General features: G+C 47.6%; 1 protein-coding gene, 1 long non-coding RNA gene and 1 pseudogene across 9 annotated transcripts; 2 read left to right on the top strand and 1 right to left on the bottom strand.

Annotated features, from left to right (window-relative positions):
* Window positions 1–6,365: 6,365 nt before the first annotated feature.
* Window positions 6,366–14,144, bottom strand: Gm38873. Its single transcript, XR_869357.2, has 4 exons — window positions 14,073–14,144; window positions 11,383–11,611; window positions 10,595–10,690; window positions 6,366–6,944 (listed from the first exon to the last, which is right to left on the bottom strand). It is a non-coding gene; the product is annotated as a predicted gene, 38873 (long non-coding RNA).
* Gm44336 lies at window positions 10,689–11,193 on the top strand (annotated as a pseudogene).
* Window positions 14,145–16,340: 2,196 nt separating the features above from the next.
* Window positions 16,341–45,218, top strand: Ssu2 (ssu-2 homolog (C. elegans)). 8 transcript variants are annotated; one of them, NM_001356365.1, is made up of 12 exons: window positions 16,517–16,568; window positions 20,075–20,173; window positions 20,573–20,654; window positions 22,095–22,224; window positions 23,502–23,562; window positions 23,866–23,990; window positions 25,246–25,308; window positions 26,870–26,955; window positions 28,056–28,148; window positions 28,882–28,987; window positions 29,654–29,761; window positions 44,904–45,216. In NM_001356365.1, exons 1-12 carry the CDS (start codon window positions 16,541–16,543, stop codon window positions 44,940–44,942), a joined length of 1,020 nt encoding a protein of 339 aa, NP_001343294.1. In that variant the 5' UTR covers window positions 16,517–16,540; the 3' UTR covers window positions 44,943–45,216. The 8 variants fall into 8 exon arrangements, 7 of the variants coding, with proteins under 7 accessions (XP_017177075.1, XP_017177076.1, NP_001343294.1 ...); NM_175525.3 differs by having other exon boundaries at window positions 22,092–22,224; XM_006506109.3 differs by lacking the exon at window positions 44,904–45,216 and adding an exon at window positions 34,698–35,796 and having other exon boundaries at window positions 16,526–16,568.
* The last annotated feature ends 17,299 nt before the right edge of the window (window positions 45,219–62,517 follow it).

Below are 62,517 nucleotides of genomic sequence, written 5' to 3'. Positions count from 1 at the left end.
CTGTTCTGTGCTGTATCTCTCCACCCCTCTATGTGTGATTGTCCCTATGATACGTTTAAAAGATAATTAAATTTTATTTCATTATTTTTTGTGGGCACACCCACACATGTGTGGTGCTAAAGCTAAAGTTATAGGCAGTAGTTGTGAGTTGTGCATAGTTGTGAGTTGCCCAACGAGTGGGCTGGGGTCCAGACTTCAGTCCTCTGATAGAGTAGCATGCCCCTCAAAAGCATTTGCTTTGTGACCCTGACTGGACGCCAGCTTTCCTTGTGGTCAGTGACTGACTCAGACCTGATAGATATGAGTAGGAGGGGATGTTGGCCCGACCTTCCAGGGCTGTTCTTAAAGCCTGAAGGATGTTTCCTACTGTCACCTGTTAACCTCTACTCTGTCATTAAGACCATTAATACCAAGTGCTGGTGTCGCCTCTCCTGTCGCCTCTCCTGAGGTAATACCTATGATCCCCAGACCTTTTCTTTCATACTCTTTATTGGCTGTTGCAAAATTCCCCCTTCTTTTTTTCTCCTCTTGTGGGGAGCCGCCCTCACATTCTCCATTGCAAGATGGCGCTGACATCCTGTGTTCTAAGTGGTAAACAAATAATCTGCGCATGTGCCAAGGGTAGTTCTCCACTCCATGTTCTCTGCCTTCCACGTGACGACAACTCGGCCGATGGGCTGCAGCCAATCAGGGAGTGACACGTCCTAGGCGGAGGATAATTCTCCTAAAAAGGGACGGGGTTTCGCCATTCTCTCTCTTGCACTCCTGCTCTCTGGCTCCTGAAGATGTAAGCAATAGAGCTCTTGCACTCTTGCTCTCTGGCTCCTGAAGATGTAAGCAATAGAGCTCTTGCTCTCTTGCTCTCTGGCTCCTAAAGATGTAAGCAATAAAGCTCTTGCTCTCTTGCACTCTTGCTCCTAAAGATGTAAGCAATAAAGCTTTTGCCGCAGAAGATTCCGGTTTGCTGCGTTCTTCCTGGCCGGTCGTGAACGCGTTCAAGATCCTCTGACAGCATGAATCTGTTTTTATATGACTTTTTTCTCTGGGCATAACATGACCATCCCATGGACCCCTTGGGGGTAGAGATCACCTCGACTTGGTAGCTATGGCAACCAAACAAAAAGAGTAGGTCAGTGGTAGCTAGGTCTATGGCAATGAGAATGGGGCTGTCGACACTCTCTCTAGAAAGAAGGAAGAGGAGAAGGCCATCGAATCCTCACTTGGGATTCCAGCCACGACTCAGTCCTGCCTTATGCTTGCCAGCTACAAGGCATATTGGAAGGAAATGGAAGATTGACTTGAAAGGGGGACTCCACACTGCAGCTTCTATGGAGTGCATGAGAGGGTGAGGCTTGGAGTCAGCTCTGCAGGGCAGGGTGTCAGTGATGCTTTGGGGGTCTATCAGGTTGAACTTGGTCGAACTTAGTCTGTCACTGACACCCTGTCTGAAGTGAAGAGATGTTTGTCCAAGTCTTCCCAGAGAAAGCAAATGTAACTGAGCCTGACCAACTCTGTGTCTCTCTTCACTGCAGAGAACTTGTAAGATAACTTAATATGCATGGGTGCATAGCTCATAAGTAGACAGCTGAACACTTGATTCAATGCTAGGGTGTGTGTGTGTGGAGCAGCAAAGTCCTATGGATGGACACACCGAAGGGCTAAGAGCAATCATTGTTTCAGGAAATACCTAACCATCAAACTGAAGTGACACAGTATAGATAGATACCAACATCTCTGTCCTGCAAGGTCCCCTGTGCTGAGGTATTCCATGTTCATGGACCCTGTGTATCATGAGAGGCTGGACAGAAAGAGCCACTCTAGTTTGGGCAAGGGCAGCTGGAGGAAAGATTTCTGGAGGCAGATGCGTGCGTAGGGGGTGTGGGCAGTTAGATGGGTGGAGAGGAGGTGGGAATGAAGGTTGGGGGGGCCAATGGAGCAGAGGAAGAACAGATAGAGAAGCCCCAGCGACATCAGATCTGAGGAGTGTGTAAGAGAGGAGTGATGAGCCCCTGTGGTAGGAACAGGGCAGCCGGGAGCCAGTGAAATATGTCAGAACAATTTTCTGGTGTTATCGTTACTATGACGACCATAGCCTTTGTGTGTTCTGTTTACTTGCGGGAAATATGACATTTGAGTGTCCTGTTGTGGCCATTGTCAGCTGGGATTGTGGGGGACACCAGGACTGGCCAGCCTCAGAGCTCTGCTTCCTGTCTTTCTGGCCTGGGAGAATGAGATAGTGGGTTATTAATACCGCTCTCTGGAGGCCTGAGGTTGGGGCTTGGTGGAGGCTTGTTTATGCAGCTTGAAATAGCCCACCACTTGCCTGTCCAGTGGGCGTGCTGCCAGTCCAGTGGGTGTGTGTCTAGGCGAACAAAGCAAAGCTATTTTTTACCTTGGAGAGCCCTAGAATGCGTCAGAGAGTCCCAGAGCCTGCCCTACCCAGCCCACACCCAGGCTAGTGGCTAGTCCCAGTGGATATGGGTCTCCTGGAGGTGTCAGTGGGTGGAGAGATCACATGTCCTCTTCCTTCTCTCCCAGCTGGAGACTTGGAGAGCGTCTAAACTTCTCCAGCCAGATGGAGGAAGGATTTAGTTTTATTCTCCAATATGTAATAGCGGTGGCTCCTGCTCAAGGCATCAGACTCTGTGTTGACTAACTATGTCCTGCTCACTGCTGTTTGCACTGAAATTTCTCTATGAGGAATGGAGATGCCACTTTCCACCGTGAAGCTGGAGCTCAGAGAGGTTAATGACTTACCCAAGGTTATTCAGCTAGGAAGAGGTTTGTCCCCTTACTGTAGAGTCCATGCCTTTCTCGCCACTTTCAATGCTTGCCCTGAAGGAGAATGGAAGCAAGGGGTGGTCAGGAAGCCTCATAGCAATGGCCTGGGCTTTGGCCTCTTGGGGCTCCAGTATAAGTCACTAGGAGGGTGTCTGGGTTACTGGCCACCACCTCTTGGCAGCTGGGAAGAGGTATGTAGAGCCCCCATGTATGTGGGTGTGTACCCACACTGGTAGTACCAGTGTCCTCTAGGGTGAGGGGGTCACTGGACCAATTCGTTATGAAAAAGTGGTGCCACGAACCTGCTGAGCAGAAGCATGGAGGCTACCCTCCCCTGGTGGGATGTACCAGGAAGACCACAGACTTCGCTGTCAGCCTTTGTTTTCTTCTCCTCCCTGTTCATCTAAGTCCTGCTATGCTGCAGTGATTGCTCTATCCATAGCTCCTCCAGGCTGTCTCCCCAACCTCTTACCACCTAGAACACAGGGACATCCTTCCTTATCTGGCTGGGGTCACAACCTCTATCTGTACAAGTGACATTTCAGGACTAGAGATGTTTTGAGTCTCTGTGAAGTCCCTTTCTGACTGGGCTGAGATCTTCTTGAGGGTTGGTCCTAGTGTGTGCTTCTCTATGCCACTGTGTGCCAGTCTCCTTCTTTCAAGTCTTCAGTGACTTCTTAATGCTCATAGGATCGATTATCTACCCATTCATTTGTCCATCCATCTGTCTGTCTGTCCTTTCATATATCCATTCACCCACCCACTTACCTGTCCATTCGTCTTCCTAGGTAGATCTGTTCTACCTTCCATCCACTCTTCAGTTTGCCCACCTACCTATATATACCTCTGTCTGTCCAGATATCTTTCTTCCCATAAGACCATTCATCCATCCTTCCACCCATCCACCTATTCAACAACACTGAGAATAATATAAGGGGTACAGAGGACCATTAGACACTTCCTTGGAGTTTAGAGCCCAAGAGTGGAAGAGATATTTTTAAAAAGATGCCATTATGATTTGAAGATAGTAAGTCCCATGTGGTTGAAGGGGTCGAGAAGTTGGGAAGGCCAAGTGGACACATACTCTACTCACAGTTTCCCCGTTGTTCTACTGGGAGACCTGGGTACAATCATTTTCTTCCTGTGCCTCAGAGTCCTGACTTTTGACCTGGGCACAGCTTAAATTCTCACTTCAGGATGTAGTAAGAGTTGAGTGAGATGCTTGTGAAGCTTGTAGCCTCTTTTCCTTCCTAACAGTAAAGACTATCTCTTCCTTGCTCTTCATAGTGTCTCCTGGTCTCAAGAATTACTGTGGTTACAGGAGTGAAACTGCATTTTCCTCAACCTTCTTGTTAGCCTCATTCTGGGGTCAGCAAGGGGACCAGGAATTGAGAGATGGATTGTTAGGCCAACAAACTCTGGCTCAAGCTTTTTCAGAACCAGTCTTGGATCTCTCTCTAGCCTTTTTGATTTTAGGGTTAGGGAAAGAGAGTTTCTAGAGGTCTCCTTTCCTTGGTCTGGCCTCAGCCTCATTGTACAGGCAGGCAAGATGAAGTCTGGGGAAGTTGGAAATCACTGGAGCCAGGATTAAAGTTTATATCTAAATGGCCTTTTAGTTACTTCTGCTGAAAGATGAGGGTAGAATTGGCAGAGCATTCAACTGACTGCATTTCCACATCCTCATTCCAGTTTCCTAGAGGACACTGGACCTCGCCATGGTCTGAACACACAGTCTACTGCTCCTGGGTCCCATTCCTGATCTTTGGGGATTTTGAAATTATAGTGGGCAAATAAAAGGAAGGAAAACAAATGCCTTGTGGTCTTGGGGTTTAGGGGACATAGAGGACCCAGTTCAGGCCAGTTAGGGTGACAAAGGAGACATCCCATGGAAGGCTGCAGTATGACTCTGGAAGGTCACATTGTCCTGTGTTATAGGAATAGGGAAGAAATGAGTCTTGGACAGCCCTCTTCTCGGGCCATCTTGCTTTTGAGGAGACCAGCTGGTTAGAAAGTAATGCAGTAAGGGGTGGGGATAATGGGGGATCACCTGTCCCTAGAGGTTGATCTTTTTCCATTGTGAGCTCAGGTCTGAGTCTGCTTGGGCTGTATGTTCTGAGTATTGTAAAATCCTGATAACTCCCTCTTTCCTTGAGCATTGTTAAAGCGAGGCACATGTTGTTAAAAACCAAAACAATGCAGGCACTCGTTTTGTAGCAGCACAGTTTTATGTTTAGTTGGAATAATATTCTTTTGAAATTCAATTTACCCGGTGCCACAGTGGTGCATAGGGAAGGAAGAAAGAACATGGGGTGCAGGGAAGTGTTCTTGAAATTCCCCAGCACCTTAGGCTTGAAATAGAAGAGAATGAAGTTGTAAAATCATAGTCTATGTCTGTGTATATGCACAGTCCTATTAACTAAAGCTGGGGGCCTCCTATTTCATATCCAGTGAGAACCTTCTGGGGACCAAAGCTGAGGGGTGATGAGACCCAGTGATTAGGTGGCCTGGCTTGCTGTAAGCAGGTGTCTTTGCAGAAGCTGGAAGCTTCAATGCCTGCTAGAAACTGTCTGCATACATGCCTGGGGTGCCAATGAAGATGTGTATCTAATTCCAGGCCAGTGTTTCCAACAGGATAGAGCAGGGAGGGGTGTGTGCACCAGCCTGGCAGGTCTGAGAATCAGAACCATTTGCTGCCAGCCCTGTGCTCTTAGGGGTGACCCTGAGGAGTCTGCTCACTGACACACTTAGGCATTCATATACTTTCTCCTGATCTCCAGGCACCAGCATCTATTTGTAAAATAAGCCAGTAGTTCCTAACTTGTCTGAAGCATATATGTTCATGTTTATTAATGATCATAACACTAATTGGGAATGATAGGAAACAAGGTGGGTATCTATGAAGAGAGGAATAGCTAAATACATCAGAAGTGCATTTCTGGTAGGGTACTGTAGAGTGTGCAGAGGTGGACATGGTGGCTCATGACTCTAATCTCAGCATTTAGAAGAATGAGGTGGGAAGAAGACCATGAATTCCAGGTCATTCTGGGCTACAGAGTAAGATCCTGTCTCAGAACAACAACCAACAAGCCAGTAAAACTAACCAACCAATTAGCCAATCACCCAAACAATTAACCAACCAACCAACCAACCAACCAACCAAAACAAATACAAATGAAATGAGACAGAGACATGGTAGAAGAATGTGTGGGAATTTTGGTTCCTTTAAACTCAGAAATGTTATAGGACTATGTTTTTGTTCTAATTCCAGGTTTGGGATATGGGGCTGCTTTAGATTGTCCATAGCGGCTGACCATGATTTGCCTTGTGTTCTAGCATGGGTGTAATTTTTTCCCATTGCAGATAGTTCAGGCGCATTTATGACATTTGGAATTCTGGGGACTCTTGAGAGACTCTACAAATGCTAGATCCCCAGAGCATCTGTGGTGGTGGTTGCTCCTGCTGCTCCTCTTCTTGCTACTGCTGCTGTCCCTCCTCCTCCTCCTCTTCTTCCTCCTCCTCCTCCTCCTCTTGCTGCCCCACCTCCTGCTGCTGCTGTTCCTCCTCATCCTGCTGGTCCTCCTCCTGCTGCTCCTGTTCCTGCTGCTGTTGTTGCTGCTGCTTGTTGGAGGTATCCTGACAACTAAGATCAAACTTGCTCCAAGGAACCCAATGCCCCTAATTAGCAGGAAGTAGTGTAATGAGATGATTGCTACCTTCCCTTCTAACCTAGTGTTGGGGGGTTGGAAGGGATAAGGGTGGGGAAGGGTGGTAAAGAAGGGAGGTCATAAAGTAACCCAAAAAAAAGTCTGGCTATAGAAGATTCTCACATCAGATTAGGCCAAGGGAGTCAATCAGAGGGGCTGTATCTATCTTCCAGTTCAAGCTTTGGAGCCCTAATCCTCATGGTATTTGGAGATAGGGCCTGCGGTCTCTGCTTGGCTTGAGGACACAGCAAGCAGATGGCTTCCTGCATGCCAGAATTTTGGCCTTCACTAGCCTCTACCCACAATGGCCCCCTTATCTCCCACTTATCTCTCCAGAGCTGTGAGGAAGTCAGCTTCGATCTTGCAACTCCTCGTCTGAACCCTGAGTAGATCATGTGGATCTCTGCCCTGAGTCACCAACAGCATGAAGGCCAACGGCAGATAGATGCAAGATGTGCTCTGGAGGCAGAAGAAGGTTGTCCTTGGACAGGGTGGGGGACTGGGCTGGGTTAGGGAGGCAGGCCTTGGAACTGGGCTGGGCTGGGGAAGCAGGCCTTGGGACTGGGTTGGGCTGGGGAAGCAGGCCTTGGGAAGAGGCTAGGGCCATGACCATGTCCTTTTCTGAACCTGAGTACCATGACATGGGTAGGGCTATTTTGTCCAAAAACATTTATGAAATATAAAAAGTCCTATTAGAATAAGAAATAATTATGACTAAGAGCTTGTCTGTAAACAAGATCTTGGTTTTTTTTTTTTTTCTTTTACTGAGATCTAGCCCAGGGCTTTATGGAAGAAAAATATAAAAATCTGCTACAAAATCAATAAGCCTATATATAATATAATATGTATATTATTATATATTATAAACACTGATAGAGAAAAATGTTCATAATGCATTTTAATTTTTCAACAAGTGATTCTGAGCAGTATTTCTCAAATGACCCCCTTTAAGCTTTATAAAAATTCTAATTTACATGCAAATCTGCGTTTGAATTCACACATGGCTTCGAAGTGGGGTATTTTTGTATAACTTGTCCCCTCTTCCATGACGTTAGGGTATTTATTTTGTAACTATTCAGAGGAATCCTGGAGATAAAGAAGGACACAATGTCTGTGCTGGTGACCTTTGAGGTCCCCTTCCCGTTCTGGCTCTGAGGTGTGTGACAGATGTTAGATGTTAAGCTCTGTATTATATGTGTTAGACTCAGCATTAGCGAGCAGCAGGTAATTGAGTTAAAGGCAACTAAATCTCCATGATGGCTCTTTGGTACATGTTACAGAGGCAGGCGAATGTATATACATGTGGAGGTTTTTGAGACACTGTCTTATTGCTCTGAGACAGAGACTCACCATGTAGCCTAGATCCTCTTGCTTCTGCTCCGAGTGCTAGGATTGCAGGTGTGTGCCCCCATGGGTTGAACACTGAGCTAGTTCCAGAAGTGAGGTGTCAAAGACCAGCACAGCCATACAAGTAGCTGGTCCTCAGGAGGAGGAGGAGTCATGGTAGTAGTCATAACCAGAGCAGAGATGTCTCCTCCCCATCCCCAGGGGCATCACACCGTAGGATCCCAGCCACAGAAAACATGTGGAGCAGAGGCCACAGAAAGAGTAGAGAACACACGCTTTCTTCATGGACAGCAAAGAAGGCTTCTTAGGACAGGGAGGCTGAGAAGGTCCTGGGGAGATGAGTTTGCTAGGCAGTGAAGGGGAGACTGTATACACAAGGGCTTGGCTTGTGACTGACGGCATGCCAGTGTGTGTGTGTGTGTGTGTGTGTGTGTGTGTGTGTGTGTGTGTTTACATGTTGTTGGGTTCAAATCCGTCCTGGCATAGATATGACTAAATACTAATTTAGAGAGAAGAGATTTATTTTAGCCCGTAGTTGTAGAGATTGAAGTCCATGCTCTTTGAGTCTATTGATTTGGGGCCCCGTGGTGAGGAAAAACAGCCCAGTGGCAGGAGAACATGGTATGTACCTTCACCCCTTGACAGACAGGAAGCAGCAGGCAGAAGAAATTCTGGAAGGGACCCCAGGCAGGGTGCAGCTCCCAAGGACACACTCCTCTCCATGAGTCCCACTTCCCAAAGTTTCTACCATTTTACAAAAAAATAGCATTACCTTCTGTGGGTGGGGCTAACATTTAGCCAAGCTTGTGGGTGTGTGCGTGGGGACATTTCATATTCCAGTCATCCTGGTACACAGCACAAAGGTGCCCCAGGCCAGACCCGAGGCTTTTGTGCTGGAAACCCCCAGTACAAGGCTGGAGGATGATGTCTGTAAAGGCTGATGGCGCCTCGCAGAAGCAAATTGAATTTGTGTTTGGAAATCTCAGCAATCAAATAGTGTGGCCTTTTAAAATTCCGAATTGGTTTTGGAGGAAAAAAAATGGATCTGATTAGTATGAAGGGAGAGAGAAATGAAGGTACCGAGAGACGTGGGTGGAATGACTGCCAGGCAGCCTTCTGCCTTATGAGATTAGCCTTTCTGGGGTTGCTGATGACAAGCAGCTCTGTCCTCTCTGCCAGCAATGAGGCCTCACATGAGACCTTGTCCTAGAGAAGACAGAGTAGCCTGCAGGGCACCTGCTGAAAGTAGTGTGAAAAATAGCATGGATGGAGCCAGAGTTACTGTGGTTAGTTTCCAGACCACACAGGGAAGAGCTTACACCATTCCCAGGTGAGCCTTGGCCAAAACTTACTTTCCCTGCCTCTCTGCATGCAGCAACTCTGAGCCCCCATTGCAGGGTTGAAAATGATAATCTCTAGAGTCAGTGAATTAGGGATGCTTAGCATGGCTGGCAGTCTTTCTTCTTCCCATTGCTCTATTGGAAGCACAAAGGTTGTTTTTGCAGTAGACAGCACAGATGTCCAGGGCACTGGGAAGATACGGTCCCTGTACAGTAATATCGAGTGTGTTTTTTGTTCATTCATCTCAGATTTGTTGAGTGACTGTTATTTGCCGGGTCCTGTTTAGGCTGCTAAACGTGTAGTAGGAAGCTAAGTGGATGTACATTACATTTGTATTTTTATATCTCCTCCCTTGGTTGTTTTTGTAGTTACATCCAGGTCACAGGGTGTTGCAAGACATTAAACAAGACAGCAGTAAGACAGATAAACATGCTCTGTGACTAGAAGTGTGATGAGGGAAAGGAGGGTGGTGAGAGCTGGCATGGGGGCTTGCAAGTTGAAATATGATGGAGGTTGAGGGCATTCTGGGATGTAAACTAAGCCAGGCACAGGTAAATACTGCATGTGATGTCATTCTGTAGAAGCTAAACACATGGACTTCCTTTTTGAGCTCTGTCGGGGACAGCAGGCACTGAAATACCATGGGGGTGGGGCAGAGATCTGGTCTCTATAGATCACAATAATTTGTATATTTTGTAATAGTCTAGAAGAGAGGAGTTCAAAGGCTCGAAACACAAAGAATTGATGGCAGGGACACACCAATCACCCTGACTGGAACAGTACGTACTGTGTACATGTACTGAAATGTGTATACCACAAAGAGCCCATGTCACAGGCACGCGTATAAGTTGCATATACCTCATAAATATGTACAAATGTTACATATGAAGTAAAAAGAAAACACTGAGCTAAACAAAATTCCAGTGGAGGGCAGGAACATTTTCACCAGGCAGGTGATATCTGAATAACAGTTTTTCTGAGGTGAAGAAGTGCATTCCAGGCAGAGGGGGTAGCATGTGCAAAGGCCCTGTGGCTGTAGTGTGCTTATTGTGACTGAAGAGCATGGTGGAGGCTGTCAGGATTGAAGTCAAGAGAAAAAGTGAGCTGAGGGCAGAGACACTATAGGGGAAGGTGCAGCTTACCCTTGAAGCTCATGACAGGAGCTTGACTTCTGTCCCAGGAGGTGACAGTCAGGCTGGGAGTGGAACAGAACATAGCCAATATGCAATTATTGTTGGAGTGCTAGTTCAGGATGGTGTAGACCATACAGCCTCTGGGAGACCAATGAGAAGATACCACAGTGATCCAGGGGACAGGACACACACAGGGGGCATCTTAGTTGCTGCTCTATTGCTGTGAAGAGACAGTGACTGCGGTGACTCTTAATAATAGAGAACATTTAATTGGGGGGGGGTGCTTACAGTTTCAGAGGGCCAGTCCATTAGCATCACACCAGGGAGCGTGATAGGACCTCACTGCTCTGGAGCAGTAGCTGAGAGCTGCATCCGGATCCTCATCTGTAAAGAGATCAATGTCGCTTTTCGCCAAGATGGCTCCGAAAGCAAAGAAGGAAGCTCCTGCCCCTCCCAAAGCTGAAGCCAAAGCGAAGGCCTTGAAAGCTAAGTAGACAGCACTGAAAGGCGTCCACAGCCACCAAAAGAAGAAGATCCGAACGTCGCTCACCTTCCGGTGGCCCAAGACCCTACGGCTCCAGAGGCAGCCAAAATATCCTCAAAAGAGTGCACCCAGGAGAAACAAGCTTGACCACTGTGCTATCATCAAATTCCCACTGACCACTGAGTCAGCCATGACGAAAACAGAGGACAACAACACTCCTGTGTTCATTGTGGATGTCAAGGCCAACAAGCATCAGATTAAACAGGCCATCAAGAAGCTCTATGACATTGATGTGGCCAAAGTCAATACCCTGATAAGGCCTGATGGAGAGAAGAAGGCATATGTTTGCTTGGCTCCTGATTATGATGCCCTAGATGTTGCCAGCAAGATTGGGGTCATCTAAACTGAGTCCAGATGCCTAATTCTAAATATACACTTTTTTCACCATAAAGGAGAGAGAGAGAGAGAGAGAGAGAGAGAGAGAGAGAGAGAGAGAGAGAGAGAGAGAGAGAGAGAGAGAGAGGTCTTTCTTACAGGGTTGTTGTGAGAGTTTACATGAGAAAACACCCCTATGGGTGTTTTCCCTTTATACCTGGCATGTGAAAGACTTGCTGAGTTCTCTGTCTTTCTTCTTTCTGTGGTCCCAAAAGCTTGTAAGCTGGGCCAGCTGGGTGTGCCAGGCTCCCTGGCTCCAGAGAGAAGGTGTTTAGTCGACGTGGCAGGAATACTCCACTTGAAGCCATTTCTTATTTGTGTCAGAAGACTTTTCCTGCATGCCAGTTTTGGTTCTGCCCTGGGCACCGTGGGTTCCCTGAGCCAGCCTGCAGATAAGCCAACAACAATGTTATCGAGGATTCCAGGCCCACGGGGAAATTATTTTCTGGGCATTGTTGGCCCCTGTCAGGTACTGGGTGTATCTAGGTTCAGATGGGTGCCGAAAGGACATGGGACAGAGCATGGCACCCAGGAGACACTCAGTGCATGAAAGAAGACACGAGTGTGGAGAGGTAGGGAGTGCGGAAGTGGGTGTGAACCTGGTGTTCATAGTGATTCCATGCATGTGAGGTCCTCAGGGTCCTTAAACACTTAGAGACAGAAAGTTGGCCAGGATGCCCAGGGGTGGGCATGGTGGGGAGAGAGTTACAGCTCACTGTTCAGAATCTCAGGTTTGTGTGTGGTGTGTGAACTCACTGATTGGCTAGGCTGACGGGCCAGCAAGAGTCTCCTTTCTCTGCTTCCCCTAGGTGGGCATTAAAGGTGTGCTCTGCCATGCCCAACTTTCATTTGGGTGATGGGGGAGTTGAACTCAGCTCCTTAGACTTACACAGCAGGGACTTTACCCTCTCAGCCATCTCCGAAGCCCACAGAGTCTCAGTGATACTGGAACTATACCCATAAAAATGGTAAAGTGGAAAATGTTATATTTTAAAATAACCTTTAAAAAAACAGAAAAAATACCATTATGTAACTGCAGTCACCACCTTCTTGTACATGGTTTATTGTTAACAAAAATTGAGCCCTTTCCCTGTCTGCACAGGAGACCAACAGATGAACCCCGGATAATGGAAATTCTGGGTAAATTCTCAGGTAGCTGTGGGTGCCACAACGAGGTCAGAAGAAAAGGTGATGCAGAAAATGATGTGTCTTTGTCTGAAAGTCCTGGAACCGTCCAAATTTCATCTGTCTCTGGCTGACACAGCACAGGAGGAGATGCTCTGTGGTTGCAAACAAACAAACAAACAAAAAACAAACAAACAAAAAACCGACCCACTCTCAGCCTTGTTATACAGATGATTAGCCCATTAGATCTGTGCCTTGGGGGAGGAGAGTGAGGATGTCCCCTGGGGCTGGAAGCAGGGGATCTCCTTAAGATCCTAGGTTCCTGTGCGCTTTCTTTTATCTGAGTTGAGGAAAATCCCCACACAGAGTGGGCTAGCCTCAGGAAAAAGCCCTTGATTTCATTGACTCATTTTGTTGTTTTGAGACAAGTTTTTGCTGTGTAGCTCTGACTAGTACAGATCTGGTTGTGAAGACTAGGTTAGCCTCAGTTGTGTAGTGGTCCTCCTGCCTCAGTTTCTGGAGTGGTTATCAGAATGTGTTAATTGGTTATATATTGAAGTGACTCTTCAAGAGTAGACGGTCATGGACTGTATTGTACTGATCTGCTCTGGCTGTCTGTATCTAGTGTTTTTGAGTATTGACTGCCCAAGCTGGAGTCACCTGACTTGTAAAAGCATCGACACTCAGAGTTCTGTCTCATACCGGCTTGGTCAGGAGAAGGAGTTTGGATTCACACATTTGTCACCTGTTCACTTATGGAGAAGCAAGAGCCTGGGACCACCCCAGGAGGTAAACGAAGTGGGAATACTAGGCAGATGTGCTGGCCACCATTGGAATGGAGAAAGGCCAGTGCTGTCAACTGCCTGCAGAGGTTTTGGAGGAGGCAGTGGGCAGTGCTGCTGGTGGTGGAGGGGACCGGCTAGGCAAGACCAGGCCGAAAGTGAGGCCGAACAGGCATATGCTGTGCAAGAGCCCTTCTCTTTGTCCTTCAGGCACTGCTCCCAAACCAGTGTTCAGAGATGGGCGCTGAGCGTGCTTTACCCTATTCTGACGTCACGGCCACTATGTTCTGCTATTGGTTTAAGCATCAGACAGCTTCTGAGCTGTCACCCAGATGTGGGTGGTTTGTAGGAGTGACAATGACTCCCTTCGGAATATCTCCCACCATTATGTCCCGAGATTAATTTTGCTACTTCTATCCCAAACAGCGTTTAAAAAGCTTAACGACAGCTTTAGACACCCCCTTCCTTTCTGGGCATCCCCTTCCCATCATATTAAAAGACAGTCACATGAGATGGTTTCAAGGCCGCATTGAGAGCTCAGCCAGTCCTCAATGCTCCCTGCCACCATGGCAAAACTGGGATCTACAGAATGAGGAAAGGACACCACAGAGTTGGTTTCTGGGAACAAGGTGTTCAGGTGTCAGCCTGTGGAAGGAGGCGGTGCTGGGTACTTCTTCTTCAGGTTTTTGGTGTGAGATGTCAGGATGAATGCCGCGGGGTCTGGGTGCTTAGGGGCTGTGTCACTCGAAGAATAGTAGGACCTGGGTCATGTGGAGGAGCTTAAAGAAGCTGCCATTAACCTCAGGGACACAGAGAGACTACAGATTGCCTGGCACCATGCTGGAAGCCATCTTCCCTACCCTAGTTACCCTGTGATACTGCTGGAAAGTGGGGGCCAGCTTTAACCTCACACTGGCCTGATTTCTACTGCCATACTCACCCGTGCCCACAACAGAGAAGCAACACGGTGATGGGTGTGATTGTTCCCAATTCACTCAGACATTCTATTCCACACGGTATCCCCTATTAATCCTTAAGCAAGATTGGAAGATTCTAGAAGCTTCTCCGCCCTGCCCCCAGAGCATGCTGGGTAAGGGCTCCACCGCTGAGCTAAATCCCTATTTGTCCATGCATGTTAAGAGCTATTATGAATTCTTAAACGTGCAGGGGTATAGCCAAGGACTGTCACTCTTGCTGATGGGTACTTCCTATTCCCCGAGAGATACTGGCTACTAGCAGTTTTGCAGCCTGGATATTTCTGTAACTCCTAATATTTCAGCCCTGTTTAATATTCTGCTCCTCTCTGCTTGTTGTTGAAATCACTCCCTCTGGCTGCTTCTTTCAAATGCCAAAGGAGTTTAGGCAAGCATGGCTTGCAGCATGAAACACCCCAGATGAAATGGTGGGTCACTTTAAGCTACAACTATGTTGTAATTGGTTTATCAGTCTGTCGTCTGTATACCTGTCTGTTGATCTGTCATGTATCAGGTTTGAACTCAAACGTGCTCTCACACATACACACAGATATAAGCACACACATCGGTGGTCATCTGTAGCCATGAATGCCATTCCCCTGCCTTGGAATTATTGCTCAGTGTAAGCAAGTACCCACAGACTGTGGGGGCTTCCTCAGGATGCTGTTCTTACTCCTCTGTCTGCAGAGATAAAATGTCTACAGTTCTCCCGGTGAGGAACTTCAGTACTTTTACCCATAATAAAAATCCATGTATGAGCATTGAGTTGTCTGTTTTTAAGTCAAGCTTATGTGGCATTTCTGCTGCTGATCCCAGCGTCCTCTTGAGGGAGCCAGTGAGTGGGGAGGGGGAAGGCAGCTTACACAGCACAGGAGCTGTCTCTGGCCACCCAAGCTTTCCAGAGTGATGGTGAGCCTTTCTTGGTTAAGGAGTGTCCTGAAACATACAATATATACTGATGGGCTAGGCAAGTCAGGTCAGACCACAGCACCATGACCTTGGTTAGGGATATTCCCAGTCCCAGAGGAAACCCTGATTAGGCCACAGTGGGGGTTGGGGGATGGGACCAACTTTCAAGCCCTCTACATCTATCACTGGGAGACCAACTTTGGTGGTTAGTATTTAGACTCATCTGGAGGAGCGGGATGGCCTTCCTAGGGTGAGGGATGAAAGATTTTCAGTCTCAGGGCAAAAGGCTTGTAAAGACCTTTCCCAGTCTGCAGAGGGTGCTGGAGGGATGGATCAGTCAGTAAAGCACGGGGTGTGTAAGCATGAACGGTGCACGCCTTTAATCCCAGCACTTGGGAGGCAGAGGCAGGCAGATTTCTGAGTTTGGGGCCAGCCTGGAACTACAGAGTGAGTTCCAGGACAGCCAGGACTACACAGAGAAACCCTGTCTCAGAAAAAAAAAATCTCCAGAATCTATATAAAAAGCTGGATGTGGTAGGTTGGACTTACATTTCTAGTAATAGTGAGATGGGAGACAGAGAGAGTCCCTGGGTAGCCAGCCTAGCCTGCCTGCATGGTGAAGTTCCAGGCTGATGAGACTCTGTCTCAAACAAAATGTGGATAGTATCTGAGAATCAACACCAGAGGTGCCTACACCACATGTGTGCATGCCTGAACACACACACACACACACACACACACACACACACACACACACGCACACTCATACACTCATGCACACACGTGCACATACACACATGCACCCACCCACCCACGACCTTAAACCCATGCACACAATTCAGAGAAATCTGGGGCTTAGTTCAATGGTAGGGTTGTCTCCAGGGGCTTGAGGTCCTGACTTCCAGCCCCTGCACACTTCCCCAACCAACCCTACAGGGGCTTCCCAGGGCTTAGGTATAGTGGTATCAGGATGATCCACATCCTGGCTGGAGCCCTGGCTTTGTCTATGATGTGCTGTGTGCCTCCTATTCCAAGCCTTCACAAGACAAGAGACAAATCCTGACTAGATTTTAGGCACCCCAGGCAATCTGAAAACCTATGTAGTCTCTCCCTTGACAGGCAGTCTCCTGTGGTAGCTCACCAGTTCCGCGTGCTCCGACTTAAAAACCTGCTCTGAACTGGTATATGGAGAACCAAGATGACCTGGTTCTCAGGCTTTTTTCAGACAGAGAAGAATTTGAGTCTTGGCTGGGAACAATGGCAGGATGTGAGTATCCACACTGAATGTAGCAGGGACCCAGGTCTCTAGAACTTCCACGTGAGCTTGGCAAGTAAAAGGCCTCTTATGGGACTCTCAAGGACCTGGGACATAGGGCGGGGCTCTGCTCTGATGGACATATGGTGGCTTTGCCTCTGTTATGTCCAGATCGGTAACAATGGGCTGGGAGGGGCTGAGGGTAGTCCCTCAGATTGGAACCTCGGTCCTCAGGAGCACAGACTCGTTACTTGGCTGGACGCCTCGACCATGGACAGGGACCCGAGTGAGGAGGACAGTGAGTAGAGACTGGGATGGCGGGGGCCACTTCTGTAGCCAACACAGAGCAAGACCTGGCTGTATATCACCTGCCTTTCACCAGCATCTCTGTCCTGATCACCTGCCTTCCCCCCTTTTTTCTTTATTCTGGAAAGACAGCCCATGACAGCCCACAGTCTCTCTATTATCTGCCTTGGGACAATGGGCATGGGGCAAAAAGCCACAGCTACCCCATGGACATCTTCCTGTCTACTGTGGCCTGTCCATGTCTGCTGGTTCTTTCTCCCCCTCTTTCTCCAGGTGACAGTGACCACTCTCTTCTGCAGCAGCACAAAAGCCTGAAAACCCCCAGGACTCTTCTCTCCCACTCCCAGATGCAGCGAATCCCACAGCACAGCTGCCCAAATCTCCATCCCCTCTTGCTTGCTCATTACCACTGGTGTCACAGCCCTGGTGACTCCTGTCTGTCATTAGCAGGACAGAAATACAATGGGATTGAAGGGCTGCTTCAAACCCAAGGAAGGAAACAGGTTTCAGAGGAAATGGACTATGTTTAACATAAAGTTTTCTCCCTGGGTTGGAACAGGCAATGTGGTGGTGGTTGGAGCAGCAATAGATGGAGAGTTGGGGACATTTTTCAAGTCCTGGCTTTGGTTTGCATTGTGTGATCTTGGGCCAAGACACTTAACATCTCTGAGCCTCCATTTTTTCCCCCACGTAAAAGGAAATTGGGTTAGGAGGTCTGTCTGTGAGGGTATGGCTACAATATCTTTTCTGAGGATGCAATGAAAGGCTCAACATTTTCATGGGGATCCCTAGAGAGGTCTGTGACCCAGAAACATCATGGATCCTGGAACTGAAGATCTTTGTATCTTTGCATACACAGTGCCATCTTTTTTTTTTTTTTAATCCTTAGAAGACCTTGAATTTACAGATATCATTTCCCTTCCCACTAGGCTAAGCTAGCAAGTCAGAGTTAGATTCTGCTCCAGGCTCTACCTCTTAAGTGTTGGGCCACTCAACTCAGCTCACTCAACCTCTCTGAACTTTGTTTTCTAAGGCTGTTGGGACTGAAAAAGAGAACTGAGGGTTCAGAGGCAGGAGTGTGATAGGAAGCGTGGACGTAGAGCGGTCTGAATGTCTCTTGTACATGCTTAAATGAAGTTCTAGTCACACACACTCATGCTTTGCACATCTGATGCTCATATGTGTCTACTGAATGCTTGCTCTTTTCCCTAGCATCTAGAGGGGGCACTCACACACTGAAAGGAATGAGGAGTGGGACATGATGTGAGGGGCAGATGTAAGAAGAGATCCTGGCTCTCTGGACAGGATCATCCTAGGATCCTGTTAAGACAGAGAAGGTTCTGAGCCAGAAAGAATGGCATTGTGAAAGATAAATGACAAGAGGACTTCTCTGTTAGTTAACTGTGGGTTCCTTCACAAGAACAGTCCTTTTATGCAAAAGAAAATCAGTTTGTGGCTGGCAAGCAGAGACCTCTCTCCATCTGTCATTGCAAAGCAAATCTCAGCAGCAGATTGCTTGGGGACTTAGAGACAGGTGTAGAGGCCCTGGGGACATGGAGGCATTTCCTGAGCTCTGAGCACTTACTTCTTTCTGCTCTGCTTGTGTGGGCTGGTGGCCTCAGGTTGTATCTCCGGGCCTCATTTGGGTGTGGACCTCATTTGGGTGTTCTATGAATGAGGACGTGAAGCAATCTTATAGAATGGGGACAGTGCTGTGTGACCTTAGATAGCACCATATGTGTCAGGGTTGGGTACTCAGTCAGATAGCGGGCCCCTAAACTCACCCCCACGCCCTGGGGACAGTGTGGCACAATGTGGGTGGCCTCTATAGTCCTGTTATGCTCCTTTTATGGCACAGGAAATGTGCCCTTCTGGGAGTCACCCTGGAGTCCCTTCTTGTTTGGATAGAATGGTGACACAAGTTTAGCAGTGAGGTACTGGGACTGCCAGGGAGTCAGAGTAGCTCCAGGTTGATAGATGAGACTGGAGTCACCCACCTCCTATTCTTCCTATCTTCCTGTCCCTGCTATTTGGTTGCTGGGAGGCCACTGCAGCTACATGGCCTTTCTCTGTCTTCTCTTTGAAGGCTGGAGTTTGATGCCCTAGCTGACCCAAGGCTGCCTGACAGCCAGGGCTGCCCCCAGGAGACAAAAGTGGCCTTTCTTTCCACACTTGACATTTACATTGTTGTTTTCTACTTTAAAGGAACACACATCATGTTCAGCACACGGACAGATTTTTTTTTTTTTTAAATACACCAAGCTCAGGGCTGGAGGCTGCCTCACCCAGTTCCATTATATGGGCACCAATGTGACTTAATCTATTTTGATGTGTGTGTGGCATAGGTTATGCAGATCTGTGTGACATCTGGGATGGCATGGTGGAGAACCTAGGCCGTGAGCTACATGCAGCCATGGTGACCCTTGACCCCTCTATGACTTGGCTACATTTAGCCCCGACCTTGATCTTTGCTGAGCTCTTTGGGAACTACAATGGATGGATTTTCCTGGCCCAGCCTAGTCCAGCCTCTACCTTCCTGACTGTCTCCCAGTCCTTCCCCATAGGGGAGTATTTCCATAAACTGGCAGGTGATGGTCCAAGATGGATAACAAGATAGAACACAGGAGCCAACCATGACCCCTACCTCATTCCCCACAAAACATTGGATTGGGACAAAGCCTCACTCACTTGTTCAGCAGGATGCAGCTGTTTTCATGCTAACAGAGGCATCCAGGAAATGAAACAGGGACCTTTAACCCCACAGAGCACAAACATCTCTCACCTATCCCTTTACAGAAACAGCTGATGTCTGGTCCCTGGTAGGTAAACATTTTAAATGAGCAAACCTCGTTCAATGCAAACAATTGGAAAACTTTGGGACCATTAGTTTGTATCTCAGCTACCCCTGTTCTGGTCAGGAAGGATGCTCCCTTTAGTTAAAAACCTTCCTCTGTATGCTTTTGACCTTGAGAAAAAGCCTCAGAGATGCAGGTGGTTTTTTGAGAAGGGCATTCCTAACTGAAAGGGCAGGGGCGGGGCAGTCTTCATGATCCTCCCCTTCTCCTTCCACTGTCCCCGGTTGCAAACCTCAGCATCCCTCGGCCCTGTCTTCCACACCGGCTGCTCTCCTTGAGAGCAAGACCTGCTCAGCGCTCTGGTCAGCAATTGTATTAACCTAGAAGGAACGGGCCATAGCATTTAATTTTGGTGGAAGTGAAGATCTAGAGGGTTCCCTGATGTTTGTTTTATAGTGGGGTTCAGACCCGGGTCTGTGTGTGTGCTAGAGAAACTACCCACCATTAAAACTATATCCTCAGCCCAATCTAGGGTTTGATAGAAGCGCTCTTCCCCAAAGAATGAGGTGTTTGTGTGTACCCATCTCATCCTTCAGCTTCCCCTGACTGCAGTCACTGCTGACCCTGCATCATCTACCCGGAAGCGGCAAAGGCTGTCACTCTGTGCCCCTCTCCCAACCCTGACTCTTTGTCTTCATGGCAGGCATGGCTGACCTCAGCTTTGAGGCTGAGAGTCCTGTGTTGCCCCCTGATGAGCTCCTGGAGGGGTTGCCCAGCTATGACTGGCTTCTTCAAGGGCGTGGTGAGTCAGAGGGGTCATAGTTACTGAAGTTTCTTCCTGGGATGCTTGCTGGTTGGGGAGTGGGTAGGGACATGCCCCTCTTTCTCCTGGAGTCTGAGGGTTCTTGCCGTTGCCAAGTGGGAGGTGGGATGGGATGGAGAGTGGGGAGAAGTCTATGGCCCTGAAATTCATCCTCTTCTTCCTCTCCCTCCTCCTCCTCCTCTTCCTCCTCTTGGTCCTCCTGCTCCTCCTGGTCATCCTCCTCCTCGTCCTTCTTAGGTCTCCCTACAGCACAGGTTGGCTTTGAACTCATTCTGTAACCCAGGCTGGCCTTGAACTAGCACCGGGCCAGCCTTTTTCCCGCTGCATCAATACCTGTTCTTCTTAGCCAGGCTGATGTCTTCCCCTCCTCTCCTCTAGAAAGGCAGGTCTTCTTCCCGCCCTTGGAGGCCCTGGGGAGGTCCCAGGAGCCTGCGTGTTGGTCTTCAGTCCTGGAGCACAGGTGAGTCTCAGTGCATTTCCACATGCCCTGTTTCCTCACAGGAGCTCTCTTTAGGGGTGCTCAGTCCTGACACTGCCCCAGAAGTCATTTGAGAAACCCGGGGAATACCTTCTGCATGCCAGACCCACCAAATCAGATCTCCCTAGGGATGTGGCCTGGGAATCTGGAGGGTGCCAGGCTCTCCAAGGGTGCAAACCATAGACCATAGGAGGACTTTGCAAACTCTGGCCTTGGGGCCGATCCCAGCCCCAGGTGTTCTGTAAGTTCTGTAATACTGGAATCCGGCCACACTCATTTCTGTGTGTATTATCCATGGCCGCCTTTGCCCCGCCACTGCAGAGCTTGGGAGACTCATGCCTGCCTGGCTCATGCTGCTCAAACATTGACTCTGGCTCTCTGTTGCTGAAGTCCTCCATCCCCCAATCCTTTCCCCAGGCGCCCCATGTACACCTTCCTTGTTTTGAGAGCATGTGTCACAGAGCTCTGGATCCCAGCCAGCTCTGTGCAGAAGGGATGTGTTGAGGGTCCTTCCCTAGTGTACGGTGGAGCTGAGCATGTGGTCTGCCTGGAGGGGCCTCCTGGGGCTCCCATCCCTCTATATGCACACACTCCTCTTCTGGGTGTGCTTCTCTGGCCCAGCATGAACTCATGTGGTACCAGCTGGCAGGCTGGCTTTGTTGCCCACTTGGGACACCACACCAGGCCTGGCTGTGCTGGGAACAATGGGATTTAGGAGTAGGGAACACATGGCCTACTGGGCATCGGGGAGATTGAGCACGTGGGGAGGAGGGAGATGGAGGCCAAAGGCTCCTTCTTACTGAGGTGTTTGGGGGAAGGGCATTGTGAGGAGGCTCCTGGATTTCAGGGAGAAAGCTTTCCAGAAAGAGGGGGGTGGCTAAGACCTATTCTGCTACATCCAGGCTGAGGCTGCTCGGCCAGCCCTCAGCTGGTATCTTTCATGCTCATGATTCTTCTGGACAAAAGCCAGCTCCCTGAGGGAGGGGACCTTAGGTAGCTGGTTTCTGCCTCCTTATGGCCATGTGACATCATCTCTAGACCCTATCTGTAGAAGCAGTATCTATCTATCATTCATCTGGTACAGTTTGGAAATGAGACAGCCAGGAGACTTCTGTGCCAGAGACTTGATCCCCCCACAGCCCCTCATTGGAGGGTTTTGGGGGCACCCACCTTGCCATTGGATTCACCCCTTGCTAGCCACAGCTGGATGGTCTTGTTGGGAGGAGGAAAAAACAGTTGGGGGTGGGTCTTGTTGGAGGAGGCAGGTTTTCTCCTGTGCTCTCTGCTTCCTGTCCTCCAGGCCCTCAGGCCTTGGATCTTGTCCTCGTAGGGCCCCGGTGCTCCCCGACACACTAAAGGACTGGTGATGGTGAGCCCATAGGTCCCTCCCAGACCAGTGCTCCTATGTTCTCTCCCCAGCAGAGTCCCTGTGGTGACCGAGGAGGTGGCCCGTGAGGCCCTACTCAGCTTCGTGAACTCCCATTGCTGTTACAGCAGTGCAGCTGCTGGCAACCTCATCATTCAGGAGCTGAGGCAGCAAACCCTCTGCAGGGTAGAAAGGCCATACCCAGGGATCTGGGGACACTGGGAGAGGGGGTGTTAGTCCTGGGGGTGTATGCAAGCAGCCTCTACTACAGCCTCCATTCTCTGTATCTATAATAAGCAGAACATGAAAGTCTCCATCTTGATTGACAACCTCACATGCACTAGACACATGGAAAGAGGTGAGAGCATGTCATATGCCCTCACTGTCCCCCACAATGTAGTGTTATCCCCAGTGTCTGTAGCCAACACCAGAGATCAGGAGAGGCTGAGATATTTGACCAATTAATTACCCATAGATGTGATGGGTCCTGGGTTCAAAGTCAGGCTTGCCGACCTGAAGTCTGGAACTCCTTGCACCCTTCCGTGAGGCACAGGCTAAGGAAAGACCATCTATTTTATGGACCCTGGCTCAATTCTGTGTCTCACAAGCCATGCCTGTACCTTAGCATTGGGGAAACCTCACCTCTGACAGCCATACTGCAGAAGGTACTTCAGTCTCCAATAGGGCTCAGGGACAGACTCAGGTCACATTTACTAGTGTCATAGTCTTTGTCAATGACAAGAGCTCATCAAGTCAGACCATTGCCTCCATTTCCTCTCTCATGAGAGAGAGACAGGATGAGGGGATAATTTGCTACACAGGCATGATGATCAGAGCTCAGCCCCCAGAACCCACATTAAAAAAGCTGGATGTGGTACCATGTGCCTATAACTCCAGCACTGGGGAGGTGGAGACAGGAGGGTCCCTGGGACTCTGTAGCTGGCCAGCTCAGCCAGTTGGTCAGTTTCAGATCAGAGAGAGAGAGAGAGAGAGAGAGAGAGAGAGAGAGAGAGAGAGAGAGAGAGAGAGACCCTGCATCAAAAAGAAGGTAGATAACTCCTGAGGAACAGCACCTGAGGCTGTCCTCTGACCTCTACATGCATGCAAAAATGTACACACATACACCACCCCCACTCCCCAGGCCCAGGTGAGGCCCAATGCCCCGTCTTAACCTATGGCTGTGCTTAAGGATCAAGGTGAAGGACCTTGTCATAAGTCAGGGGTGCTTAGAGCAGGGAACCTGGGGCCTCCGTGTACCACGGGCAAGCAGTGCCCCATGCAGGATTTGCTGTGTAGGTGGCTCCCTCCCACAGGGAGCTGGGCTTGCTCTGGGTGAGGTCCTATACCAAGGGTCACATTTGGTTCCTGGCAGCCCATGTGGGTGGAAGCTTCATCCTTTTGCAGCCTAGTACTGTCATCAGGAAGGGACACTGCTTGTGACATACTGGTGTTTTCCTCTGTAGTATCGTCTGGAGACCTTCAGCGAATCCAGAGTCAGCGAGTGGACATTTCAGCCTGTAACCAGTGAGTGAACTGTCTGGAGTCAGTTTGCTTGGCAGGGACAAGGCTGGGACTTGGGGACCATCTTACAGTGTGGCTTAACCACTAACACTGAATCTGATGCTCGCCTTTTTGGAGCCTCAGTTCCCCCACTGACTATCACATGATGGAATGGCTTTCATCTCAGAGACTCCTCAGAGCTGACCCTGGGAGGTGCATCTCCAGCTCATGATGTGCACCAAGGAGGATGCCTTGCTGTGTGCTGGATACTCAAAAGCTTTTCCCTTTTGTCCTTCACTGTCTTTATGATGACCCCTTCTGTGTCAGACCACTCGGTGGACGGACCACAGAGAGGCACCTCCCCCAGGCTTTGGGATATGAAGGTCCAGGTGCCTCCGATGTTTCAGGAAGACACCAGAAAGCTCCAAGTGCCCCACTCCTCCCTGGTCAAGGTAACAGCCGATTGGATCATCCATATAGCTCTCTAAGTCTATTTCTCAGGTTCTCTGTGCTTCATCAGACTTTCTCCTTTGAGGAAAGGCACCTAAGCTCAGCCTGGTAGGTTACTCCTGGGGTAAAAATAAAGCCCAGCTCAAGAACAGCCTGCACCTTTGGGAGGCAGCATTCACACAGCGAGGGGGCCATCGCCAGCTGGAAAGAGCCAGGGACGATATTCGGAGGGCAGCTGTGAGTGTGTGTGCTTGCTTTTCATCCGACTACAAGCCAAGTGGGGGAACTAAATGAAGTGGACATGAGCTAAAACCTGAAGCATAGTGGATAGATGACTTGCTGAGCAAGCAGAGGGGTGGTGTTTGGATTCTTAGCACACATGTAAAAAGCTGGGTGTAGGGGCTTGCACCTGTAACTCTATCACTGGGGAAGCAGAAACAGGAGGACCTCTGGGCTCACTAAGCCATCCCGCCTCACCAAATTGGTGAGCTCCAGGTTCAGGGAGAGATCTTTTCTTGTAAAGGAAGGTAGAGGGTGAATGAAGAAGACACGTAACAATGACCGCTGGTTTCCATGTGGCCTGTGCACATATAAGCATACAATATTCATACTGCCAAACACACCTACACACCCTAGTGAGCTTTTCCTTGGACATCAGTAGGACAGTGGATTTGATATCTGTCTGTTGAATAGAAATCTGTCTTAGCAGTAAGTGTGGGAAACCTGGTGGTTGATTGACACCCTCACTGGGTTCTTGTCTCACAGCGGGCTGCTTTCTCTTTGAGTCTTCATTTAAGAATGTAATTTGACTTTGTGAGTTCTTATAGTTACCAGATGGATATGAGGCCACAAGAGCATTTCACTCTTTTCTGGATGGTGCAAAAACTTTCATCGGATGACTGATAGATTCTAGCAGCTAGCTTCTTGCTTTTTCACACAAACCTTGTCCATTTCCTGTGTCCTTGAGGAGCTATCAGGTAGCTGCAGATGCCACCAGTCTTTGTGGATTAGCACGCTAGGAAACTAGAGTATGAGGTAGTTTGAGAGTTTAAGGGATTCCCCTTCTTACCGTGTGGGAAAGCCTGTGCTCGGCTTAGGGATGTGCTAACACGAGACCTTGGCTGGCCATTCAAGGCCTTTTTGGATCCCCAGCTCCCCGGAAGGACCCGTTTCCCTTACTTTTTTCCTTTGGCATCCTAGGGTTGGGAGGGAATCTTATTTAAGAACATCCACCCAAAGAGAATTCTTGCATTTCAGGAATGTCACAAATGCCACGGGCGTGGTCGCTACAAGTGCAGCGGCTGCCATGGGGCTGGCATGGTGAGTCATGGTAGGACATATGACCTGTCCCGTGCGAGTGTTGGAGTGGGCATAGGGATTGCAGGGCTGGTAAAAGCCTAGAGACTCCCTGCATTTTCCCTTTCTAAGCCTCCAATTTCCTATCTGTGACTGGGACAGTCAGATTGGGTGCCTCCAATGATCCCTTCCTCATACTTTGATGATTCAGTTTAAAGGTCTCTCACCTTCCACCTGACAGGCAGTGAGGATCTGCATAGGGCTGGGTCCTATAAAAAATGGGCCCTAGGACTCTGTTGCTAGGATGCCTTCCCAAGGAAAGATGGAAACAATGTCTAGCCTTCCTTCTAAGGTCCCAGGCACGAGTTTACCCAAGTTCATTCTGGAGAACCAATGAGTTTGCTGGGATTCTTTAGAAAGCATAGATGGGGGATGCTTACAGAGGTGTGGATGCTTCTCCCTCTGCATGCTGAACCTGAAATCCGTTATCCTGCAGGGAGAGGGCTTGAGTGCATAGATGGAGCCCCCTTTCCCTCCTCTTCCCAGACTGTTATACTCTCCTGCCTCCCTGAGGCAGAGTTGCACGTGACAGGTGGTAGACAGGGGCTGGATCCTCAGGTGAAGGTCTTGTGAACCTTCCCACCCCTCCATGAGGGGTATCAGCAGTCAACAACCCCAGCTTGTATGATCTTTTGCAAGGGGTGCAGCTGATGCCCCAAGATGGTTGATGGTTGCTTGGTTACGAGGGCAGGCATTCATGACAGACCCCTCCGTGGTGGATGGCCAAGAACGTGGGAGGTGGACACAGAGAGGTGAAGTTCAGAGGACTTGGGGGATGAGGAGGAAGGAGCTTCAGTTATCTACCTAGGCTGCTACAGCATGCCATGACATCAAAGGACAGAATCCATTGGCTCTGGATGCTAGTTCAAGCCAAGGCTCCCGGTTAGAGCCTGTCATCAGATGCACACTGACGTGTGGTCCCATCTTGTCCTTCTCTCCATCAAGGGGCCTGCTGGACCCTCACCTCTCACCTGATCACTGTGTGACCCAATGGGTTGTACCTAGCTTTTCTCTCCTCTCCATGTCTCCTCCTCCATGTTTTCTTCCTGTGGTATCTGCAGCCCTTACCCCCACCCCGGCTCCCAGGGGTCTTTCTTTCCTCCTTCCTGGTTTCTAACCTCTTCTCCCTCCTCCCTGAGCTTGTTTTGAATGTCAGGAGTCCACCTCTGGGTGCTTTCCTAAGAAAGACCTCTGACCTTCACCCTGGTGGTCAGCCACTATGCTTCCGACTCCTTCCAGACACTTGGTTGAAGGCAGGTCTTGGGGCCTGAGGGTGGGGATCAGAGAGAAGAGATCTATGGATGTGAAGTCTTAGAACCCTGTCCCTGGAAGGGCCCAAAGTCACCAATCCTCAAGCCATGAGCCACAAGCCACAAACCACAAAGGCACAAACCACTGATCAAGGCTATGGCCCAAAGGAGGAAGAGACCTGGGTCAGGGTCATGGGGCTGTGTTGGGAGCTGGTCTCAGGGTGGCCTGGGCCCTGCTTCTGGGAGCCAGCAGCTGAGGCTGGGCACGTTCACAGGTGAGGTGTTCATCCTGCAGTGGCACCAAGCGCAAAGCCAAGCAGCCCCGGAGATGCCACCTGTGTTCTGGCTCTGGCCGACGCAGGTAAGAGTGGGTTTGCGGTGGATGGGAGAAGGCTCTCTAGTCTTAGGTTTCTTTCTGAACGCTGTGCCCTGAAAGGTTCCCCGTCTCTCTCTGCTGCACCCTCAGAGTCTGTGCATAACAGATACTCTTGGACTTTGCATGTGGACAGGCTTGTCTCATGGCCTGGCATATCAAGAAGTCACCAATAGCATGTGGGGCAGAAGAGAGGATGCAGGCTCTGTTGGGAGGCAGGGAATGGGGAGGAGCACCAAGAAAAACTAGCTGGAAGGGCAAGTTTAAACTCTGAGCACAAGCTCTGGGCAAAGCATTCTTTATACCTCAGAGTAGGGCCTAGTTGGAACAGTTGCTTAGCTAGTTGGTTGGCTAAACAGCCCACATCTTTCATCTCTGCTCCTGGGACTTTGCCTACACTGGTTTGGTGACATCTTGTAACTCATGTCTTCTCACTATTTATAAGCTTTAAAGGGAAACAGAAAAACTACAAGGAGTGAAAATGTTCAAAGTTGGGTTGGTTAACAGTCAAACCTTGCTGGCCAAGCTTGACTGCACCTGCCACCATGACTAGTGAAGAATGCCTTCGGGTTCGAACCCTGGTTTATTTCATTTTCAAGTAAAATAACTGAGCTCAAATTGGCCGTGGCAATAAAGTACACTGATAGGCCCAAACAACTGTATAGCCCAAGAATATATTTCTGGGATGGCATCAGGTCTAGCTGGATCCAGGTGCTTTAAATGGTGTCACCAAGCAGGAACGGTAACAGGACCAGGTTAAGCAGCCCAGTGGGAAAGGATGCTCTGTTTTAAACAGTTCCAAGAACATTCTAAGGTGGTTCTCATTGTGTTGACTTGGGTCCATGTTTGTGTTAGCTTGTTTTTGCAAGAAAAATGGAATAAAGTAACCCGCTAGGCTAAGATCCCAGACTGGCCACAGAGGGTGAGAAAAAAAAATTCAAAGAACCAAGGGCTGGCTGTAGGGCAGGTAGGCTGCTAGGGGGATACTAGGTCCCAGCTGCCAGAGGAGGGAGGGTAACAATGGATAGGAATACGTCACTGAAGTAAGGGAGTCTTCTATTGAAGAGGGTTGCTCACTGTGGCCATAGGTGCAGTACGTGCTCTGGGAGAGGCAACAAGACATGCGCCACCTGCAAGGGGGAGAGGAAGCTGGAGCACTTTGTCCAGCTGGTCATCATGTGGTAAGTGACACCTCGGTGCCAGCCCTGGAGGAGGTGGGGAGTGTGGCTGCTACAGAGAACCTTTTCTTCCTGGTCCAGGAAGGAACTGTGGGGATAGGGGACATAGACTGCCTTTGTCTCTGAGTTTATTTGTATTCTAATTTTCAAGTTAATTTTTTTCCCTGTGTGAGCATGAGCCTGTTCAAGCGTGCAGGTGCATGTGTGCACACGCAGGCACGTGAGTCCTGTGGCCCTCCTGTGGAGGTCAGAAGACAACCTGCAGGCCTTGGTTCTCTTCTATCGCCATATGGGATTCAGATACTGAACCCAGAGTGTCAGGCTTGGCAGCAGGCGCCTCTCACTGAGCCATCTCATCTGCTCTAGCTTCCAGTTCACATTCTGTCATTGCCACCCGCCAGGGCGGCAGTCACTGAGCACCTAACTCTGATGCCTGGGAGAAAACTGTGCCTGTACCTTAGGTCAGCCAGGGGTGTGGTCCTGTCCTGAAGCCTTTGTCCTGAACCTGGCTAGTCTAAACCTAGACAAGCAAGGGCACATGGGGACTGGCTCCTCGTAGGCCAGGACACTCAGAGGCTGAGCACTCCCTCCGGTTCCTGGCCCTGCCCCCTCAGGCTGCGCACTCTCTCCGCCCCTGCCCCCCCCCCCCCCCCCCGCCTCCTTCCCCTCCCCCCAGGGTGTGCTGATCACTGATTTGAAGCCTGCAGTCTGCTTCTCTTTCCATCCCTCCTCCCAGGAAGAACAGCCTGTTTGAGTTTATGTCCCCACACCACCTCCACTGCCCCAAGGAGCTGCTTGCCAAAGCCAGAGGGGAAAACCTCTTCAGGGATGAGAATGCCACGGTAAGGGGCTTGCCTTCAGCACAGGCAAGGCAGTTTGCATCGCTGGGGCGTCTGGCCTGCCCTGCGGGGTTTAGGGCAGGGGGATGGGATGTTGAGTGGATGTGGAAAAGGGCATTGAGTTGCCAGTGTCATGAACTAAAGGAGGAATTGTAAGGGACACAGGCTTGTCTCCACAAGGGAGACTTCATATGGCAGGCTGGGACTGGGGTTACCCCAGGGACCTCATATACAGGCTGTATGAAGCTGCTAACCCGCCACTCGGGGTTCTGTGCCATTTGTTTTGTTCCTGCCTGGCGCACAGTGGGCAGTTTCAATGTTGGTGTGACACATGATCCACTTGCTTTAGTCCCGGCTGAATCTCAGGACTTAGCATGATGGCCAGCACAGAGTAGGTCTACAGAAATGGTCTTCAGGGTAACATGAGATGCAGGTGAAAGTGTAGGCTCTCTGCACACTCTTTTGTCCCGGACTCTGAGCCAACAAGGCTGGCTGTGACTGATGTCTGAAGAGGTTTCCTCAGCTTGCTATGCGGCCTTGGAGCCTTTCCCTCTATCCTCCGGGCTTCCTCTGCTGTCTAGTGGAGTCAGCCCTGGCATCTTCCATAGCTCCATGAGGGGGTGCTCTGGGAAAGAAAGTGAGACAGGTACTGTGTTTGTCTCTCCCCAGGTATACCCCATTGTGGATTTCCCCCTGCAAGACATCTCTTTGGCCTCCCAGAGGGGCATTGAGGAACACAGTACCATGCTGGCTTCCCGTGCTCGCATCCTTCAGCAGGTGAGACGGGAGAAAATGAGGATTAGGGCCTGGCTTGGGGATGCTTCTCTTCTCACTCAAATTGAAGAAACTGGGGGTTTTACCTTAAGGAGTGAGGGTGCAGGGATCAAGGGCTTGAGATAAGCACAGCCCAGGAAGCTTCAAAGCTGAGACAGTGTGGCTGGAGTTGAGGGCCAGCATTTGAGGCTTGAAGGGGCAGGTGGGACCATCAGTCACTGGGAGAGAGGGCTGGGGGATTTATTCACAGGAAATGAATCCTAGTGTGATTTTGCGTCTATGTCCCTCATATTTAGAGTGCAGAAAGGAAATCCAGCATTTTGGCTTTAGGCAGGTGCACTTCTGCATTTGGGCAGTTTTTCTGATAACCACTAGGTGGCAGTGGTGCATCTAGAAACACCATAGACTAACAGGAGTACCGTTCTGGGGCCTGTGAGTAAATTGGCTGCTGTGTAAGCATGACGACTTGAATTCAGATCCCAAGTGCCCACATAAAAATCTCGTGGTAGTGCTACAACCTCTGGGTGACAGGCTGCTCTTTGGGCCTTGTGCCTAGCTTGTCTGGTTTAGTGGGAGACCTTGCTTCAAAACCAAGCCAAACCAACCCCCCCCCCTGCCCGCCCCAAAACAGGGAGGTACAGAAAAAGATTCCCAGTACTGGCCTTGGGGAACACCCTGTGCTTGCAGTTAGCTGTGGGGCACCTGGGCCTTGTACCAGTGCTGACTTAGATTTTGGGTCTCCTGCATCCTCATGTGATCCTGGGGCAGCTGTTTCATACGGCCGCCATCATGGCTGGTTTCTTACCTGAATGCTGGGACAAGTAAGGATTACAGGGAGCTAACCTGTGGCACAACTCGCTTTATTTTCTGTCTTTTCCAATGATCCCCCCCCCCCCAAGCCCTTTTCTCTACACATTTCTCCTGTTGGTGGGGAGGGGTGAGAGGGAGAGAGAGAGGGAGGAAGGCTGCTTGGGATCTGGAAGGGGACTTTAGAAGTGAGCTTCAGCCATTGCAAACCTCATTGCCTCCCAGGGTCCGGAGATCACTTAGATGGCGCCCCCCCCCCCCCGACGGCTCAGTCTCCATTCAGCTGCGTGTCTGTGCATGGCAGGGAGTTTTCAGAGTTTCTAGCATCTGGACTTTTACATGAAACCTTTCAGCTTTGCAACATCCTAACAAAACTCTAGAAAGGCAACAATCTGGGACTAAGAGTCTCTGTGCTTTTCCCTGGTCCAATCTGACCCCCTAGGCTATTCTCATGAATGCGAGCCCAGAGAGTAGAAGTCATTCATTAGGGATGGCAACTCTTTCTTTTAGCAGCACTTCTGGTAGTTAGTAGAGGCTGTTGGGGGTCTGCAGTGTGGGACTTGAGGGCTTGCAGCCATCCAGACACTGCAGGACACACCTGTGGTACCTGTTTCTCAGCTCTGGCTCTCTCTGGAGGCTTGGACTGCCCCTTCCTTCAGCGTTCATAAAGTGGCGGAGTTGACTCGTATCTCCGGTTGGGCTCTACGGAAGCCTCCCTGAGACATGTCAATGTGTGTGTCACTGACCAAGGAAGGGGTACGTGAAGGGTTAGGGAGGACGAGAAAGAAAACCAAGCCAGATTACATGCCAGACTCTGTCCAACCCAGAGTGGCTCTGAGCTCCTCTCTGTGACCGTGGATGGGGTGAGGAAGAAGTCTGGCTAGGTGTCGTGTCAACCTCAGTCTGATCCCAGGGTGGCTCTGAACTTTAGACATGCCCCAGTGACCACCTACCTGGAGGCCAAGAGGCTGGGCTGCAGGCTTTCAGGCACCGTCTTCCCTGGACATGGGATAGAGGCTTCCTATCCCTCAGAGTTCTCTACAGAGAACTGGACTGGGAAGGAGCCGGTGCTCCAACCTGGGGTGGGTACAGCATCAGGCTGTCAGAACGTGGGAATGGTGGGGAACATTGAGTGACCTCCAAGGGAGTTGGCCTTTGCATGACTGGAGTGTTACAGCTGTTACCTGAATGGCTAGAGGCAGAGCCTGGGCCCTGGTGGCCCAGAGTCTGGGCTTGGCCACCTGTTCCCAATGCATGAACTTAGGAGACAGGAATAGGGAGAAGCAGAGAAAGGAGATTTACTCGATGCTACACACCAAGAAGAGGAATACATAAAGAAATCGAGATCCCCTCTTCCGGGTCTGTCTTTGGGGTCCTGACAGGTTTGTGTCCTGATCAAGGCATGGTCCCACCGATCACCTAGCCATCAGATTCTACACTCTTCCCACGTCTGTAAGATGCCTACCACCTTGTGTGACATGACATCCCTTCCCAGGAGACACTGTCCCCTTTGGCTGGCACCAAGGTTTTCTCTTCTCTTTCCTCCACAGAAGAATCCTGGGGAAGAATCCACTTTCTTGGGATCCATTGTGTCATTAGTCTGATAGGGAGGAGCACAAAGCGTCTCTCTAGACTATTGCCACTCCTACCAGGACAGTTTGTGTTACGTGAGGGAGGAGGTCCAAGTTGAGGCATTTACTCTGAGCTTGGCAGGAAGGCCTGGGAATCCTGGGAGGTGAGGGACAACATGTACCCACTGGTCACTGTCTGGGAGCCATCATATTCTTGGAGTGGTGGTGTGAGTCCTTCTATTACCTGCTGCCCTAGAGGACACAGTATGTGAGTGGTTGGTGTGACCTCCACAGTCTTCCTCCTGTGATCTCATATCAAGCAAGACAATCCACTGGGGAAAAATCTTGCAGGGCATGTGCATAGTAAGAAGTATTTTGTTAAGGGGACGGAATGACTGAGGTCACAACTGGGATTCTCTTTTCTAATTAGCCTTTGGTCCTGGAGCCAGAGCCACTGATCTATGATGGTGGTTTATTCGATATAGAAGGTTAGGTGGAATGGCAGCCACCTCAATGGACACAGCCCCAGCTCCTGCAAGTGAATAGCTAGAATCTTCCCCATGGCAGAGGACACCCAAGAGGCAAACACATATGCAGCCATTTACAAGGGAACTATCATTTGAAGGGATGAGGGCATGGGTGTTTATGGATCGAGGTAGAGATGTTGTGCTTCCTGTGGAAGGGTCTGAAAGCCAGAGTGCTCCTGATCCTCTGCCCAGGCCTTCTGAACAGCAGTGTCAGCTCCTACCCTCATGTGCCTCGTAGTCCTCATTCAGGAAGTTTTGCCTGGCAATTTTCAAAACGATTATTTGTGCCATTGCTTCTGGCTTATGAATATGACTTAGTTTTCTTAGTCATTTGGTCATTCCAACTCCGAGACAGTTTTGACCCCATTCCACAGATAAGAAAGTCAAGGCCTAGAGACATGGAGCTCAGCATCACTCAGGAAGGGGTCATGGAAACGTCTAACCCCAATCCTGGGCGATGTCCTGTGTCCTGTGTCCCCTTCCAGGGTCCTGCTCTGACCCAGTGTTCTTTGGGACTTGTGGGAAGTTTAGACAGAAATCCAAGCAACTATCTGGCTTCATCTTCTCATCCTCCCAGGGCCTCCGAATGACTGAGGGCCATAGGCTGGGCCACTTGTGATGGGAAGGGCATTCAGCTCTGAGCCTGTCACACCATTTTCTTGGGTTTGGGATATGGAAGCAGAATGGGCAAAAGGCACAGGGCAGACCACAGCAAGGCTCCAGGGATGCGTCACTTCAGCAGCAGGAGTCAAAATGGTATACTGACTATGGGCTGCTGTTGCTAACAGCTGAATAGTGCTAGGAACTAAAGGTGGCAGGGAATCCCCACAGGAGTCCCATGAGCCCTGCTTTCCAACTCAGAGAAGGGGCTGGAGACAAGGCCATGTGGCAGGCTTCTGGGAGATAGTGTTCTGCACCCTGTTAGGAGGCAGGTTCTTTAGAAAGAGGTGGGTGTTGGGAGGAGATCTGAGCTTGACATGGGGACTATTAAGTGTCAGGAGCCCTGGCTTGAACAGTTCCAGAGCCTGAAATCTCATGAGCCTCTTGCTTTTCCATCTAAGAGAGAGAGAGAGAGAGAGAGAGAGAGAGAGAGAGAGAGAGAGAGAGAGAGAGAGAATGTTTGAGAAAGACTTCTCTGAGGCCATGCTGACACACAACTGGGGTGGTGACTGAGAGACCACTGGGCAGATAAACCCGATAGAATCCAACAAACATTGACATTTCTTTAACATTTTATCTTAAAATCGAAATACAAATTGGTAAGCCACTCCAGATATCACTATAGTAGTTTGAATATGAAAGTGTTTTTCCACCCCTTTCCAGTACCACATGGAGACATTTGTGCCTCTGGAAATGTTATGTGGCTTCCCTGATGTCCCCTGGGGGTGCCCATGCTTCACTCCTAACATCAGACAGTGTTGAAGATAAATTAGTTTTTCCCAGGATGTAGGCCATGAGAAGGAACAATGATGGTTGGTTGTAATTGTTAACTTGACACACTCAGGGATCCCCTGGGAAGAGTCTCTCCCAATAAGGTTTTGTTAGATCAGGTTGGCCTGTGGACACGGCTGTGGGGGATTGTCTCGATTGTGTTCATTGAAATGGTAAGACCCACCCACGGTGCATAGCACAGTTCTCTAGGTTTGAGTCCTGGATTAGGTTAAGTATGGAGATGGCTGGTGAACACAAGAAGGCATGCAGACATCCATTCTCTCTCAGTTCTGGACTTTGAGTGTGACAAGCTATTTCAAGTTCCTGCATCAAGTCCCCTTGGAGATGGATGGTAACCATCTCCAAGTTATGAGCCCAGATGAACCCTTTCTCCCCTGAGTTGCTTCTGGTCTGGGTATTTTCTCATAGCAGCAGACATGGAACTAACACAGGGACAGGGCAGGAGATGCATGTCGAATGGGCAGATCCAGATCAGACTCTGCACGTTACCCCACAGGCCATCTGTGAGGGGAGCTGATGCTGCCTCGTAGACAAGAGGCTTGAGTACAACTCTGAGGTGTGTTTGGCCATTTGTCTCCTCAGCGCCAGACCATCGAGCTGATCCCCATCACAGAAGTTCATTACTGGTACCAAGGGAAGACTTCTGTCTACTACATCTATGGCACTGACCACCAGGTGTACGTGGCTGACTACCCTGAGCGATACTGCTGTGGGTGTACCATCCTCTGATAGGCACAGCTGTCCCCAGACTCCAATGGTCACATTTGGCAAGGGGACAGCAGTACTCTTTGAGTTTAGTTATGTTGGTGATGTTGGACGACCTTCACGCAAGCCCTGGAAGTATTTCTGAACAATCGGTTAATCATCTGTCAAGAGTCAATTATTGATGGAGCTTGTTTGGTGGGACCTATGTTTAACCCACAAGAATTCTCCTAACCAAGTTACTCTAAAATAAATGAGAGATGTAAGATAAATGGTGGGGGCTTTGCCTCTTTTCTCCAATCCAAAACCCCTGTCTATGTGTGGGAAATGGTATTGCTGATCCCTGTTTTAGTTTGGATTCTGCTATGAGCCTCTGGCCATCTTCAGCATTATAGGAATTGTGGTCACAGGTTGATTTCCACCACAGCCCATTTGTTCCTATCCTCTGGCTGGGAGTGCTGATGTAACCACCACTGGGAGTGTACTTCGCAGGTCTGAGGTCTCACCTGAAGGTCAGGAGGCCAGGGTGGTCCAAGGATGGGCATACTAGAAATCTGAAGGGTGATTTATGAAGATGTTAGTCGGCTGATGAGAATCTGCCCACCAGGTTACCTCCATGTAATTTTTGTTTTCTCAGAACATAGAAGGTCTATGGTGGCTGTCATTCATGGGTACTATGATGGGTAATGTTAATTGTGAACTTGCCATCTAGAATTACCCAGCTTTTGGGCATGTGGATGAGTGAGTTTCTAGATTTGATAAATTGAGGTGACATCCCAGTACACTTGGGCTTTGTCCCCTCACTTTGGACTGGCATCTTGTAATGAATTAAGAATGAATTGAGTGCCCAGCATTCATCTCCTGCTGCCTCCAGACCACAGATGTGATGTGACCAGCTGTCTCATGCCCCTACTGCCATGTCCTCCTTGCTGTGATGGACTGTACCCCTGAGTTACGATTGAAAATAAAACAAACCCTTTCTTAATTGATTTTCTTGGGCTTTTTGTCACAGACAACATGAAAAGCCAACAACAGACGTCTGTTCTCAGACTTCAGGAAAAGCAAAGCAAAGCACAGCTGTAAGGGAAGGATGGAGGTCCAGCTGTTGGATCCCTACTGTGTGCTTATGGGAGGAGTTTCTCGGAGGGTTTTTGAGTAGATGTGGTTTGGGGCATCAGAGGATGTGAACTGGCTTCTACTGGTGAAGCTAGGAAGACAGAGGGAGCTCCCTGTAGACCCAAATGCTGGCTCAGCTTTGGAAAGGTGGTACTGGGTCATGAAGGCCCATAGTTCTCCTGACTGTGAGGAACCAGTGGGCTTTCATCCCATGATGCCTGTCCTTGATTTGGAACTGTCAGAAACAGTGGTGGCCTCTGGATGTGGTCTTGTATAGGTTATCCAGGACTCTCCCCTGAGGTCCAAGTTTTATCTTACCCATACCATTTATGCATGCTCCACCCTTCTAGGATAAGGCCCTAGGAGCCTGGGTTGGGAGAGGCATGAGGCAGAGATGTAGAGAATTTGTGTCCTCTCTGCTACTGTTTGAGCCATGGGTTTCCCAATATCAGTTTGGCTATTTATCTCATAGGATTAGTGAGCCATTCACTGGGGGTTCCTGGTGGACAGCCTGGCAACACTGATGAGGGCAGCAGGGTTTACAGTAGGCTAGGTAAATTGTCTCCATCTCTCCCAGGACTGGAACTATATAGCCCAGTGGGAACTACCACTACCGTGAAGACACTGGCTCTGCACTAACAGGCTGGCTTGCCTGCCCCATCATAAGAGGGATGGTGGCTGCTATGACGGGAAGGAAAGCTGGTGACATTTGTTGGGTGGGGGTTTTAGAATGCAGTCCATGAGTGAGGCTGTGTGAGATTCCTGAGACCTTGTAAATTCCAAGTAAACAAAACTAGAGTCTTGTAATCTCTCTGCTCCTCCTTAAAGTGGGTTGTTCTTGGGCTGTGCTTTCTTGCCCCTCCTGGGTGTAAGAACAGGCGTGGGTTTTCCTTAGATCACCCATCATCTTCACCATTAGTATTGAGAATGATGTTTCCACACGTGAGCTGTCCTCGTGACTGTATACAGCCTGGGCTCATGTGACCTTGGCTTGTATGACTTTGCTTAACACTAAAGAATATACTCACAATATACATCCTCTGATGCTTTGAATAAAGTTGGTTATTCAATGAGACTTCAGTCCACTTCAGTTTTAGGCTTTACTCTCCCAGAGTGGCAACAAAGGGCAGGCAAACAAACAGAGCTTCAGTTGCTAATCCCATGGCAAAGCCAACAGCTTTGCTTCGTACAGATCCCACTGATGTTGAAGTTTAATATTAGTCAGTATGAAACACCAGCTAGTTCTTCACTGAATGCTCAGTTTTACACAGAGCTTAGCTCTGTTCTCTTGAGTTCCCCCATACCTTGTTTGAAATTCCAGATCTCTTACCTAATTTCAACTGTATACAAAACTGATTTTATTTCTGCCTTCTCTCTGTTATGTCTGAGCACTTGCAGGTAGAAATACGTGCATTTCTATAAAGGGATTTCTTTTCATTTCTCCTTTGTGTTCAACATTCAGTGTAAGTGAGCTGCCATGGTCCTTTTTTTCCTTGTTCTAACCAGATACCCAACAAGCCACAGCTTCAGGGAAGAGAGATTTATTCTGGCTTTCAGTTTAAGAGGACACAGTCGATCACAGTGGGGAAGACACTGTGGCTGGAAAAGCCGGAGGGTGAGGTGACACGTCATATCACCTATCAGGCAGGAAGCAGAGACAGTGGACTGGAAGGAGAGGCAGCTCAGGCTCGTATGGTCCATCCTGGTTACTCATTTCCTCCAGTGAGAACCCACCTCCCTAAAGGTTCCACAACCTCCCAAACTAGCAGTGCCGGCTGGGAACCAGCCTGTCAAGTACAGGAACCTGTGTGGGAGGTTTCACTCTCCAACCATAATGACTGCGGAGGGAGGGGTTAATCTGGGGATGAGAAGGACATGTTGGCTGTTTAAGGCTGACATCCAGTGGCTCTATTATGCTATTGGCGTAGAAACTCAAGAACATTTTATCTAGAAGGAAGTAGCTTCAGACAAACACTCAGAGAGAGAGAGAGACAGAGAGAGAGACAGAGAGAGACAGACACAGAGAGAGACAGAGACACAGAGAGGGGAAACAGCAGTTGAGCAGGAGAGACTCTCTCTCTCTCTCTCTCTCTCTCTCTCTCTCTCACACACACACACACACACACACACACACACACACACACACACACACACACTTGCTAAGTTTGCTTTCTAGGTCTGGGCCCCCTGTGCATGGAGTGGTCTGTAGTATCTACTTGAATTATAGACAGGTGCATACAGATTGAATCAAATAGATTCTGTGGATGGAGGCATCCTTTTTTTTTTTTTTTTAACTGACCTTGAACCTTCAGGTCTAGGAGTCCAGATAAACACAGCTAGGTCAGGGTCAGAATCCTTCTGAGGTCTCGCTGTCCCCAGGACAGTTCTATGAATCAGGAAAACCGACTGTGTCTGAATCTATCCGAATTCACCACAAGGCGTTCCTGCAAGCTTTTTTTTTCTTTTTTGCTTGTTTGTGCTGTTTTGAGAGAATTGAGCTCTTGGAGAGGCATGGAGAGCCTGGATGAGGGGGTCTGTGGATGGCTGACAGCTTCTTTTCAGTCTATCTGGAACAGAGAGACCTGAGACATCCACATGTGGATCTCTTTATCAGGGCCCCCGTTGGATGCGTTCCTTGTTTCCACACGTTCAGTCCACTCCACACATCATCTGCAGAACTGAATCCTCTAGCTAACGTTAAAGAGGACTGGTTTGGGGATCAGGAAGCCCATGCTAACTTTTATGATCAAATGTAATTGCTGAGCTTTTGGCCACATTAGTTTCTATCTCATGATCAGAAAGACAAGAATTTGAGGATGTGAGACACCATAGTGTGGCCTTCTGACTATGCACCCTGCTGTGACTTTGTACCTCTCTACTTACCTGCTTTGTCCTTGGTGGTACCCCATAACTCTTGGCACTGGTGGGGAGTTGAGGCCACTGTGTTTGTGGTGCTGATGTATATTCAGGCTCTTCGATGTTGTCTTAGTCACGGAGGCGTGTGAGGTCAGGACTTGTTGTGGATGGCTCTGTGCTGCTTGTATTTTATGTTAATTCTGCTCTCCCGAGAGAGGTTGTTTGGAATGAGAAATGAGTCACGTGCTCTCGTGGCTTCTTGTGAACCAATCCTCTAATGAATAAAGGAGCCAATCACTGGGTGAGAAGGCGGGACTTCCCGGTTGGACAGAGGAAGAGAGGAGTCCAGAGAGAGTTAGGTCCTTTTGGAACGGGGACAGCAGAGGGTTAAGATGTAGCTGCTAGAATTTCCCCGGTATCATGGTGGATCTGCAAGGATTTGCCACCAGAGCAGTCAGATTTTAATAAGTCTCACAAGAGTAGGCTTTAGTTGTTGTGCTCAGAGATTGAGTTACCATTGTTTCTGAACTAAGTTTGTGTTGTGTTTTCCTTCATGCGGCGGCTCGTCTGGGTTCAAGAGAGAAAGGTACATCGGCAAAACGTGGATTTGCCAGATGTGCATCACAAAGGCAGTGGGGGATTTGAAGAATGGGTTGGCGTAGTAGTAACCAACCAGAGGGAACTTAGGTGGGTTTTGGAGTTCTGAGTCAGAGTCTCCACGAGATAAAAACAGATTGGCCATTGCCTGCCAGTGCATGATTGGCCAGGCCACCAAGGCAGAGGCACAAGCATGGGAAAGGCTGGTTCGATTTTTAGTATTTCCTGCAACAAGGTCTGAAGGGAGAGGTCAGATATTCAGGTTCATGAGCTGGAGCCTAAACTGGTGTCTAGGCACAGACTGAAGTTTCCAAAAGTCTATTCAGATGCTAGGACCTCTTGGTGCTAGCAACAACCAGTTTTTCATTATGTGGTTATGCTGCCCCCTGGTGGATCTTATTTCTAGATATTTGTGGTAACAGTGGTTAAAATTCTGTAGTTGGCCAGTGTCCTCAGGGGATTCATTTATTTGCAATTAGAGCAGGAAATTAGCCAAAATAGTTGAGCTTTTAAACATATATTTTTAAAACGTGCTTTTGTCAGTTTCACACCTGTGTGCAGTGTAACTTTGACCACATATATCCACTCCAAGTCCCCCTCCCAATCCTTGCACCCCTCCCACTTTCACATCCTCTCTTCTGTGTGTGTGTGTGTCTGTTGCTGACTTTGTTGGATTGGTTTTGTGTAGGTAACAATAGCTTTTGTGAGTTCAAGTGTAATGGCCTTGTCCTGTCCAGGAGACAGCGCTTCATTCCAGGCTGACCTTGAACTTGTACTGCCTCTGGATCGTCAGCATATCCTGCCAGTTTGCAGCACCACAACTGGCTTTGTTGGGTATTAAAATAACATCTGTCAGCTTGTTGTGGCTTTGTGTGACTGTAACAAAATACTGGAGGCAACTAACTTTTGAAAAAAAATTAGATTTATTTAATTTTAAGTATGAAGGTTCAAGGCTGGGTGGGAGGTTAGTGTTGCCCTGATTTGACATACACAGAGGGAGTAGATTTATGGCTTCAAAGTGAGCAGAAGGAGGGAGAAAACAAATCCCTTCAGGGACACCCTTCCAATGACTGGAGAACTTCCCATTAAGGTCAACCTCCTAAAGTTCCTACAACCTCCTTGTAACAATGCCCTGTGAGCCAAACCTTTGGTACTGGTTTTGTGGGACAACAACACATGATTAGGTCTCAGTTCTGGCTTCCCATGGCTGGACCTCTTCAAACCTCAGTTTTTCCTTTCTCTATCCTCCCTCCCTCCCTTCCTCCTTCTTCCCTTCCTTCCTAAACATTAACATACATGCCTAGAATAACTATTAATAATTTTCACTCTATTAGTATGTCTCATGCCCTTCCCTCTTCTAAGGAAGCCACTTTCCCCTCCTGCAGTTATGGTCATGTCTGTTTTGTGCGTGTGACCTACTGAATTTAGTTAGTGGAAGCCTGAGCTTGAGTGGAGCCTATTGACTGGCAACATACCCATGGCAATACCATTGGAAAAATGAGCTCTCTTCTTCCAGCAACTAGCAGCTATCAATAACTATTAATAGTCCCCCAGGGAAGGACACTGGGACCTCCCTGGCCAACAGCATTTAGGGAGGTATTTTCACTTAGGAACCCATGGCTGCCCTCCTCCTCCTCCTCCTCCTCCTCCTCCTCCTCCTCCTCCTCCTCCTCCTCCTCCTCCTCCTCCTCCTCCTCCTCCTCCTCCTCCTCCTCTTCTTCTTCTTCTTCTTCTTCTTCTTCTTCTTCTTCTTCTTCTTCTTCTTCTTCTTCTTCTGTTTTTCGAGACAGGGTTTCTCTGTGTAGCCCTGGCTGTCCTGGAACTCACTTTGTAGGCCAGGCTGGCCTCGAACTCAGAAATCCGCCTGCCTCTGCCTCCCAAGTGCTGGGATTAAAGGCGTGTGCTACCATGCCCGGTCAAACCCATGACTTCTAAGAGAAGTATTGTCCACCCACACAGAGCACCCCTATTCAAATTATTATCTTTATTTTCAAAATACAGTTTAGATTACCATATAAAATAATATGTTTTCAATTTTTTCATGCATCCTTATGTGTGGGTTACTTCCCCTCCTCTCCCCTTCCATTTACTTTTCCACTGGTGTTTTCTAGCCCTCTTCCTTCATATCATATATGTCCTTTTAGCAAACCTCAGTTTCTTTGTCTATGAAATATGAAATTGCTTTATTCTAGATGCCCTATGATGCCTATCACCTTTTTATTTTTTATTTATTTATTTTTTGCATGGAGGAAGGTGAGGAAAGCAGGAGATCTCACACAGGACCTCAAGATTGGGACTTCAGAAAGCAGAACGCTTTGGATAAGCTGTGAGGCCACAGCTTTGTCCATCAGGGGGCAGCAGATGCTCACACATGAACCCTGCCCAGCACTTGTTTTCTTATCCCAGCAGGTAAACATGCAAGCTTCCTGCATCCACACTTTCCCCAGGTGCCACGTGCGTGCGGCTGTGGCCATTTTATAAAGATGACACCTAATGCTTTTACCGTGCCATTTGACTTTATGATCTATGTTGTACCCATTTCATAGAACAGGAGGAGGCTGAAGCCTAGAGAGTGTGAAAAACTTACTCCAGGCCCAACTTCAACCCAACGCTTGGTGGGTGAAGCTGGGCAGGACAGTGTGCCTGCCATGGGGTCCTCAGGAACAGTGGCAATTGTTAGGAGACCTTGGATGGCAGCTACTGGCTAGAAGTGGACCAAGTGACTGGTGTTCATAGAGGGAAGTTTTGGGTTTACCTTATCTTGTTGTCAAAGCTGACTTTGCCTCTTGGCAGGGAGACTGGGCCCAGTTCACCCCCTGAACCACTCCTCAGGGTAGAATTCTTCGACTGTTTCTGTCATTGCCTGGACAGAATAAGGGGATTAATTATACCCTGGGTGGAACTTCTTGCTGCCCACCATTCGTGGAACAGACTCACAGTATGATATGATATACTGTTGCGCTCACCTCCTCCAGCAAGAAAAACGCAACACGGTCGGATTTTTCTCAACAGCCTTCTTTATTTCAGGAACACCTCCATGCTACGGGAACCTTGGAAACCCAGCGAGGACTGCTTATATACACCCCAGCACTGGGGAGAGCTATGTGTCCTCCTGGGATTGGTCAGTCTGCCGGCACTTTGATTTGTTTGCACCCGCTCAGGAGGGGTTGGCGCCAGATTCGGGCTAGCGCCTGCGCAGTGGCGTTGTTTATGGCGACGGTGTACCTGAGGCCGGTGCCATCTTTTAGGCACCCGGCTGCTACAGTATATAGAACGCTCACATACAACATGCTTGGTCCCTAGCTGGTAGCTCTAGTCTGGAAGGTTATGGAAGCTTTGAAAAGTAGGGCCTTGCTAGCACAAGTCAGTGGTTAGTGGCAGGTCTTCAAACGTTACACTGGCGCCTGGTTCCCGTTCCCCATCGCACTGTTTTCTGGTCTGCAGTGATGGGAACAATCATTATGAACTGAAATGCCCTGCCGTGCTTTCTCTACCATGATAGACTGACACCCTCTGCAAGAGTGAGCTCAGGTTTCTTCTTTCAGGTGTCCTATGCCACAACAATGCAAAACTAACATGGAAAATGTTTGTGTTATGTCCTACAAGGGAGAAGAAGCACAAACAGCAAAATAACCAATGACCAGACGAGTGTTTGTGTATATGCTAGACTCTGGGTGTCTCCAAGTCTTTCACTGGAAGACAGTGAGTTTGTGGGACAGTGGGACATGCCAGGAAACTTGGTAAGGTAGAGCAGGTCTGAGACCCTGACACTCGGGTACCTACCTGAGATGGTAGGTGTTACCTCCGTGCCCCCTGCCCAATTCCTGGCCTGGAACATGTGTCCATGCTGCCCACTCAAAAGTCAATATTATGTGTCTTCTTTGGTCTTAATTTTTAAGACAGAGTCTCTCACTGTACTCACAACTCACAGGATGGCTAGACTGACGGATTAACAAGTTTAGGGATCTCCCTGTCCCTGCTTACCCAGGTATTGGGTTTATAGGTTTTCAGCCATGCTGCACTTCTTACATGGGTGTGGGAGATTGGACTCAGATACTCATGCTTGTGTGGAAAGTGTGTTCTTTACCAACTGAGCCACCTCTCTAGCCTCAGGATGCTCTTAGAAAGAGTGAATGAGGAGAGCCAGGCTGCAAAAGCCAGTCTAACCTCCCCTCAGGCATTGACGTATAGATGTAGGCACATGGCTTAGAGTCTGTGGCTGTTTGTGGGCATGAGGGAATCTGAACTCTCACTGGGAAACAGATCAGATCTGATTATAGAAACATGAAAATCCTCCCGGCTCCAAGCATCTGCTTATTTTTCTCATTCCTCCAGCTTGGCTCGGAGCATTCTCTCAAAGAAAGATCTGCTCAGTGGCTGCTCCTCACAAAGATGGCAAAGCCCCACCTTCGCTTTGCCCTGGAGCGCCTCTCTGTAAGTAGAGCAAATGATCCACGAAGGAATGGGATTCGTATCGATCGATAGACACATGTTTATCCAGATCAATTAGGGAAAATTATCATTGCAATGGTCCCCAAGCAGGGGTTTACAGATAATAAGGGTTTTGAGCAGCGTAATGTGAATGACAAACATGGAAAATGAGATGAGAAAGCTGCTTAGCAGATGCTCTCTTGGGAGGGCAATGCACAGCCAGGAGAGATGATGGGGTGACCCTGGAACGAAGGGCAGGATGCTTATAATGAAGGAAGGAGCCGTTCAAAGTGAGAAGGGAGCAGACTTAAGCAAAGGGGCGGCGTGCTGTGATGAAGGAGGCTGATCCGTCTGCTGGTGACCTCAGGGGAACTCGAGGTTCTGGGTGCTGGGAACCTGCACACTGTCAGCAGAAACTATTGAGGAAGTCACACATGCGTGGAGGGCTGGCTCTATTCTATTTGTATTATTCCTCATCAGCTCTTCAGTGTTTTTCTATTTTGTGTGTGTGTGTGTTTGTGCGTGTGCATGCGTGCGCGCATGCGCACATGGTCCACGAGATCCTACTTGGACTCCTCTATATCTTCTGACTTCCTTTAGGTTTGGCCAATGAGCAATGTCTTCTGGGTTTAACCAATGAAAAGTTTCCTTTAGGCGTGACCAATGGGAAGTTTCCTTTGTGTTTGACCAATAAGATGTTTTTCTTTGCTCCTGACTAAAAGGAAGTGTCATTTGAGTTTGATTGATAAGTCAGTTTGTGTCTGGTCAGCAGGATGGCTGTATATTGGAATTTTGTATCTCTTCTTCGAAATTCATAGCTGACACCTTAACCCCCAAGTATTAAGGTATTAAGAGGGTAGCACCTTTGGGAAGTAACTAGGTTGGGTGGATGAGGATGAGCAGTCTGTATGGAATTTGTTAGTGCTTCTTTTCAAGGTCTTGATTCTACTTCAGCTCCTGCCCCTGCCTGAAAGCCATTCTCCCATTTATCTCCTGGGCAAGGCCAATGCTTGTTAGGGATCAAGTACAATATGGGAGAGTTTTTCTGGCTCCAAGTATAGTACATGTTTGTTTTCTGTTTTCCAGATGTTTTTCTACTCTGGGGGCCCCTTTCACCACTCCTAGGAAAGTGACATGATGACCTTGGACTTGAGTTCCAAGGAATGCTGAAGAATTTTGGCAGCTTGATGGTATGTTGGTGCCAGGCACTTGGTAAAGCCACCACATCTTGAATTCACTCATCTGCCCCACAGCTTCCTCTGAGGGATGCCTGTGAAGCCAGCTGCCTTTGGAGAATATACAGAAGACATAGGGAAGGGTTTCTGATGTGTGGTGGGCACACAGTAGATGGGAAGCCCTGGAGCCCTGAGTCGGTGCAGGCCATTAAAACAAAATCACTAACCCTTGAGTGCCAGTGTTCTCTTGTTTGTTAGTTAGTTTGGGAAAAGGCTCTAGGACCTGTCCCACTGATTATAGATTGACTGACTGCTCATGTATTCCAGTGTACAACCAACATATCACAGTTTATGTTCACTTCAGTTTACTGGATGGTACGTTCCAGTTCTTACCTGACTTATTTTCAACTTCCTTCTACTTACACCAGAACGGAATCTACTTGGTAAATTATCAGTGGTAGCTGCTGAAACCTAGGACTGCTTGCTGTGGCTCCACTTGTCTTGATGGACACCTCACAGGCAGAAGTTCTGTCATCCAGCCTGTCTCTCAGATGATCAAACAGCCTTGGAGAGGTCCAGTCACCTGTCCATGTTACATAAGGAGCAGAGCTGGGTTTATGATGGGCTCTCAAGCTCTTCAACACTGGCCTCCTCTGTCACTGGTTCAGACAGAATGGCTCAGGGGCAGAGCACCTGCCTACCATGTGTGCATGCAGGGCTTTGTGTTCTCTTGAACACTTTTTCTGTCTGTCACTACCCTGTTGTCTCATCATTTGTTACAGGTAGGTGTGGCTCATGTTGATATTAAATCAAACATGTGATTATGATCTGCAGGACTTTAATCTGGGATTCTTCAGCATTTGTGGAACATGGAACATGATATTTTTGTTTGCTTGTTTTTGCCTCTTTTTTTTTTTTTTTTGAGCATAGAACATTTCAAGTTGCTGGGTGGGACTATTCTATGGGTGTGGAAACAGCCCGAGAGAGGAGGGTTGCTGTGTCTTGTATGTGGTGATTGTGGAACCAGAAGTAGAAGTGACTTGGACACCACGTGATACATTCCTTACATTATCTATGGTTTGAAATCAGTGGAAACCCTTGAAAAATGAGCTTTCTGGGAATTCTCTCTATCCATAAGCAGAAGATGTAGAGGGGTGGAGGAGAGTATGTGTGATCGAGAGCCTCATGCACTTGGAGCATCTGAAGCAGCTGCCAGGGTGTCTACAGTGCTGCTTAGAGCCCCTGTTGCCCTCCACCTAGGACTATTGATTCCCTCGATCTCACATTTATTTATCATTTTTCTCCCCAGCAAATTAGTCAGGATTACTTGCTGTATCAGTGCCGCACACTTCAGCTCAAGGGTGCTCTACTATGTCCTTCTGCTGGACTATATGCCCTTAGAATTTTTCCTTCATTCATTTGTTCAGAATTGTCTTTGCTGATGCCTACAGAATAATTCCAACAGGTGCAAGGAGTTTATATGAATCTTCTGGGTGGTGGGTCCATTTAAAAGACGTTGGTAGACAATTGAAGTGCTGGGACATATATACATCCTATGTAGAATATGCTGGTGGCTTAAAGATTATGGCCTTCTTTCCATGGGAGTAAAAGGAAACAGGAGGGAGGCAAATTGGCTAGGAATATTGAGGCCCAGAGGATAAACGGGAAAGGGTATCCCTGGTCATTGTCTGAACTAGTGACAGAGGAGGCCAACATTGAAGAGCTTGAGATCCAATGATAAACCTGGCTCTGCTCCTTATGCCACATGGGCAGGTGGCTGGACCTCTCCAAGGCTGTTTCATCATCCGTGAGATAGACTGGATGACATAACTTCTGCCTGTGAGGTGTCCATCAAGACAAGTGGAGAGATGCTAGGCACGGCTTCTGACTCATGGTGTTGGGAAAATATGATCAACTATTGGTGGTAACAGTAATGAAAATAATAGGTTGTTGGTGAAGATGGTGTTGATAGTGAGGGTGCTGATAGTTGTCAGTATGATAGTGATGATGGTGATGGTTTTGTTGTGTTGATGATGTAGATACTGGTGATGGTGATAATAGTGACAATGATGACGAATAGTTGATGGTAAATGTGACAATGTAGTGATAACTGATAATATTGATGGTTTTGATGATGTGATAGTGATAAGGTGATAAAGATGATGCTGACATGAGGGTCGTGATTATGCCTGTGGTAGGATGGTGATGATACTGATGATAGTGAGCTTGATGCTACTGATAGTTATGGTGGTAGTGACAGTGAGGATGGTGATGGAGGTGGTGGTAGTAAAGATGGATGCTGATAGTGATGATGGAGGTTATTATGGTTTGAATAGGAATGGCCCTCATAGTTCATATATTTGAATGTCACTAGGAAGTGGCACTATTAGTATGTATGGCCTTGTAGTTGGTGCGGCTTCTTGGAGGAAATGTGTCACTAGGGGTGGGTTTTGAGATTTTTCAGAAGCTCAAGACAGGACCAATGTCTCTTTCCCTCTTCCTGCTATCTGTGGATTTAGATACAGGATTCTCCTTGTTCAGCATTATGTCTACCTGCAGGGTACCATGCTTCTTATCATGGTGTCAATGGACTAAACCTCTGAACTGTAAGCCAGCCCCAGTTAAATGTTTTCAGTTATAAGAGTTGCAATGGTCATGGTGTCTCTTCACAGCAATAAAACCCAAACTAAGACATACACTCAGCTTTCCTCATCTGTAGAACTTAGATGATAACCGACTTGATAAGGAACAAATTAGCCACTCAATAAATCACTCAACAAGTAAAGCCAGTCTTCTCATAATGGGACATTTTTGTTCGTGTTATTGTTTTTGTTTTTCATATCCTACAGTGTTTTACCAAATGCTTAAGCATTTTGACACCTACTTTATCTCTGTATCTACAGAAAGATACTCACAAGAGGAGAAGCTGAGACATTAAGACATTAAATGATCCCACCAAAATGCAGTGAGAGTGAGTGCACTAATTACCCATTTTTTTTTTTTTTTTTAGGCTAGGCTTTGAGGGAAAGATGGGAGCTTAAAGTTCCAGCCAGGTGTGAGGACACACTCCTTTAACCCCAGCATTTAGGAGGCAGAAGCAGGCAGATCTCTGAGAATTTCAAGGCTAGACTGGTCTACAATGCAAGTTCCAGGACAGCCAGGGCTGTTATACAGAGAAACTCTGTCACAAAAAAATCAAAAAAGAAAAGAAAAGGAGAGAAAAGAAGAGAAAAGAAAAGAAAGGAAGGAAGGAAGGAAGGAAGGAAGGAAGGGAAGGGAAGGGAACTGAAGTGAAGGGGAAGGGAAAGAAAGGGAAGAGAAGGAAAGGGAGGGAGAAGGATAGATGGATGGGTGGATGGATGAATGTAAGGGTGGATAGGTTCATGGATAGGTGAGTTAGGAGGGATAAGTAGATGGATGGAGGATGGATGGATGGATTGATAGATGATGGGTGGATAGATAGATTTTAATTAAATCTACAATAAAATAAAACAAATCAAATTAAACTCTTAGCAGTCAACATTGAATAAAGTAGAAAATAAGCATCCTACCTGTCTTTATTTTCCAGTGATACTATGTCATGTTGTTGATGAGTGTTATTACCTTTTAACATGTAGAGAATGAAGGACAAGAGGAAGTCTATTGAGGTTGCCAGGCCAGTAGATGTGATGCCAGGTCTGAGGCCCACATGAGAATATAAATAGGATGGAATCTGCTGACTCACCTTGATGTGGAATGGCATGGGATGGCTGTGTCACAGGAATCCAAGTTGTGAACTTCCAATGAAACCACAACACTGGAGATCAGGAGCAAGCAAAGGGAAGGGGAACCTGTCTAAGGGAGAAGGGATCAGCAGCAGAGTGCAGGCTGACCAGCAGCAAGCAAGCAAGAGTGTCCTGAGTTCTGCCAGAAGGTTAGTGGGACAATGGCCAGGTAGAGATGATGGAACTCGGGTCCTGACCTTGAAAAGGCCAAGGTGGAAACTGGGCAAAGGAAAGTAGTGTCAGAGGAGTTGGGGTAGTTTTTTCTTCCCTACTTTGGATCTCCTCTGCCCAGAACCCTGACCAGTCGCCAAAAGAAGCAAGTGGCATGGCCACATGTCCCTCCCAAAGGTCACTCCATAGTCTTACTCTGTCCTCTTGCACAAACAACATGGAGGAATACCCATCTCAGCACCACATAGTTTCCTGATATGTCCCCTACTACAGTGCACAGAACAAGGCCCGCCTGCCCACTCCTACCCACTCAACAAAACACACCTCTAGACCCTCACTTGGCAGGGCCTAGCACTCCAAAAATGGAGGAGCGGGGGCTGACTTGAAAAATAAAGCCTCAGTCTCCCTCTATACAGACTTACTCTCAAAACAAGATGGCAAACAGGAGAACCAAACAAATATAACCTGGGAAGACCACGTCATACAATATCTTAGCCTACACCCCAGTAAGAAAGAGCTACAATTTATGAATTTTTCTAGGCTTAGTCTTCACCTTGCCCTGGCTCCTCTGTGTTCTATTGAGCTATGATTGGTAGGGTCCTCATAGGCTTTGTTCCCCAGTTCAACAGCATCTTGAACTTCAGGGTGACCCAGCTGACTCTGAGGTCACCTATCACTGAGATGCATTTTCTGAACAGTGAATAAAACTGACTCTGTTCGAGGAATTTCACTCTTTTGTAAATGTGAACATCAATCTGAGAAGTTGTCTTCTAGCTACCAAAATATGTCTATTCTAGGCACATAGGGTCTTGGACACTGTGGGGGAACACTCAAAGTCCTAGAAAGATCGTGTTCCCGTGTGATCCTGAGTGCACTTTGAACCCCGCTCTTAGTATGAGTACAGCCTAACACAGGTCTCACTAATGATTGGTGAGTCAATTGGCAGGAACAGGGTCTGGGTTATTTTGATACCCCAAGCAACAGAGCCATGATGAACACAGAGACAGAGAAAAATGGTGGTCAAGAGGAGGAAGAGAAAGAAAGGATACAGAGGAAAGGAAGGCATGAAACAGGCCCTGCCATCCCTTCAACTATGAGCTGTGTCTCTGGTAAGATTATGAATGACCACCCCTTCCCTATACTTGACACACAGGACTTCACCTTCCAGGTGACCTCAGCCAAGAGTGTTTGACACCTGTCACTCAGTGTATCCAGGACACCTTGGGCAATTGCCCGGGCCAGAATTGATTCTTGGAGTTTAATCTTTCCTGCTTGTGAGGAGAACTACTGAGAAGATGACTATGGCAGGGGTTAGAGGTGCACACAGACCTGGGAACATCACCACAAGGCACCTCACTCAGGGTTCCTGTGCAGTCGGGGTGGATGACAATTGCTATCTGAGACAGGAGGATAAAACGAGAACTGAGTGACTTTTCAAACCGTAATACCGTAATATACTGGATGATAACTGTTCCTACATATGGCTCCATGTCAAAGAGGCACACACACACACACACACACACACACACACACACACACACACACACACACACAGAGAGAGAGAGAGAGAGAGAGAGAGAGAGAGAGAGAGAGAGAGAGAGAGAGAAGGCCATCAATGACACAAGATGAAATAGAATGATGATAGAAGATGACTGCTGAGAGGGGCTGCCAAATATTGAACAAGAGAATTAATACTGTGCCCCCCAATATCTAGACAGCCTGAAGCAAGATAACCAATGGGGACTGATAGTGGCAAGTTTCTGGACTTGGACCCTGAAACACAGCTGCCTGTCCAAGAGTAGATGAGACAAATGGCACAATTTGACAACAACATGTATGAGAAAAGATAGGGGGACAGGGAAGGTTTGGGACATGAGCAGGATATGGGATGCCTAGTAGTCAGAGCTATAATTAGAGATGAGGGGGCATCAGAATGGAGGGACCACCCTGTTCTCCTATGTTTGGAGTAGAGACCCTCTTAGCTTTAAGGACCAGAAATTCTGAGGACAGTGGGAGAGAGGGAACCAGAGCCATGCCATGTGAGTGACAGTGGACAGAGCTATGTTTAACCTGGAGAGGCAGCTCAGAGGGGCAGCAGGGATCCCTTCAGACATCGGAAATGCTGCTTCAGAGAATAAGAGGGATTAAAGTCATTCTGCCTGGGGCTGTGGGGTGAAGCCAGAGCTGTGCTGGTGACATGGAAGCAGATGTGGGCTCTAGGGAAGGAAGACTGATGCTAGCAAGAAGTCAACATCTACTGATGATATGGGTTTCCCCTCAGAGAGACTGATCTCCCATTGTCACTGGGAGGAATCAGGATAGACAGTTGACTACCACTATAAGCCCTCTGGTAGATCTAAGCTAGCAAAGACCTTTGACCTTCAGGAATCTGAGCCTTTTTCTAAGAGCCACCAGACAAGCCTGCCTCTGGAACAGTTGACTAAAGCACCCTTGTCTCGATTCTCTGGCTGAAGTGGAAAGGCTCTGCACACATTCAGGACTTGCTGTCTACAGGCTCCTTTTCCTCCACTCAGTCCTCAGGGCTGCACATCAGCTGAAGTTCAGAGACAACAGCTTGAGTCCATCCTTAGGGTGAGCAAGTCCATGCAACCTGCCCAAGGAACACGGAAACCTCCAGGCAGGGTCATGTTTCCTCAAATTATCATTTTTATAGAAGATTATGAGATGCTTGTCTCTATGAGCCTGTGTTCCAGCATGGTGATTTATGCCAAATTATGATCAAAATAGAACTGAGCACTGGAACCCAGAAAGGAGATAATCAACTAAGGACATGCGTTAGTGGCCTCAACCATACCTGGTCATTCCCCTCTCTCCTGAAGGCTGTAGACTACTGTCTTTCCAATGAGCCAGGAACAGTCATGGATGGCAGCCAAACCCAAACCCGAGAAGGAGGTAGAACATAATCACAGATGCATGCAGGCCTGTGTCTGAGTCTTGGACAAGGTTGACTAGCAGGATCTCAAAGCACAAGTGTTTCCAGAAGGTGCCTGCTCCTCTCACTTAGCAAGTTATTGCTGCAGGAAAAACAGTGGTCTCCATTATTTCTCCATGACAGGAAGAAATAAAGGAAATAACAAAGGAACTTCCTCTCCTGTAATGTCTGAGGACAGCAGAGCCCAGGGAGGTTGTGTAGCTTGCCTGGGGTCATGAAGTAGCTATGCTGAATGGGAATTTCCTCTGAAATGAAGCCTTCTGTCCTGAATGGAAGCTTGACAAGACTCAGAAAGTTCTAAAGGGAGGCTCCTTAAGACTCAGGAAACAAACAACTCACAAATCTCAGGAAGTTCTCAAAATTCACCAGATCTTCCTTCCCCAAGGTTATATAAGCAATATGAAAAAGAGACGCTTCAACATGCTGAGCTGCCTGCAAGTTCCACAGTCTGCTTCAGGCTTCCAGCTTATGAGTGGCACTTACACTGGGATGGGGTTTTGGTAATGCAGCTGCTTTGGAGAGATAGGATTTCCTGCAAGTAACCCCTTGCCCATTCTCCCGATAAACAGACAGGTTCACCAAGCTGGACTATGTGAGGTGAACAGACATTTCTTTATGTCTCACCCCCCAAAAAGTGTTACAGTAGAACTGAATATAAGAATTGGGTTTCCTTCTACCCTCAACGTTCTCAGAAAGGTCGTCCTGCAGGCCCAGCAGCTCCAAGAACTCTCTGCTTTCTGTCCTCATCTCAAGGACATCTTTTATACAGATTACAATGTGCTGAGAACCAAAATTCCCATGGGAGAGCAATACATAGTGTGTATGTCTGAAGGAGATAAGTAGGGAGCACACTGTTGCCTCCTTCCCAGATGTCCCCTGCTGGGGGAAATGAACACAAGGGGGAGATGAGAACAAAAAAAGACGGAAACATGGGGGATAAATAAGATGAGCAGACTGTCCAGCTCCTCAAAGAAATAAAGCAGCTTGAGATGGATCCAGAGATCCGAGTAACACCAGGCTTCAACCTCATCCGCTCTGAAGTACTTGCAATTCAATGATACAACTCCACAGAACAAATACTCAAGGTGCCAGACAGGGGTGTGAAAAGAGCTGAGATAACTTAGTAACTGGTTGAAAGTGGAGCATGGAGGGACATTGCTGTGATAATGCTCACTGGTATGTGATTGACACTGCCTCTGGCTCAAGACTGAAAGAAGGGCAGGTTGTGGGTATTCTGAGCTTCTCCACTAATGTCACAGCATAATACAACTTTTAAAAAGATCAGTGTTGGCCTTCATAATTGCGCATGCTCATGAGTCTTTCTGGAAGGCATCTGAGAAAACCGCTACCGCACAGGACAGGAAGAGAGGAATTGGCTCATTAACAGATGTGTTTCCCTTAAAAACAAAGAAAACTACGGTATGCTTGTAATGCCAATACTAGAAGGTAGAGGCAGGTAGATTCCTATGGATCACTGGCCAAGCAGCTGAGCCAAACCAATGAGTTCTAGGTTCTAGGCTGGTGAGAGAGACCCTATCTCTAAAGAAAGATAGACAGTGTCCTAAGGACACTGAGGTTGTCCCCTGGCTTCCATATGCAAGTACACATACATGAACACTCACACATATATCCACATACACGAGCTGAGCACATGAATGCACACACATACAGAGTGCTGATCCTTTTTGTCTCTTCCTGGAGAGCAGCTGCTTCACTGGCCTCCTTCATAGGGAGAGAGTCCCGTGGAAGAGGAACTAGAGATGGGAGAGGTTTCTCATCTTCTGATTTGCTACATGATGATCACTATGGTGGGCTACTGTGCTCAGCCCACAGTGATTTCCCCAGCAAGCCTGCTTTGGGGACTTGAACAAGTCCTGAACAGAGCCTGACCCAGCCTACACCCAGCCGCTCACATGCTTTCTCTAAATAGAAGCCTCGTCTGACAGTGTCTGCCATTCAGTGGCTTGCAGAAGCCAGGCTGGGAGTCCAAGCTGATGAGCTACAAGCTAATTTTTACCTGGGCCCACCTGTCAGTGTCAGTCCCCATGGGTTTTGAGCGAAGCGGATGCATGGTGTGTGATATCATAGCCTCTCTCTTTGGGGTAGACTATCCAGTGAGTGTAGTAAGAATCATGGGCCACTGGGAAGTAGGTTTGAATAGCCTAAAATCTGAGCATTAAACAAAGCTACCACATTGCAACAAATCCTTATGGCTGTTGATATAGCTCATCTTTAATATCTACCTAATACCAGTTAACAGCAAATAAAGGAAGCCTGAGGCTCAGGGTATCTGCAGACAAAGACCTAGCTAATATCAAATAACTTAGTCTGATCATCATTTCTAGCTCTGTAGTTACTTCCTATCAGTGGGATTTCTCACATACACTGTAAGACAATGGAAAGAAATGTCACCTAAAGACAACTTGAGTAATATGCAAATCTTGGAGAAACTGATGAATTGAAGACAGATCTACTGAAGCTGCTATGGTTCCTGCTTGAAGCTGCTTAGCACTGCCTAGCACAAGAAGCAAGACACTAGGGGCAAAGAAAGAAAAGTGGAAAGAGCCCATGGAGTTTCTGGAATCCATGGCCAGAAATTGTCTAGTTTCCTTAGTTCTGATAAAGCCTAATATGGTAGTTTCAATAAGGATGGCTCCCATAGACCCATATGTTTGAATGCTTGGCCCATAGGGAGTTGCACTATTAGGAGGTGTGGCCTTGTTGGAGGAAGTGTGCCACAATGGGCTTTGGGGTCTCCTATGCTCAAGCTATAGTCTTGAGTGTGGCACATAGTCTCCTGCTGCTGCCTTCATATCAACATGCAGAACTCTCAGCTCCTTCTCCAGTACTATGTCTGTCTGGACACTGCCATGTGTCTCACCATGATGATAATAGACTAAATCTCGAAACTGTAAGCCAGCCTCAATTAACTGCTTTCCATTATCAGATTTGCAGTGGTCATGGTGTCTCTTCATAGCAATAAAACCCTAAGACACCTAGGATAATAGGAACATAATTAGAATTGGTTTAAAGGTCTTTCTTAGTCATCAAGATTTCTAGGGGTCATTTTTACGGTTTCCTTCAGATCTCATTGATCATCTCCATCCTTCCTAGTTAACAACTATTGAGATCAAGCCAGCCCTGCAGAAATGAAGATATTACAGAGACACGTGTGTCTCTTGATCTGACTATCAGACTATTGAAACAATGGGCTGAGAAGAAATGAAATTTCCATAGGATTCTCAAGCTAGAAGAAGGAAAAAGCAGCAGCCAGGGTAGAACTTGTCTCTCTGAAACAGATTCCAAAGAATTCCAACAAGTTGTCAGACCACCTTACAAGATGAAATTGAAGCTCCAACAAGGATGGGTTAATGATGGTTGCACAACACATTTACTGGGACTGTAAATGCACACTCTTGACCCTCTATTTAAACTTCAATCTCATTTTAGTATCTTTAAAACGTAATTCAGAGTTCGTTGAATCTCTATGTCCCTCTTTACAACTGAATAAATTTTGTTTTGTGCTTTCTACTTTTAAATGACTCTTTTAATTGCATAAGTGAACATGGGTGTCTAGAAATGACTTGAAGCTCAGGTTGTAACCCCCAAATTCAGTAGAATCATCATGCTCAGTACCTCATTGTCACCCCATTGTTATCACCATCAGCTTCATCACCACACCCATGATCAGCATCATCAGCACCATCACTACTGTCTTAGGGTTTCTATTGTTGTGAAGAGAACATGACTTACAGTTCAGAGGTGTAGTCCACTATCATCATGGTGGGAAGTATGGTAGCATCCAGGCAGACATGGAGCTGGAGAAGGACCTGAGAGTTCTCCAGGCAGCAAGGAGATACTTCGTGCCACACTGAGCAAAGCTAGAGTATAGGAAACCTTAAATCCTGGCTACACAGTGATGCATTTCCCCCAACAAGTCCATACCTATTCCAACAAGGCCACATCATATAATAGTGCCACTCCCTGTGGGCCAAGCATTCAAACACATGAATGTATGGTTCAAACCACGACAGTGTAAGGAAGTGAAACTATTATTGACTAAAGCAATGGGAAAGACATTTAAAACTTGTACCATAGATGTGAATTATATATAACACCAGTATAAAATATCCTCTTTGGCTGGAGAGATTGCTCAGTGGTTTAAAGCTCTTGCTGCTCTCCAGGGGATCTGAACTTGATCTCTAAAACCCATATCAGATGGTTTACAACCACCAATAACTCCAGAGCTAAGAGATCTGACAACCTCCTCTACCCTCCATGGGCACCTCTACATACAAGTGTTCACACACTCACACACACACACACACACACACACACACACACACACACACACCTACCCATCACATAAGTAAAAATAATCTTTTTAATTAATCACTTTATTCATTTACATTTCAAATAATATCGCCCTTTCCAGTTATCCCTCCACATCCCCCTCATCCCATCCCCTCTCCCCTTTGCCTCTAAGAGGGTACTCCTCCACCCACTTACCCACTCCCACCTCACTGCTCAAGTATCCCCATGGGAAATTCCAAGTAAACTGTTTAAGTTAAATACTGGTTTGTCAAAACGAAATGAAATACTGTCCAGTGAAGCTAAAAAGGCTGACTTTAATACCACATTTAAAAATGATTTGGTCATCAGTTAACTATCCTATTTCTCACTTTGCTTTTAGTGACCTGTCTCTTATTTTAAACTATTGGCTGGTATCACTGTGCAGTGGCACACAGTTCAAAACAGAAAACAAAACCAAGAGAAAATAGAAATACCTTATGTCTTAGGAAGTAAGAAAAATGAAAATTTCTGCTGTGGCAATAGTCTTCAGATATAAAAGAGAATAAGTAGCAGGTAATCTCTTTGTGTGGATTTCACTGAGTATTATTTCTCATTGTGAAGGAATATGTACTATGTAGAAATTTCCATTTTGACCACTGTGACGTGTATGATTTAGTGGAACCACACATCTCCAGTACTGTACTGCAGTCACTAGCATTTCCTAGGATTTTTTCACCAACTTGAACTGGAACCTTGTCCCTAATCAGAAATACCTTCCCACTGCGTCATTCCCCAATGATAGCATCTGTCCTACCTTCTGTCTCTATGTACTTGGTCACTGCGATGACTTACAATGTATCTGCATTTTAGTGTCTGAATTGTTCTCTTACCTTAAGTCTTCAAGGATCCACCATGTTAAAGTAGTGCTGGACTGAATTGTGTCCTTCCCTCCCTAACAATCCACGTTGAATTCCTGAATAACCCAGTGCCTGTGAATGGACTCGAATTTGGAGATGAAGTCCCATAGTGGCCTTTGAATTAGAATGAGTCTTGTGGTTTGAATGTGGACTATCTTCTATAGCCTTGCCTGTTTCACTACTTGGTCCAAAGTTGGATGGTGCCATTTTGGAAGGCTGCAGAACCTTTAGAGTAGAGCCTTCCTGAAGGAAAGACATCACTGCCAGGCCAGACCTTGGGATTTTATAGCCTGGCCCTGCTGCCTGTCTATTTTTGCTGTCTACTTTTTGTTCATCAAGGTGTGAGGGATCTCAGCTGTACCTTCCTGATACCATGGACCACTCATCACAATGCCTTCCTATCTATGGTAAATGGTAAAACCTTCAAACTGTGATCTATAATCAAGTATTACTCTCTTAAATGACTTCCTACCATGTATTTAGTCACAAAATCAGGAAAAATAAAGGATACAAAAGATCATTGGGGTGTTCTCTAATCTGACTAGTGTTTTCTAAGAAGGGAGCACTTGGCACAGAAATATACAGAAGGGCATAGTGTGAAGATGGGGGAGAAGAAGAAATTTATAAAACCTGATTGAGGTCTGGGGCAGGTCTTGCCATCATAGCCATGAGAAAGACCCATCCTTGATCACATCCTAATGTAAGACTTCTGCCCAGCTGAGTGTAAGAGAATCCATTTCTATTGCTTACATCATGCAGTTCAGGATATTTGCTCTGAAGTAGACTTACTCTATCATGTGCTGATTCTATGCTTAAGGGTTTGGGGAAATCCATGGCTCTTTTCCATGATAGCTTCACACTCTTCCTCCTGGCAAAGCCCAAGAAGCACAATTGCAACATGTTCTAACCAACATTTAACCACCACCACCTCCTCCTGCCTCTGCCTCTTCTTGAGAGCTGGAATTCTAGGAGTTCACTACAACACCCAGTTTATGTGATGAATATTTCATGCATGCTAGGCAAGCTGTCTACCAACTGAAGCTTCTCTAGCTCTCCATTTTTGTATGTTTGATTTTAATAATTGTTCAATCAGAGACATGAAAGTCAAATAAAAGAGGTCCATTTTTGGAATGACAAAGTAGTATCCTAAAATGTCAATGGTTTTTGAGAGAACAACAAGTAACACACTCTATCTCCCATGAATTACTTTCAAAAAATACACCCAAGATTTGGTGATAGTAGGACTTGAAAGAAGGGACTGTGGCAGCCAAGAGTCTCTCTCTGTGTGTGTTGTTGTTTGAAGGTAAGATGCAGTCATGGTGAAAGGAACATTAGCTAAAATCTTCAATAAAAACACTATCTTCAAGGACTAATACAATTACTAAGGAGTAAGGGTAGAACCCTGAATGGCAGTGAGCTAGAGAAGATGAGCCCCATCTCCAGCCTTGACAGAGCACACATGGAGCACCAAAAAGGCAGCATCCATCTAAGGCCGAACAAAATCAACTGTATTTGTTCATATCCGTTGTGGACAGTTGAAAAATGAAATTAACAAATATCATCCATAAGGAACACACGTAACCAGAAATGTCTAAGATATTTATAATGCGGTAAGTAAAGCAAAATAAATTACAAATAAATGCATGATACACTATGTTTCTGGACTAGGAAGTACAGTGCTGCTGAGATTTCAATTCTTGCTAAATTTGTCTATTTTACCCAGTTCAATGTGTCCAAATTTTCCCTGTACTTCTGTAATAACACACCCTGATAAAAAAATGACTTGGGAGAGAAATTTTTATTTGGCTTACAATTTCAGGTTACAGCCCATCACTGCAGGCTCTAGATAATCCATAGTGGGATTCGATTTTCAGGTGATTCTAGATTGGGTCAAGTTGATAACAACTATTAACCATCACACAGCCAAAATTATAGCTACCTTGCTTGTAGAAACTGACAATACAATGTTTCCATGGGAAAAAAATGACATTTTTATAAAAAAAAGAGAAGAGAGAGAGAGAGAGAGAGAGAGAGAGAGAGAGAGAGAGAGAGAAGCTTGGAAGATCTATACTCTTCCTGTCTTAATAACAAATGAAAAGACATTGTGGTGGATTAGTTGAAAGTAGAATCAGCCTTCACTTCTGATCAACTGTCTTCAACAGGGAAGATGTTGAACTTATCTGGACAGTGCAGATCACAGGATACTGATCTGAGAGATTGGCAGATAGGCTCCCTGTCTTGATGGGAAGATCAGTAAGGGCATATTGTGTGGGTCATGGTATAGAAGGATATGAGAAATTTATGCATTTTAGAACCAACCACGCCAAGCAACCATAGTACCTGCCAAGGGAGGGGGTGGTCACTGCTCAACAGACATCTTTTCTTTTTTGTAACTTTTTATTGGTTCTTTGTGAATTTCATATTATGTACCCCAATCCCACTCATCTCCTCCTTCCCCTCATACCTGCCTTCCAGCCTTGCAACCTCCCCCTCAAAAAATGAAAATTAAATCTTGTTGTGGAAGCTGCAGTGTGTCATGGTGTGTCCCACAGTTGTACCCTTTTGTCCACACTTTCCTGCTTGCAGATGTTCATTGCAATTAGTCAATGGTCTGGTAAGGCTGATTGGAAAAGCCTCTGGTTTCTGCTACTCTATCAGTACTGTATCCTCACTGGGACTCCTTTGGATATCCTGTTGTTGCCCTGTATCATGGAGATTCTGGAAATTTGGATCTGTTACACTGGTTCCTTCATGCAATCCAGCAGTTCATTGATGGAGTAGTTGTTGGTGGGGGCCAATTCAAAACTCTGGACCTGGGGCTGAGAGGTATCTGAGTTGGTCATCCCACCAGCTCTTCTGTGCTTATAGCATCAGGGCAAGCTCTCCTGTCCTGCCCAGGCTGGCCCATCCAATGTCACCATCAGCAAGAGGCAGAGACAACTCTCCTACTCTCATGCCCTCATGGCTGGCTCACCAACAAGTTCTACCCTGCTGCCCAGGTGAGGTGCAGGGCCTGTACTCCCAGGTGTTGCAGCTGGTGAGGGACATAGCCATTTCTCCCACTTTCATGACCCTAGGATCAGTTCTTCTGCCTGCCATAGGTGTCAAGGAACAAGAGTGGGGTAGGGCATCTCTCCCTCACCCCTGTCACCACATAACAGATAAGTGGGGGGACTCACTACACTCATGTCCTCAGACCCAGCTTGCCTGTGCCCCTGCCACCAAGGTCAGCTCTTTTGTGTTAGTGCGGGCAAGGTGCAGGGCCAGCTCAGTTGTAGCAGGTAAGGGCCAGTGACAGCTCTCCTGCTGTCTTCACCCTAGCAGGGCCAGTTCTCTCACTTGCCACAGGTGACAGACAAAAGGGAGGGGAGAATATCTCCTCCTCGCCTAAGTCACCCCACAGCAGACAAGAGGCAGGGTCAGATGTCCTTGGGCCAGCTGACAGCAACCCTTACATCCAGAGTCAGCTCTACTATGTTGCGCAGGCAAGGTACAGGACCTGCTTTCCCCAGTCTTGCAGTAGGTGAGGGACAAGGACAGCTCTCCTGCTCTGATGACCTCAGGGCCAGCTATCCTGCCTGTCATAGGTGGTAAGGGGCAAAAGAGGGAGGGAATCTCCAGACATTTTTATTATTATTATTATTATTATTATTTTTATTCACCAATCTCATACCAGAGGCTTCCTTCTCCAATCAGCCTTACCAGATCACTGGATCAAGGTGGCCTGTGACCACCTCTTGTCATACTGTCTATATTCCTTAGCTCTTCTACATTCTATTCTTATGTTCTTTCATTTGCTTATTTTGTGTTTCTCTCACTAGAATGTAATTTCAGTTTAAGATGGATTTGCAAGGAGTGAAATGAATTGAGGCTGAAATAGTAGCCAGAGAGTAGACTGACAAGGGTTAGAATCCCTCAATAGGAAGGTTGGACATCATGTTAGAGAAAGACAAAAATAAATGCAGTTTAGAGACATGGTCTGACTTGCATTATAGCATCGGCATTTAAGAGAGCCCGGTGTAAGAACAGGGAATAGAATTACCTGAGCCCCTCTGTAGTGAGAGGAGGTATACAGGGGGCATTGGAGAGTGGGAGAGAGTAGGCTTCTGCCTGGGGCTGCTGTTACAGCCCAAGGGAAACTGGATGACTTGGCTATAGAGGCCAAGTATTGGAGAAGCAGGCCCCTGGAGGCTGGTGTGGCTGGACCGTTAGAATTTTCAACACAGTGAGGATATTTAGATGCTCTGCTTAGACTTAACTTTTTTTTTTGCACTGTGAATGCTAACAAAAAAAATGTTGATGTTGAGTTGTGGGACAGTTGTGGTCTGCTCCCCACCTGGCTTTGTAATGCTAGCCAAGAATAATAATAGTGCTATGATTTCATAAGCATTAATTGTTACTTTACTCGAATGCCTGGAATCCCAGCATCACTCTGAATGCTTTATGTGTTTAGCAAAAGATACAGCACACCAGAGCCAACACTGGGATGTATGGAGGGCAAGGATATAGGAGAAATGGTGAGCCTCAAGAGAGAGATAAAGCCCAGCTCTTCTGTCCTTACGAGGGAGAACCTTGGCTCCTGATACTTGACTAACAATGGTCAAGATGTGGCTTTTCCAATTTCTTTGTGTGAGAGCTTAGCCAAACTACTTGCCTTCTTGGAACCTGTTTCCTCCTCTGCATATTGGGAATAATAGTCCCTACTTTTCAGAGCATCAAGGTGACGAAAACAATGAACTGTAATGGATCAGGCAGGATGACTGAGGACCAGGCTCTGTGTGCTTGGCTTGAGGAATTTGACCCACATTCACAGCTGCTGGGTAGTTGCTGTTGCCTTTTTCCTTCTCCCAAGAAGAGGGAGCATGCCATGCGTGTCCAGGATGAGGCATGTGTGTGTGTGTGTGTGTGTGTGTGTGTGTGTGTGTGTGTGTGTGTGGTGAGGGGTGTGTAAGAAATACATGTGGCGCTGAGGCACATGTGTGTGGGGTTCCAGGGTTTAGCAGGAGACAGAATGCACGGACGAAGCGCAGACTGGGCCTTTATTGGGAGGCATGGGCAAGGTAGGGTAAGCAAACTGAGCAGGTTCAGAGTTGCATACTTTTGTGGCTTTTGAACAATAGCAGACCCTTGTCTCTTGGTACCTGGACCATGGGTGACATAGGGCAGGAAGACAATGTCCCTGAGTACAAAAGTCTAAAGGGCGAAACCATGGAACAGGGAGTTTGGACTCAGGACTGACTAATTCATGTCTCTGGAGCCTGCTGACTAACAGGCGGTCTGTGTCTGTTGGGTCAGCTAGGCCTGTTCCTTTTTGTCAGCAAAGCCTTGGATGTCAGGGTGTTGAGAAGAGAGAAAACACAAGCACACTTACTGAGAGTGACAAGACATGGTCCTTTCCTAGGGAAATGTCCAGGCTAGCTGACAGAG

Source organism: Mus musculus, chromosome 6, assembly GCF_000001635.26.
Source record: "Mus musculus strain C57BL/6J chromosome 6, GRCm38.p6 C57BL/6J".
NCBI lineage: Eukaryota > Metazoa > Chordata > Mammalia > Rodentia > Muridae > Mus > Mus musculus.
This window is presented reverse-complemented; position numbering and strand designations above follow the sequence as displayed.

What these genes read in the sequence shown, in the direction of transcription:
- Ssu2 (XM_030255386.1), top strand. Translation starts at nt 16,541, where the DNA reads ATGGACAGGGACCCGAGTGAGGAGGACA. An exon ending in CTGGCTTCTTCAAGGGCGTG is followed by an intron (nt 20,174 to 20,572) that starts GTGAGTCAGAGG and finishes CCTCTCCTCTAG; the next exon opens with AAAGGCAGGTCTTCTTCCCG. An exon ending in CCCACTCCTCCCTGGTCAAG is followed by an intron (nt 23,991 to 25,245) that starts GTAACAGCCGAT and finishes CTTGCATTTCAG; the next exon opens with GAATGTCACAAATGCCACGG.